The 71,069-nt window shown below is 42.3% G+C and overlaps 4 protein-coding genes across 10 annotated transcripts; 2 read left to right on the plus strand and 2 right to left on the minus strand.

Moving 5' to 3' along the window:
- Positions 1–4,418: 4,418 nt before the first annotated feature.
- LOC135558894 (vasculin-like protein 1) lies at positions 4,419–25,927 on the plus strand. 7 transcript variants are annotated; one of them, XM_064993099.1, is made up of 14 exons: positions 4,419–4,514; positions 4,965–5,697; positions 5,875–6,094; positions 7,012–7,220; positions 12,604–14,074; positions 14,159–14,273; positions 15,067–15,196; positions 15,338–15,681; positions 21,234–21,309; positions 21,435–21,793; positions 24,023–24,184; positions 24,394–24,524; positions 24,597–24,699; positions 25,402–25,927. In XM_064993099.1, exons 6-14 carry the CDS (start codon positions 14,214–14,216, stop codon positions 25,573–25,575), a joined length of 1,539 nt encoding a protein of 512 aa, XP_064849171.1. In that variant the 5' UTR covers positions 4,419–4,514; positions 4,965–5,697; positions 5,875–6,094; positions 7,012–7,220; positions 12,604–14,074; positions 14,159–14,213; the 3' UTR covers positions 25,576–25,927. The 7 variants fall into 7 exon arrangements, with proteins under 7 accessions (XP_064849171.1, XP_064849172.1, XP_064849170.1 ...); XM_064993100.1 differs by lacking the exon at positions 5,875–6,094 and having other exon boundaries at positions 4,965–5,343; positions 5,485–5,697; XM_064993098.1 differs by having other exon boundaries at positions 4,965–6,094.
- Positions 8,485–10,615, minus strand: LOC135558896 (transmembrane protein 69-like). The gene is made up of 3 exons (XM_064993104.1): positions 10,509–10,615; positions 10,196–10,244; positions 8,485–10,025 (listed from the first exon to the last, which is right to left on the minus strand). Exons 2-3 carry the CDS (start codon positions 10,235–10,237, stop codon positions 9,288–9,290), a joined length of 780 nt encoding a protein of 259 aa, XP_064849176.1. The 5' UTR covers positions 10,238–10,244; positions 10,509–10,615; the 3' UTR covers positions 8,485–9,287.
- Positions 25,928–45,363: 19,436 nt separating the features above from the next.
- LOC135558902 (peroxiredoxin-1-like) lies at positions 45,364–52,466 on the plus strand. The gene is made up of 6 exons (XM_064993111.1): positions 45,364–45,418; positions 46,164–46,280; positions 46,497–46,650; positions 50,263–50,385; positions 50,541–50,671; positions 51,164–52,466. Exons 2-6 carry the CDS (start codon positions 46,175–46,177, stop codon positions 51,247–51,249), a joined length of 600 nt encoding a protein of 199 aa, XP_064849183.1. The 5' UTR covers positions 45,364–45,418; positions 46,164–46,174; the 3' UTR covers positions 51,250–52,466.
- On the minus strand, positions 52,215–70,798 carry LOC135558897 (uncharacterized). The gene is made up of 15 exons (XM_064993106.1): positions 70,596–70,798; positions 69,700–70,061; positions 69,479–69,581; positions 67,583–67,727; positions 67,029–67,111; positions 66,234–66,341; positions 66,010–66,128; positions 64,830–64,983; positions 64,523–64,620; positions 64,324–64,395; positions 63,422–64,138; positions 63,044–63,228; positions 62,254–62,972; positions 59,241–62,139; positions 52,215–56,179 (listed from the first exon to the last, which is right to left on the minus strand). The coding sequence occupies exons 2-14, from the start codon at positions 69,785–69,787 to the stop codon at positions 60,900–60,902; spliced, it is 3,831 nt and encodes a 1,276-aa protein (XP_064849178.1). The 5' UTR covers positions 69,788–70,061; positions 70,596–70,798; the 3' UTR covers positions 52,215–56,179; positions 59,241–60,899.
- Positions 70,799–71,069: the final 271 nt, after the last annotated feature.

Here is a 71,069-nt window from a genome sequence, read left to right on the forward strand (position 1 = left end):
ACATTTCGTAGGTATTTTCTTTGAACTGCATTATTGGTTACGGGCTTGTAAGTAAGCATTTCACTGTTGTGTTCGGCGCATGTGACAAATGCAAATTTATTTCGATTTGATCAAAGCTGGGACTGACAGACTGAAAAACAGCTTCTATCTCCAGGCCATCAGACCGTTGAACAGTCATCACTAGCTGGCCTCCGTCCGGTACCCTGCCTTGCACCTTAGACACTGTCATTAGCCAGCTACCACCCGGTAAACTACCCTGCACCTTAGAGACTGCTGCCCCATGTACATAGAGTCACTGAACACTGCTAAAATTAATAATGTTCACATAATGTTTATTGTAGTTAGAAAAAGATACAATTAGCATTCCTGCAACATTATTTTGTTGATTTGATTTCATCTGAGAAATTAAGCTAATTGATCACTCACTATATACAGTGCATTGAGAAAGTACAGTGCATTCAGAAAGTATTCAGACCCCTTGACATTTTCCACATATTGTTACAACCTTATTCTAAAATGTATTAAATTGTTTTTCCCCCCTCATCAATCTACACACAATACCCCACAATGACAAAGCAAAAACAGGGTTTTAGAATTTACTACAAATGTATTCAAATTAAAACCTGAAATATCATATTTACATAAGTATTCAGCCCCTTTACTCAGTACTTTGTTGAAGCACCTTTGGCAGCGATTACAGCTTCAGGTCTTCTTGGGTATGACACTACAAGCTTGGAACACCTGTATTTGGGCAATTTCTCCCATTCTTCTCTGAAGACCTTCTCAAGCTCTGTCAGGTTGGATGGGGAGCGTTGCTGCACAGCTATTTTCAGATCTCTCCAGAGATGTCCAATCAAGGTTCAAGTCTGGGCTCTGACTGGGTCACTCAAGGACATTCAGAGACTTGTCACGAAGCCACTCCTGCGTTGTCTTGGCTGTGAGCTTAGGGTCATTGTCCTGTTGGAAGGTGTACCTTCGCCCCAGTCTGAGGTCCTGAGCGCACTGGAGCAGGTTTTCATCAAGGATCTCTCTGCACTTTGCGCTGTTCATCTTTCCCTCGATCCGGACTAGTCTCCCGGTCCCTACCGCTGAAAAACCATCCCCACAGCATGATGCTGCAGATGGGGGTCACCTTGGGGTCATGATAGGGGCTGCACCAAATTATTAATGTATTATAATAATTGATTATGCTTATATTGTATTAATAGAAGGGGAAGAGGTATAAGACCCTCCCCCTATACTACATGTATAGGGTCATGGACCACAGATTAGCAATATATGCATTATAAGGTTTAATACTGTTCCACAGTTCTTCTCTAGTCTCTGCCTCTTGTAGAAACGGTCTGAGCAGATGTGTGAGCCATTGCAGTCAAAATAGGAGGTCTGTTGGAAAGCTTCTTAAGTCTTAAAGAGATACATAGACACAGACCCCTGCAAGGGAGTAAATAGATAAGAGACAAGTCAGACATACCGCTTTTTAGAGATCGGGCTACTTTTTTCAACATTCTGTTAAAAATCGCGCAACATTTCAACGTCCTGCTACTCATGCCAGGAATATAGTATATGCATATGATTAGTATGTGTGCATAGAAAACACTCTGAAGTTTCTAGAACTGGTTCAATGGTGTCTGTGACTATAACAGAACGAGTTCCGTGGTCAAAATCGCCAGAAAACCTGGTCACTAAATCGACGAAGAAAAAATCAATCCGCCAGTCCATGTATTGTCTATTGGAAGGAAAAATATTTAAGGCTGAGAATACAGTTCCTATAACTTCCACACGATGTCGCCAGTGTTGTGATTTCGATTCAACTAAATCGTTGGTCATCTGAGTAATAGCCACATCCGGTTGTCAAGTCCACAGCTGTAAACAATGGAACTGGAAAAGTTGGTTACGTTTCCCAAACTCGTGCTTATTGAATACAGATCACTCCGTGATCAATTTGATCGTTTATTAACGTTTAGTAATACCTAAAGTTGGATTACAGAAGTAGTTTGAAGTGTTTTGTCAAAGTTTATAGGCAACTTTTTTAATTTAAAAAAATAACGTTGCGTTTAAAAAATGTGTTTTTACTGGATCTGACGGTGTTCATAAATTGACATTTTGGGTACACAAGGACCGATTTAATCGGAAAAAAGACCCAATTGTGATGTTTATGGGACATATAGGAGTGCCAACAAAGAATCTCGTCAAAGGTAATGAATGTTTTATATTTTATTTCTGCGTTTTGTGTAGCGCCGGCTACGCTAATTCCTTTGTTTACGTCCCCTTCTGGTATTTCGGGGTGTTGCCTGCTATCAGATAAAAGCTTCTCATGCTTTCGCTGAAAAGCATTTTACAAATCTGACTCGTTGGCTAGATTCACAACGAGTGTAGCTTGAATTGAGTACTCTGCATGTGAATTTTAATGAACGTTTGAGTGTTAACGAGTGCTATTAGCATTTGGTGTAGCGCATTTGCATTTATTGTTGGCAGGGGGTGCGGTTGGGTCCCGGGTGGGCCAGAGAGGTTAAGCCACACATGAATGGAACATTACTGCTGAGCCCTTAGAAAACATGGGACTATTGTTTTCTCCTGCAAGTTTGTATAACTGTATATGCAGGGGCTTGGTCTCATGGGTGGAAGGTGTTGACATAGGCAGCTACACCACTAGGGGTCAACTGCAAGTATATTAAAGCAACTTTGACTTTTATTTAGCAGAACTTACTCTGAAACATTCGTGCTGTGTTTCCGTTGTCATCTTCTGTCTGCAATTGCATTAATAAAGGTTTGATTGATTTACTTAAAGAAGAGATTGTCTGACTGCTGATTTCACCAATAAGCCAATGACTGACAAGGAACAAGGAACCTACCTCAACACCATGCTTCACCGTAGGGAAGGTGGCAGGTTTCTTCCAGACGTGACGCTTGGTATCCAGGCTAAAAAGTTTATTCTTGGTTTCATCAGACTGGAGAATCTTGTTTCTCACGGTCTGAGTAATTTAGGTGCCTTTTGGCAAACTCCAAGCGGGCTGTCATGTGCCTTTTACTGAGGAGTGGCTTCTGTCTGGCCACTCTAACATAAAGGCCTGATTGGTGAAGTGCTGCTGATGGTTGTCCTTCTGGAAAGTTCTCCCATCTCCACAGAAGAACTCTGGAGCTCTGTCATAGTGACCATCAGATTCTTGGTCACCATCGGGTTTGGCCGGGCGGCCAGCTCTAGGAAGAGTCTTGGTGGTCCCAAACTTCTTCCATTTAAGAATGATGGAGGCCACTGTGTTCTTGGGGACCTTCAATGCTGTAGAAATGTTTTGGTACCCATCCCCAGATCTGAGCCGCGACACAATCCTGTCTCGGAGCTCTAGGGATAATACCTTTGACCTCATGGCTTGGTTTTTGCTCTGACATGCGTTATCAACTATGGGACCTTACATAGACAGGTGTGTGCTTTTCCAAATCCTGTCTAATCAATTGAATTTACCACAGGTGGACTCCAATTAAGTTGTAGAAACATTTCAAGGATGATCAATGGAAGCACGATGCACCTGAGCTCAATTTTGAGTTTCATACCAAAGGGTCTGAATACTTATTTAAATATATTTTATTTTATACATTTGAAAAAATGTCTATAAACCTGTTTTCACTTTGTCATTATGGGGTATCGTGTGTAGATTGATCATTAAAAATAATTTAATCAATTTCAGAATCCTTTCTAAATGCACTGTACATACTGTATTCTCGACATAGCTCATCCTATATAACTACTGCTGTATATACCTTTTTTCTACCAAATTGTCTATACACACACCACATATTTATATTCCAGACTCTGACATTTCTTGTTTTATTATTGCTCGTTCTGATGTTTCTTAATTTCTTGTTTCTTCTTCCTTAGGAGGGTATATTTGTGTATTGATATTGTACAGTTAGACATTTACTGCACTGCCTGAGAAAAAAAACACGTGCATTTCAATGCACTTGCTTTAACATCTGCTAATCTGTGTAAGTGACAAAATAAACTTTGATTTGAAGTCTGAATTTGGCCCTATATGCATGAAGAGGCCATGACCTGCCCAGCTCGATTAAAAACACTCATTCTTCGCCCTGCCATTTAACTAAAAACAGCACTTTCAGTCTTAGGCAATAACAAACAGAATGCAGATAGGGAGGGATATTGCAAACTAGGCATTTCTTGCTTCTCTTATGACCAAGTGCTACTACATGCAGAATTATCATGTGTTAACTATGGTTGTGACCTGCATGTTGGTAAGCAAGCAGGCAGCAATGCAGGCTTTTGGTTCCAGCATCTTTGGGCCAGGCCCTTATTGCTGCCGATTGTGATGTTTCACTTGCACACTAAAGGCAATGCTGCCGTCTAGTGGTGTTGATATGATTAGACGTTTGGTATTTGCTTAGTTAGGCCTAGTCATTAAATTCAAGGCCGTCGGTCCAGAAAAGTATGCGGAAGTTGCCTGCAGCAAGTAACTAGCTAGCTAACTAGAGAAATTGAGGACGACTAGCAAGAAACTGTGCAGGTTGGTGTATTATATTTTCTTTGTGAAGAAAAGGTTCCATTTCAGCATTTTCGATTGTCATGATTTTCCATTCAAATAATAAAATGATCTGACCCCATCTCTCACATACTCGCAGAAATGTAGCGCGCCTGCTAAATTATGTTTGCTTTATAGGAAAGATGTTGCCATGAGCCGATTTACAGTTATAACCAGATCAGATGGTGGTGATGATATAAAGAAAATGGACTTTTTGGTGACTGATACATGCAGTTATATGCATGACTTTAACTTTAAAGGAGATAAGAATCCAAAAACACAGTTGAAGACAAAAGCAACAGGCAGAACAGCAGGAGAAAATATTTGGCGCTTGAATCATTATGATTGTGTTTGTTATCATATACCAGCATGTTACATATATGTATATGTTTGAGATTGTGTCATCTTTCATGTTTCTTGTACTCTTCTCCCTAGAGCCAGATGTGTCTGCTTGGAGAGTCCAGTAGTATGTGTGTACAGTCTCTGTGACACCACCCCTGTCTCTGTCCTGGTGACAGAGACTCCTGGGAGCAGGGTCTGCGGTGGCGGTGACATATCTGCAGCTGGTGTGACGACCCAGTCCCCTGAGCAGGCACTGCTTGTGTCGGACCGCATCCTGGCCCAGATGAATAAGATGCGTCTCTGGGCAGACTTCTGTGACGTCAGGCTACTGCCGGGAGGCCGGGTGTTCAGTGTCCATAAGCTGGTCCTGGCTGCCAGCAGCCCCTACTTTTCTGCTCTGTTCTCTGGATGGATGAGCGAGGCGGACAAGGAGGAGGTCCAGATCCTGGGGGTGGAGGCACAGATGTTTGAGGTCCTGCTGGAGTTCATATACACAGCTTCGTCCTGTCATGAAATGTACCATTTACTGAGTGTGTAGTGTACAGTAATGTTCATACACAAAACAGTACATAATACAGATGTCTTTGTGTTTCTTTGAACTGAATCCGTCCAGGCACGATTCATGTGACGGTGGAGAACATGCAGGAGCTAATGGTGGCAGCAGACATGCTGAAGCTGAGTGAGGTGGTGTCTATCTGTGGGAGAGCTCCTCAAGAGCCACATGGACCTGTCCAACTGTGTGGGGTTACACCAGTTCCTGGAGCAGATCGCCTGCTTGGACGTGCTGGAGTTCACTGAGAACTACGTCCATGTACACTTTCTGGAGGTGCTACACAGTATTTATCTTCCTCCATCTGTCTGTCTTCAGATGATCTCTTTCCCCTTCCATCTCATTCCAATCTGCTGAGTGTGTGTAACAAAAAAAAGTGAATAGCCTGTTCCCAACCTGTTATAACACTTGCTCCAACGAACAAAAATCACAATCGGAACATCTGACCTTTAGGTGTGTGTGTGTGTTGGATGAGTTCTGGGGCCTGTCCAAGGACCAGCTGGTGAAGCTGCTGCAGAGCGAGGAGTTGCGGATCGAAGATAAGTACCAGGTATTCATGGCAGCCATGGACTGGGTCCTTCAGGACGTGGCCAAAGAGGAAGAAACATGGTGGAGGTGCAGTACCCAGTCAGGTTCCCCCTGCTCTCCCCACAGAGACTCTTCAAGTACATAGGTGATGAGATGGAATGATACTCCTGATTTGTCAAGCAGGATCTTTCTTATTTTTTACTTATTCATCAAGAAATCCTCATTTATTTCTTGCACCATTAAAATACCCCCCAGTTTTCATTGTTGCCTTGCTGATTATTGAAATTATGTGTCTTACTTTTGGGATTTTTTTTTTAAAGAGTCTATGGACAAGATACTGATCACCATGATGTCTCCTCACTACTGTGTTTCTGCAGATGGTTGGGGGAGATTACTACTTTGGCTGCTAATTCAATTCACTTTCTTTATCCCAAAATGGCCAATTATTTCTGAGCATACAGGCTGACAATGCACAACAAGACATTTTTTATTTTATTTTTTATTTTACCCCTTTTTCTCCCCAATTCTGTGGTATCCAATTGTTAGTAGCTACTATCTTGTCTCAACGTTACAACTCGTACGGGCTCGGGAGAGATGAAGGTTGAAAGTCATGCGTCCTCCGATACACAACCCAACCAAGCCGAGCTGCTTCTTAACACAGCGCGCATCCAACCCGGAAGCCAGACGCACCAGAGGAAACACCGTGCACCTGGCAACCTTGGTTAGCATGCACTGCGCCCTCCCCGCCACAGGATTCGCTGGTGCGCAATGAGACAAGGATATCCCTACCGGCCAAGCCCTCCCTAACCACACTAGGCCAATTGTGCGTCGCCCCACGGACCTCCCGGTTGCGGCCGGTTATGACAGAGCCTGGGCACGAACCCAGAGTCTCTGGTGGCACAGCTGGCGCTGCATTACAGCGCCCTTAACCACTGCGCCACCTGGGAGGCCCACAACAAGACATTTCTAATGAAACATACTATATCAATATAATTGCTTATTACCTCAATTACATAATTTCTCTGAATGGCCTCTGCTCATTCCCCTCTCCCCTCTGTCTAGGCTTCATCTATGTGATCGGGGGGGATCAGTGATGAGGGGATGTGGAGGTGTACAACCCCATCTCCCGGCGCTGGAGCGCCCTGCCCGTCATGGTGACCCGGCAGGCCTACGTGGGCGTGGCCTGCCTCAACAACTGCATCTATGCCGTGGGGGGCTGGAACGAGGCACTGGGCTCCCTGAAGACGGTGGAAAAGTGTTCCCCCAAGGAGGTGAGGGAGTTAGGGTAGATTTATATACTGCTAGTCAGGTCAAAACCCACAGGGGTTGGCACTCGGGCAGTCTTCACATGTCCGTCCCAATTCGGACGTATATAAATACTGATTTGTTTGAAAAGCAACACGTCTTCACAATACCTCATCATAGCTTTATGTATATAGTGACCTCAGACGGTCTCTCTCGAACATGTCTCTGTTTCCCTCTACAGGAGAAGTGGGTGGAGGTGGCCCCAATGGCGGTAGCTAGGGCCGGGGTGTCTGTGTCAGCTGTTAACAGGCTGCTGTACGCTGTGGGGGGGGGGGGTCCAGCAGACTTCTCGGCCCCCGTGACAGTGGACTCAGTGGAGATCTACGACTCCCACCTGGACGGAGATCGGCAACATAATCACCAGCCGCTGTGCTGTGATGTGGCCGTGCTCTGAGAGGAGCCCTAGAGGAACAAGCGTAGGTGGTTCGGTCACCTTATGAGTAGGCTCAACTTTGCGATTGTAGGTTTCTCTGGAACAAACCTGATTCTCAGACGAGAAGACTGTTGGTTACATGAGCAACCTTGCCTGAGACCTGGTTTGGTACCTGGGTGGACACACTAGACAACACAACTTAGCCACATCAAAGACGAGTCCTCGAGTTCATTGTCAACAAAGCCTTCACTAGCAATGTGTTTTTACTTTTGAACAGCAGTAGCAGAATGCTGCAGGAGAATCGAATTCTGTTATTTCCCATATTGTACTCATATAGCCAATAGAGGGTGCGACTCAGAATAATTTTTTCATCACCTCAGAGCATGAACACAGAGCCTTTTTCTAGCTAGAACAGTTTGGTCTTTGCAAAATACAAGGCAAATCACTTTCTGTGGTCTTGCAGGGGAATTGATGGATTTCAGAATGTTTGGATTGTTCTGTTATTTTGGATAGTTTATTGCTTTTATGTAACTGAACTCGAAGTTCATTGTACACAGACAAACAGATGACTGGGAGACTGCCAACCGGGAGACTGTTGATTCAACTGAGCTAGCAAGACTGCAGTACCTACTCCGTCAGTTACATGGCAGACCTGTCTGTCTCCATCACTCAGTCATATACTTCCTGCTCCGTTTCAGAAGTGTGCCAGTGTTTCTGGAGGGTAAATAGGGTAAATAGCTTTCATTGTTTACTGTATTTTCTCTGCTAATTTGTGTGGACTTAAACATTGGTACTTTCAGGACCATTACGTTTTTACATAAGTGTAAAGGATTGTTTGTCCGTTTTTAAGAATGGGATAGCTGTCTATCACTGATATCCTATCGATTGTTTCAACCTGTGCACTTTGAGTGTCACATTTTAAATTAACACCAAAACTATTAACTTACATGGGAGTTATCCATTATCCATGTCGACTGAAGGTAGACTGACTGCTAGTGCGATGGGCTTCATGTGTCTACACGGAGTTGTATTAAAACCTTGTACTGCACTTGATGACAGAAGCAGAAGCTACTATGAGCAAAATGTTATTGTGGTCCTCATGTCAAACTGTTATGGTTGGAAATGCTAACCTTACAGTAACATTCTGCTGTGCTTACGGCATTTGTTAAACGATCACTAAAAGTTGATGTTTTAAGTTGCAATTACTCTAGTACAACTGTTGCACTCAGTATTTGTTTAATATGGCTCATTGACCGAAATGCAGCCATATAACACCACTGTAAATATAAGTGCCTTTTTAGTCAGTACACAGTAGTCACCATTTTAAAACACTGAGAAATGTCGCCTTGTTTGGTATGAGCTTGTATCACCTTAATTTCAGCAGCGGCACTAGATTACAACGTGAAATTGTATTTCACCACTCACCTGTTGAGGTACAGAAGTGTCTAAGTAGCACATTGATTAAAAGGAAATCCAGTGAAAATGTATTTTATTGGAAAGGTTTGTTGCGTCGCACCAGTTCCATTTTTTTTTTAAATGTTGTTTTCTCCCTGTTTGCTCCTACTGAACAAATCCCACAATGGTCAGTTCCACTGTTCACAATGAGAGAATTTAGCTTTCAAGTGCTAACTTGACACTGCTTGACTTAGTAATTACCTAGTCAATTCTCTTGTGCCTTGATCTTCTTCTCCGGGCACATCTTCTGCAATGTCAGTGTGGCCACCAGGGAAAAGGTAGCCACCAGAGTGAGTATGGTTCTCATGGCTTTGAACCAGCCGGGGTAACCAGGCAGCAGTGTGAGGTCATAGTGCAGGGCTAGGCCCAGCCCCATGATGACCACAAGAGCTCCCTCTGTGATGTTGTCTCTGCAGAGCAGAGCCAGCCAGGCCAGCAGGGAGGGCACCACACTGTTGCCAAGGTTCATCCAGTCGGGCTGGGCAGGGCTCCCCTCAGGCAGGGCAAAGCCCCAGCGGGCCCCACCCAGGAAGGACACGATTGAAGCCCCGTAGACCACCTGGGCATAGGCCACCTCAGGGAGGTAGGACTGGGTTACAGCCATCAGGAGGGGGGCACCCAGGAATGGAAGGAGGCCGGAGAAGCCGAGGTACAAAGCAGGCTTGGGCGCATAGGCCAGGGCTTTCATGCTGAGGCGCTGTTGGTTCTCCTGTCTTCTCCCAGGGGCCGTGGGCACGGGGTGACCCTGGCAGAGCAAAGAGGCAGAGAAGCTCAGGGACCTGAGGCTCAGAAGCCTGGAGGAGGCTAGTCTCGGGAACAGTAGTGACGTTGCCGTAGGAACTTGTGGAGACAACAAGGGGTTGGAACTGGTGTAAAAACATTCCCTCTTCACCATGCAGCTGGACCCACTGAGTACCCACTGCAGAGATCGCCATGATGGACCCTGAGAACAAAGACAGTTGCAAATGCATTTCTCAGTAGGGTTTTACATGATCTGTGCCTCTATCCTGGTACAGAGAACCCAGATGTTTTTGGCTATTTGTTCCAGATCAAATGGACAAAAGATAGACCAATATTATGGCGTCACATAACTGATGTAATGTGTATTCTTACCACACAGGGATTGAAGTGCCTTTTCAATGCAAATGGGAACATTTTCAATCTAAAAGGAAAAGAGGCGCATGCACATTTTAGAACATAAGGAATGTAAAGCCAGTTTCACATGTGATTGGCATACGTTAATACGCATTTCGTAATGCCATATTTTACAAAATCAAGTTGGTTTAGTTAGTTAGCTGTTGGTTAGCTTTGACCTCTTCAGCATTAGCTAAAGGCGTTAGCTACCCAAAATAATAGATGTGTTATAAACAAAAGCCTTTGCAAATGTAATTTTATAACGTTTAGAAATATATATGATCCGTTTTACCATTGATCTTCACGCGGTACAGTCCACTTAAAAGTTAGCCATAGCAGGGGTGTGTGTGTAAGGTTGTTTTCTCGATTCACAGTGTCTGGCGAAAGTTCGATGTCCACAAGGTTTGATTAATAGAGCGCCTGGGAGCTAGTGAGTCGCGTTCAATATCAGAAATATGTAGCTAGTATTTTGTTTTTGTACTAGTTGGTGTAAACGGACAATTTCGATGTAACTCTAAGTTTCTAAGCTGCATCACCTTTTTATTTGTTTTACTTTTTTCCACGCTCCTGTTCAGTTTGAAACACACCGTGCAACGCGCCAAGCTGCAATATTATTTTCAAGAACTTGAACGTACCCCCATTAAGCTGCGCGAACGCGCTCCAAAAACCCAAACAAACACCAGAACGCCTCTTCATCTAGAGGCACATAACAGGAAGAAAGTATTTCAATGCTAATCATCGATGGAATATTACGTCTAAATATATTTTGTATAATATTTATTGATGAACATCTTGCAGGTATGTTTTTGCATCATCATATCAAATATAGCAAGCTAACTAGCTAACATGCGAATCCCCGTGTGGGCTAAAGGTAGCCATTTTGAAACCGTCTTGTTCTAACGAAGGTCTGTTTACCTCTATTTGCAGAAATGTGACAGCAATATTATAAACAATTTAAGTTACTCTGTTGCATAACTATATGGTATGTCTTTAACAGTAGTTCGGGACTGAGTAGTAGTTGTGCAAGCTAATGTAGCTAGCTAACATTAGATATTTAGCTAGCTAGTTGACTTGCTAGCTTCTAACGTTTCTGTAGCTAACTAGCTCTATAACAACTTGGCGAACGTTACAAAAAGTTAAGGGAACTAACTAGCTAATTATTTAGCAGTGATCAACGTTTTTGCTTTCAGAATCGGACCAAATCAGTTGTCAACTTGCTGTCAAGAATTTAGATCTTGTCGACACATGTTAATTAAGACACTCCATTGCTTCAAGTGAAAAGTCACTCCAGTGATTGTGAATTGGTGCATCACTGAATGTGTCCTTCACAGCTGGCAGTGCTTCATCAATGGCTCTCAAGCAATTTTACTTTGCAATTAGAGTAATAACTTGGTCCACTTTATACACCATGGAAGCCATTGGGCAGCATATCATAGTGCTATACAGGATGTTTATTGATTTGTCTTCAGGAAGTACTGCAGCCTCGGTCACTCATGAAGGAAGACATGCTGTGGTTCGCAGGACTTAGCTAGCAGTTTAGAACAGTCACTCGCTGTGCCTTATTTAGATTAGGAGCTGAGTGTTTAGGTCTAGAGTATTTTTAGACTGGTATACATATTTGATCAAAGTTTGCATTTCTATAAGGGAGAAATCTGAGTATAACATGGCTTTGATTGTGTGTGTGTGTTTTTTTTACCACCATTGCAACATGCTTGCTTTCTGTTTGTGGGTTTATCAAAGATGTTCTGGGAGCACGTTTCATCAAATTTGACATGCAATACCAACTTAGCTATCAAACTCCAGGCAGAATTCTGCATTCTCCCAACAGCTCTCAGCCATTAGCTTCACCCACAACTGCCTCGTGAACTACAATCCCTACACTATTTTAACATTTAGAAACGTCAATAGTCATAAATTGTGATATGGCTTTCAAAACATATGGCCCTTCTCTTTCATCAGCGAGAAAGAATCCTTCAATAAAAAAATATACTTACTGTAGGAGGTTTGCACAGATCCATACAGCTATGGGTGCCTCCATCCAACGAAGTTACACTTTTCCGAGTTATGCTTACACACAGGTGTTTGGCGCTGTTACATGGAGATATGATAGTGTGGGAACACTAATCCTATCAAGATGTGTATCAATTGAACCTTTTTGTTTTTAGAAAATGGTTTCTAGCAGATATGAAAGATATGGTCCTTACCCTTCCGAAACCATACTGCAAGCGATGCATGTTAATGTTCAGACCGAGCGTCTGGGCTAGTACACTGTGCTGTAAACATGACTGAAGAAACTTATAGGCTGAGGCAATGGCCATATACATTACAAACTAAAGTATTTGTTGTCGGTTTCTAAAACTAACGCTATTTCTGTTTTCTTTTTGCAGGTTGGGTCTCCAGAAGTTGCAGGTTGGGTCTGCAGAAGTGCATGTGAAAGCAACACTACAAGAGGACTGAAAATACTTGGATTAACTGCATAGCACCTGTCTTTTGTGTTGTGAAAAGTTCAGAATCTTCAACAAAATGATTACGTTGACAAATTATCTGTGACATTCTCCATATGTTCCTACGCTTTCTTTTGCTTTGAAGGAAGACATTTGTGTTTTTCACTTGAGGTTCCCTTCGTTTATGGGAAAGTGTATTTTTATACTTCAACAAAGGAGTCCCAAGTGTGTTGTGACACAGGGCACTGTGCTTGTAAGAGATTGCTGTTATACCGTCTAAAAGCTCGCTCATCTATGAAATCTGAACTATTGCACTCTCCTCCTGAAACCGCACAACCACAAATTATTCTACCGGCAGTTAACAGATACAGATATAATAAGACGGATGAAGAAAGCAACAGGTCTAACCAGCCATTTTAGGCACCATTGTCTTTAGCATGCACTGAAAAACAGCATTATAATGCATTGTTCTGCAGTATCAAAATTTCACTGACCTCGATTGAAGATGTCAGAAATGTAACAGTGGATTCTACTGCCTTTACTGTCATGTGACTTTAATACTAGACACCTTTTTCCCTTCAACCCTGGACAGCCTTTTCACCAGTTTAATGAGGTGAGCTGTGGTTTTCAGTGACCATTGGAATAAAAAAATACTTTCTCTGAATCAATTTATTTTCTGCATATGTTTGGGTAGAGCTTAAAATGACTCTGTAAAAGGTGAGTCTTGGTCTAAGAGCTGGCACTCATAGTGGCGGGAGAAGAGCTAGAACCTCTTTCCACCCCTCTTCTGATGTCATTGTGGAACTGTCCTGTTCACATTGACCGGGATCAATACCCCAGAGTGTCAAATCTCACCAGACAACCTGCAGCTGCCTCTCCCATTGGACAATTTACCTTCCAATCTACTGAGCCCGTCAATCAGAACCTTCAGTTTCACAACAAAGATCAAGCTGACTTTGTGTCTCTGCCCCTGACAAAGAATCCTACCTGCTTCAGTAGAGTGATCAGGAAGAAGTGGGGGGGTGGGGGTAACGGCGCTCCCCGAAAAACTGTCACACGCAACTTCCCCGGCTCAAACCACGTGTTAAAATTGTTTGGGAAGTCCACAGCCATCAAATCCCCTCCAGGGTAACAAACCCTTGAATCAACCCCAGGCCTCTGGATCACCATTCCAGATCATCTCAGAACCCTGTGACCCGTCTCCCAACACTTCACCCTGGACGACAGGGTCTGCGTCTGGGGAAAGGGGCTGTTCTGTCCTGGAGGAGGAGGGCTCGGCAGTGGGGTGCTGCTCCCCATCACACACTCTGAGTCTAAGACCAGTGGTGTGCCTGTGAGCGGGCCAGAGAGAATAAGCCCGCAGAGGAGGGAGAGACTGGGAGGAGGAGAGGACTTCAGAGCCAAAGACTCTGGGGTAATAATGATACGTTTTATGCAACAATGTGTTGTTTCTTTTTTCCCCAAAGTCCAAGATTTCTCATTAATTTTTCTCTGTCAGATCTTTGCCATGAGGTTTGATGCCTCGATCCACTGACTGGAGACACTGGACCTAAATGGCGCAGCATGACTTTGTCCCTGCCTGGCTTAACTTCTCCACGCCCCAGCCTGCCAAGGTGAGCTCCTGTGTGTGTGTACGTGCGGGCGTGCAGCCAGGGGCAGGCCGATCGTGGGCAGACTGACTGCCATCAGCACAGGGTTCAGGAAAGATACTGTGTGTACTCAGGGGAAACAGACAGGAGAAGCGCAAGTAAGTGGCATTGAATCAGTGAATACTGTGTACCAGAGATATTTGTTCCTCAATGAGTGGCTATCTTCCAGGCTCTGTGATAGAAATGTGTTTCATTGTGTGGTAAGTGAAAGCACTAGAAAAGGAAAGATAAATGTGCGTGTAAGTGTGAAAGGCAGGAGAGCTCGGTGTGGTGTTGTCTTGATCTTGGAGCTACTAGACACAAGGTTGAGATTCAGTTCTGTAGCTAAATGTGTTTTTGTACTCTAAGCAAGAGCTTGGCGTAGACCGGGTGTAGACTATACAAGGTGACTTTCAGGGTGTTCCAGCCAAATTACTTGTCTGTGGTGTGGACACAGACCTCAACCTTGGTCAGTGGTAGTCCAGTAAGATCAATCTGATAGTGGTGACTAATGGACTACACCAAGTTATTACATAAACACCAAACCTAAGCTGCTTAAGGTCTACATTACTGTATATTACATAGATATGTGTATTATGTTTCCGTGTGATATTCTGCTGCTAACGAAATCAGATAAGATTTGTAGAGTTTGGTGTGGGAGATGGCTTCCTGTTTCCCACCCCTGAAAGTGTGTGTGTGTGTGTGGAGATACTAGAGGACTAGAGTTATTATCTGGGAACAGATGGATTTTACTTCACTGACTTTTTTTTGTGTCCAGTCCCCTGCAGCCAGCCTCGAGAAGCATGGCAACCCCCATCACCACCGGGACAGCCGTGCTGCTGTGAGCCGCCGCAGACACAACTCCTCCGACGGCTTCTTCAACAACGGGCCCCTGCACTCCCCCGCAGGTAACCCTGATGATCCTAACCCCCTGTGCGCCCCCAAAAACGTATTTTCACCTCTAGTATGTTGACAGCTCGCGTATAAGAGCAGTGTTTCTTTTGTGTTCCATAGCATTAACCCATCTATGTTCCTGTCTGGGTCTGTAGGTGATGGGTGGCAGCAGCCTTCTCTCCTCCTAAGGCATGACTCTGTGGACTCTGGGGTGGCAAAGGGGGGGCATGGTGGCCTGGCGGGTGTGCCCTGCTGGAAGGAGGCTCCTCCCACATGGCACGGGGCACCAAGGGGGGTGCAGGATGGGCACCACCAACCGGGGCGACACACCAAACGCCCCGGGCCCGGAGGAGGGGACAGGGACAGGCAGGGGGGGCACCGGCAGCGCAACGGCAACTTCCATCCCCGCAAGGGCGCCCCCGGGACCCCCTACCAGGACAAGTTCCCCAATGAGGAACGCAGCGGGGAGGACAAGCTGAAATTTGTGGAAGAGGACTTTGTGAGTAGTAATCTCATTCTCGAACCCCTCTGAACACCCTGTATCATTTTAAGCAAAGTTAGCAAAGGCATTACAGGAGCTACATGTAGAATTTTTGCTTTGTAATTTCAGAAAATGTCCATAATATATCTGCAGTAATAGTTGAATGATAGTGTTTCACAATATTTTCACGGTAAAATCATATTATGATGAAGGAGCCTTCCCATTATGTCAAATGGGAAGCTGCACCCTCCCTCTCTTCCATCAGTGTCACTCAGAGGCATGGTCATCTCCTCACAAGCAGAATCAACAATGGCAGACTTGAACAGTAGAAATGGTTCTGCATTATGTGGTTTCAAAAATATTTTTGTTGTGCAAAACAAGCAATATGTAGGGCAGGGGTGTTCAACTGCCAAAATATATATACAGTACCAAAAAAGTGTTAAACAAATCTAAATGTATTTGATATTCTTCAAAGTGGCCATACTTCGCCTTGATGACAGCTTTGCACACTCTTGGCTTTCTCTCAACCAGCTTCACCTGGAGTGCTTTTCCAACAGTCTTGAAGGAATTCCCACATGCTGGGCACTTCTTGGCTGCTTTTCCTTCACTCTGTGGTATAACTCATCCTAAACCATTTCATTTGGATCGAGGTTGGGTAACTCTCCTTCTTGGTCAAATAGCCCTTACACCGCCTGGAGGTGTGTTGGGTCATTGTCCTGTTGAAAAACAAACGATACTCCCACTAAGCGCAAACCAGATGGGATGGCGTATCACTGCAGAATGCTGTGGTAGCCATGCTGGTTAAGTGTGCCTTGAATTCTAAATAAATCATAGTGTCACCAGCAAAGCACCCCAACACCATCACACCTCATCCTCCATGTTTCACGGTGTGAAGCACACATGCAGAGATAATCCGTTCACCTACTCTGTCTCACAAATACACGGTGGCTGGAACCAAAAATCTCAAATTTCCACCGGTCTACTGTCCATTGCTTGTGTTTCTTGGCCCAAGCAAGTCTCTTCTTCTTATTGGTGTCCTTTAGTAGTGGTTTCTTTGCAGCAATTCGTCCATGAAGGGCTGATTCACACAGTCTGCTCTGAACAGTTGATATGTGAAATGTCTGTTACTAGAAGTATTTATTTGGGCTGCAATCTGAGGTGCAGTTATTTGCCGATTTCTCAGGCTGATAACTCTAATGAACTTATCCTCTGCAGCAGAGGTAACTCTGGGTCTTCCTGTGGCGGTCCTCATGAGAGCCAGGTTCATCATAGCGCTTGATGGTTTTTGCAACTGGACTTAAGAAACTTTCAAAGTTCTTGACATTTTCCGGATTGACTGACCTTCATTTCTTAAAGTAATGATGGACTGTCGTTTCTCGCTTATTTGAGCTGTTCTTGCCATAATATGGACTTGGTATTTTACCAAATATGGCTATCCTCTGTAAACCACCCCTACCTTTGTCACAACACAAGTGATTGGCTCAAACGCATTAAGAAGGAATATATTCCACAAATTAACTTTTAACAAGGCACACCTATTCATTGAAATGAATTCCAAGTGACTACCTCATGAAGCTGGTTGAGAGAATGCGAAGAGTGTGCAAAGCTGTCATCAGGGCAAAAGGTTGGCTACTTTGAAGAATATAAAATATATTTTGATTTGTTCAACACTTTTTTGGTTACTACATGATTCCATACGTATTATTTCATAGTTTAGATGTCTTCACTATTATGTTTCAGTGTAGAAAATAGTTGTTTTTTTTTAATAAAGAAAAACCCTGGAATGAGTAGGTGTGTCAAAACCTTTGACTAGTACTGTATATATACATTTTTATATATTTATTTTATTTCCATGTTTTTATGAATATCACTAGAAACAACAGAATAAATTAATTTGGAATTACATACCTACAGTATGAAAGAAAATCATATATTTATAATGATGTCAACTTTATTTCTCAACTCCTAATAATGAGAAGATTACACTCATTGCAGCAAATTTAACTCACTGGAGTCAATTACACTCACAGGAGAATCTCGATTTGAAAAAGCACCCGCAAATAGGCTAGCAGTGCGGCAAGTAGATGTGCAGGGGTACGAGGTAGCTATGTACAAATATATGTAGGGGTAAAGTGACTAGGCAACAGGACTAGGCAACAACTCATAGACTGAGCTCTTGCAGAAGTGTATGTGGAGCAGTACAGTGTATTCAGACCCCTTGACCTTTTCCAATTTATTTATTTTTTAATACATTTGCAAACATTTCTACAAACCTGTTTTCGCTTTGGTGTTCTGGGTTATTGTGTGTAGATTGAGGATTTTTTTTTTTATCCAATTTTATAAAGCTGTAACTTAACAAAATGTGGGAAAAGTCAAGGGGTCTGAATAGTTTCCAAATGCATGGTAGCTTCAGCATAGAGTGTCTTCAGAAAGTTTTCACACCCCTTAACTTTTTCCACATTTTGTTATGTTACACAGCCTGATTTTAAAATATATTCAAATGAGATTTTGTGACACTGGCCTACACACAATACTCTATAATGTCAAAGTGCAATTCTGTTTTTAGACACTTTTAGAAATTAGTATAAAAAAAATGAAAAGCTGAAATTACTTGAGTCAATAAGTGTTCAAGCCATTTGTTATGGCATGCCTAAATAAATTCAGGAGTAAATACAGTGAGGGATAAAAAATATTTGATCCCCTGCTGATTTTGTACGTTTGCCCACTGACAAAGAAATGATCAGTCTATAATTTTAATGGTAGGTTTATTTGAACAGTGAGAGACAGACAAACAAACAAAAAAATCCAGAAAAACGCATGTCAAAAATGTTATACATTTATTTGCATTTTAATGAGGGAAATAAGTATTTGACCCCTCTGCAAAACATGACTTAGTACTTGGTGGCAAAATCCTTGTTGGCAATCACAGAGGTCATACGTTTCTCGTAGTTTGCACACATCTCAGGAGGGATTTTGTCCCACTCCCCTTTGCAGATCTTCTCCACGTCATTAAGGTTTCGAGGCTGACGTTTGGCAACTCGAACCTTCAGCTCCCTCCACAGATTTTCTATGGGATTAAGGTCTGGAGACTGGCTAGGCCACTCCAGGACCTTAATGTGCTTCTTCTTGAGCCACTCCTTTGTTGCCTTGGCCGTGTGTTTTGGGTCATTGTCATGCTGGAATACCCATCCACGACCCATTTTCAATGCCTGAGGGAAGGAAGTTCTCACCCAAGATTTGACGGTACATGGCCCTGTCCATCGTCCCTTTGATGCGGTGAAGTTGTCCTGTCCCCTTAGCAGAAAAACACCCCCAAAGCATAATGTTTCCACCTCCATGTTTGACAGTGGGGATGGTGTTCTTGGGGTCATAGGCAGCATTCCTCCTCCTCCAAACACCTTGAGTTGATGCCAAAGAGCTCCATTTGGTCTCATCTGACCACAACACTTTCACCCAGTTGTCCTCTGAATCATTCAGGTGTTCACTGGCAAACTTCAGACGGGCATATATATGTGCTTTCTTGAGCAGGGGGACCTTGCGGGCGCTGCAGGATTTCAGTCCTTCACGGCGCAGTGTGTTACCAATTGTTTTCTTGGTGACTATGGTCCCAGCTGCCTTGAGATCATTGACAAGATTCTCTCGTGTAGTTCTGGGCTGATTCCTCACCGTTCTCATGATCATTGCAACTCCACGATGGGAGATTGACAGTTCTTTTGTGTTTCTTCCATTTGAGAATAATCGCACCAACTGTTGTCACCTTCTCACCAAGCTGCTTGGTGATGGTCTTGTAGCCCATTCCAGCCTTGTGTAGGTCTACAATCTTGTCCCTGACATCCTTGGAGAGCTCTTTGGTCTTGGCTATGGTGGAGAGTTTGGAATCTGATTGATTGCTTCTGTAGACAGGTGTCTTTCATACAGGTAACAAACTGAGATTAGGAGCACTCCCAATCTCAGCTCGTTACCTGTATAAAAGACACCTGGGGCCCAGAAATCTTTCTGATTGAGAGGGGGTCAAATATTTATTTCCCTCATTAAAATGCAAATAAATGTATTACATTTCTGATATGCGTTTTTATGGATTTTTTGTTGTTGTTATTCTGTCCCTCACTGTTCAAATAATCCTACCATTAGATAGATAGACTTATCATTTCTTTGTCAGTGGGCAAACGTACAAAATCAGCAGGGGATCAAATACGTTTTTCCCCTCACTGTATGTGCTTAACAAGTCACAACTGTAAAAACAGTTAGTGTAATGTTAGTTAGTGTAATGGCTGTGATAGAAAACTGAGGATGGATCAACAACATTGTACTTTCTCCACAATACTAACCTAAATGACTGAGTGAATGTGTGTAACCTTCATTTAACTAGGCAAGTCAGTTAAGAACAAATTATTATTTACAATGATGGCCAAACCCAGACGGCGCAGCCCTATGGGACTCCCAATCACGGCCGGATGTAATACAGCCTGGATACGAACCAAGGACTGTAGTGACGCCTCTTGCACTGAGATGCAGTGCCTTAGACCGCTGTGCCACTCGGGAAAAGAAAGAAGCTTGTACAGAATACATTGAAGTAAAAATGTGGCAAAGAAATTAACTTAATTTCCTGAATATAAAGTGTTTATGTTTGGGGGAAATCCAACACATCACTTCATATTTTCAAGTATGGTGGTGGCTGCATCATGTTATGGGTAGGCTTGTCATCGGCAAGGGCTAGGGAGTTTTTTTAGGATAAAAATACACGGAATAGAGCTAAGCACATGCAAAATCCTAGAGGAGAACATGGTTCAGTCTGCTTTCCAAAAGACACTGGGAGACAAATTCATATTTCAGCAGGACAATAACCTAAAACACAAGGCCAATATACACTAGAGTTGCTTAGCAAGACGACGTTAAATGTTCTTGAGTTGCGTAGTTACAGTTTGTAATTAAATTGGCTTGAAAATCTATGGCAAGACTTGAAAATGGCTGCCTAGCAATGATCAACAACCAACTTAAACTTTAAACTTGAATTGTTTAAAAAATAATAATGTGCAAATATTGTACAATCCAGGTGTGCAAAGCTCTTAGATACTTACCCAGGTAGACTCACAGCTGTAATTGCTGCCAAAGGTAATTCTAACATGTATAGACTCTGGTGTGAATACTTAAGCAAATGAGATATTTCTGTATTCAATTTACAATAAATGTACAAACATTTCTACAAACATATTTTCTCTTTGTCATTATGGGGTATTGTGTGTATGTGGAAAAAACGATTATTAATCCTTTTTGAGTTCTGGCTGTAAAACAAAGCATTTTAAAATAAGTCAAGGGGTATGAATACTTTCTGAAGGCACTGTATATGTGGTGAGTGTGTGTGTGTGTTGGTGTGTGGGTGGGTGGAGTCCAGTGTGTGCATAGAGTCCATGAAAAATAGTTAGTTAAAAAAAGGGGCCAACATTGAGACCTAGGGGGAAAAATGTCTGGATTGGTACAGGTAAACATAAAACATCATGGCAAATATACAGTATATACAAACTTCAATATAATGAATAATAACAAATAATGCTTAATGTTTTTTCTCCCAGCCCTCCCTTAACCCTGAAACAACTGGAAAGTCTGGAAACCAGACGAGGCCAGTGGCTCCTCATGCTGGAGTATGGGGTAATCACTAATTGATTTGATTTCGACATTAGAAAGCTGACATCAGTAACATCTTCAAAGTTCAGACCACTCCATTATCTCCATGTCGTTACCCTCTAACAAGTTGTTGCTTCCCTTATCTCCAGAGAACCCTCCTAGTGGAAAGCAGATGGTGTCTAAGATGCTGGTGATCAAGAAGGTTTCCAAAGAGGACCCAGGATGCACTGCGTTCTCTGCCAGCTTTGCCAGCTCCGGAGCCCCACCCATCAACAGCAGTAAAACCCTGCCCACCATTGCCAGTTCCACCCACTCTGTCTACAAGAACCTGGTGCCCAAGCCTGCCCTGGTGACCACCAAATCCCACCAGTGGAAGCCGAGTGGGAGGGACTCCATTAAGCCTGGCCTCCACTTGTCAGGACGAGACTCTGTCTTCACCAGTCCTGTGTCTGCAGCCAAACCCTATGCCTCTGCCACCCAGCTACAAAGCCACAACACCCCCAAAGAGGTGAGGGCAGCTCTACAGACACCTAACACGCATGAAAGGGTTCAGAGTGGATTCGGGAAAGTACTTTTTCCACATTTTGTTTTACATTACAGCCTTATTCTGAAATGGATTAAATTAGCATTCCTGTAACATTATTTTGTTGACATTTTATTTGATCTGAGAAATTAAGCTAATTAATCACCCACTTTATGTGTACAGTACATTCAGAAAGTATTCAGACTCCTTGACATTTTGTTACGTTACAGCCTTATTATAAAATGTATTAAATTGTTCTCCCCATCATCAATCTATGCACAATACCCCATAATGACAAAGCAAAACAGGTTTTATGATTTTTTTGCAAGTGTATTAAAAATAAAAAAAAGTAAATATGAATTTACATAAGTATTCAGAACCTCTACTCAGTACTTTGTTGAAGCACCTTTGGCAGCGATTACAGCCTTGAGTCTTCTTTGGTATGATTCTACAATCTTGCCCCATCTATATTTGGGGAGTTTCTCCCATTCTTCTCTGCAGATCCTCTCAAGCTCTGTCAGGTTGGATGGGGAGCGTATCTGCACAGCTATTTTCAGGTTCAATCAGTTTCAATTCCGGACTCTGGCTGGGCCACTTAAGAGCATTCAGAGACTTGTCCCAAAGCCACTCCTGCATTGTCTTGGCGGTGTGCTTAAGGTCGTTGTCCTGTTGGAAGGTGAACCTCCACTCCAGTCTGATGTCCTGAGCGCTCTGGAGCAGGTTTTCATTAAGAATTTCTCCGTTCACCTTTCCCTCGATCCTGACTAGTCTCCCAGTCCCTGCTGCTGAAAACCATCCCCCAAAGCATGATGCTGCCACCATGCTTCACCGTAGGTATGTTGTCAGGTTTCCTCTATAAGTGACACTTGGCATCCAGGCCAAAGAGTTCAATTTTGGTTTCATCAGACCGGCGAATCTTGTTTCATGTGTTCTGAGAGTCCTTTTGGTGAACTCCAAGCGGGCTGTAATGTGCCTTTTACTGAGGTGTGGTGGCCGTCAGGCCACTCTACCATAAAGACCTGATTGGTGGAGTGCTGCAGAGATGGTTGTCCTTCTGGAAGTTTCTCCCATCTTCACAGAAGAACTCTGGAGCTTTGTCAGAGTGACCATCGGGTTCTTGGTCACCTCCCTGACCAAGGCCCTTTTCCCCTGATTGCTCAGTTTGGCCAGGCTGGATCCCCCAAGCTGACAAGGTGAAAATCTGTCGTTCTGCCCCTGAACGAGGCAGTTAACCCACTGTCCCTAGGCCGTCATTGAAAATAAGAATGTGTTCTTAACTGACTTGCCTCGTTAAATAAAATAAAGGTATAAAAAAAATCGGCAAATCGCCGCCCAAAAATACAGATTGTTGTTATGAAAACTTGAAATAGGCCCTAATTAATCGGCCATTCCGATTAATTGGTTGACCTCTAGTCTAGGAGCACGAGGACAGATGCAGAGCCTTGGTCTGACGCCATTAAAAGGTAATTTACCACCTTCACGAGTGCAGTCTCAGTGCTATGATGGGGTCTAAAACCAGACTGAAGTGTTTTGTATACATTGTTTTTCTTCAGGAAGGCAGTGAGTTGCTGCGCAACAGCTTTTTCACATTTTTTTTTGAGAGGAATGGGAGATTCGGTATAAGCTGATCGTTTTTTATGTTTTCTAGGTCAAGGCTTGTTTTTTTCAAGAGAGGCTTTATTACTGGCACTTTTAGTGAGTTTGGTACACATCTGGTGGATAGGGAGTCCTTTATTATGTTCAACCTAGCAGGGCCAAGCACAGGAAGCAGCTCTTTCAGTAGTTTAGTTGGAATAGGGTCCAGTATGCAGCTTGAAGTTTTAGAGGCCATGATTATTTTCATGAATGTGTCGAGATGTAGGATTAAAAAACCTTGAGTGTCTCCAATCCTAGGTCCTGGTAGTGTTGTGCAGATTCAGGACAACTGAGCTTTGGAGAAAAATGCAGATTTGAAGAGGAGTAATTTGCTTTCCAATGATCATGATCATTTTGTCAAAGAATTTGAAAGCCATCCTCTCTTGGGGAATGCTACTTTTTAGTTAGCTTTGCGACGGTATCAAAAATACACTTTGGATTGTTCTGGGGTCTGAATACTTTCTGAATCCACTGTAGCAAGCCATACAAATCCAGTCCTGGAGACTAAAGGGAGAAAAAGTTCACATAACTGCAAGGGCTAAGCATTCTCTTCTCTCTCTCTACATCTGTGTTGTCTAGCAGCATCCCTACAGTACGACTCCTCCCATGGACATTGGCCCATCGTCGCGGCTAAAGCTGATGCGGCGCGGACCAGACCGGAAGAGTGATTTCCTGCGGACGCTGAAGGACGAGTGCACCGGAGACCTGACCTCCAGCAGCAGCCCTGGAACTCCTGGACAGGTACATAATGCCCCTAAAAAATGTCCAAGTGGGACAGAAAGGCCCAAAACTTTAAAAATCTTACATTTAAACCAAGTGAAGGTAAATTCACAGGCTGACTGAGGAAAATTAATCAGAGGCTCGGAATGTTACATGGTTCAGTTCATATGTAAGCAGAAGTGTCCTGTTTTTATTAAGGTGTCTTTTCTTTGGTGTGAATGACTTCTCAGGGCGTGAGCAGCAACCCAGAGCCCAGAGCCTTCCGCCAGGGAGTCTGCCATGAGAATGGCCTGTCTCACTCCCTCTCTCTCAGCAATTCAGACACTGATCACCTGTCTAGCTCCCTAGAGGCAGAACACAGGTAGGACTGACACACACCACACACACACACACACCATTAGTCTGCTAAGCAGTGTTTGCTGTTTTATTGTAGATTACTGAAAGCCATGGGCTGGCAGGAATACCCAGAAAATGATGACAGCTTCCTGCCCCTGACAGAGGATGAGCTCAGAGAGTTCCAGACTAAAACTGAACAGGTACGAGTTTGTGGCAGTCTTATAATATCATCAATATGTTATGTGCATCTTCAATGACAGACTGTTATCAACTTCATAGGAAGTGGCATGTGGTTGTACAGAATGAAAACGGGGTGTTTAGGTAACCCAATTCCCGTTTATACCTGGCGCTAACATGCGTCCTTTGTCCTGATTTTGTCCACATTCTGGCACATCAATTTTGGAGGAGCCAATCAAAAGACATTGTGAACTGATTGTAATCAGATCTTTCTGACTACCCTCCAGAGGTAGTCAGGCACGGAATGTAACTGGATGTCTTACAAGTGTAAAAAGATCTGGATGGTGAAACCATTTAAATCATCATTATAGCGCCCAGTAAAATGATTGACAAGACAGAGTCAAGGCATAAATAATTGTCTAATTTTATGATTTATAAAATATTATTTTGAAACAATCTCTCAACTACTTTTTATACATGGAGTGACCAGGAAATCTGGTCACAGTGGACCGATAAGACACATTTTAATGCCATGTGAAAACGTAACAGAACTTGATCAGATAGTGAAAACCACATGTTAGCGCAAGGTATAAAAAAGGCTTCTGTGTATGTGTTGTAGCCAACACTCCCATGTCGTATGGAAGAGTTGTCTGAAGCACATAGCATGAGAACCAGGTTAGTGTCTAGGTTCTTGTTTTGACTCAGGTGGTTCTTGTTCTTCCCAGCTGAAGAGAAACGGGGTCCTCCCCCGGGGCGCACGAGGCGTCACCCTCCACTTCACCCCCTGGAGGTGTGTGGCTGAGGCTCACCTAGAAGATGACGAGGGCTCAGAGTCTGAAACCAGCAGCAGCAGCCAGACCTCGGACGACGATGACGTCGGCGATTGCATCAAAACCTGACGAAGTGGCTTTACGAAACAAACCCGACACACACACACACACACCCCTCTTGTCTTTGTTTTCAGAACACCTGTTTCGACTTGATCTTGCACAAGCTACAACCAATCACATCCTAGTGGAGGGGGAAGTTTCAGCTTCTCCATGCGGAGGTCTTTTTCCCTGCGTTGCCTCCTTCACTGCACCTCCTCACCCCTTCCCTTCCTCCTCGCTTTGTGGAACTGAGTGTTCGTCAAGAAAAGGGCAATGCACATCCGATTCTGCTTTAAACAGACTAACTCATCTCAGTGACACTGACGACATTAATGATATTAATAAAATTGGTTCCTGACACGGTGAGATGTTTCAATATGAATCCGGCCTTGCTTGGTGTTATGTGTTCCGATTGTTGTTTCTATGAACAAGTTGCTGGATTGCGTTAATGGTCAATCGCATCACATGGATCCAGCCACCCATAGATATACTAACCCTTTCTTCAATACAGTGTTAACCATGTTGCTTACAGCACACAAACCTTCCAGGGGTCAAATCTGACCCGATGCCTGTGACACTCCTATCTTTCCCAGTTTCTCACCTGTCCCATAAATCAAATCTGGAAAATGGAACATACAATGCAGACTGCGATTACCACTAAAACAGATGAAGTGCTCTATTCACTGTCGCAGCAGCGTTATAGATGGCACACTAGAAATGTGAAAAGTAGTTTTTCTGATTGACCTGTCATTCAGCGTTTACCGTGAATGCAGTCTGCCAATGAGAGAACTTTGCCTTTTAAATGTCACATCACGCTGTAACAATGATTTTTTTTCCTACATGATCCGCCTCTGTTCCCTCTCAGCAAAGTGTTTCTCACCAGCCCAGTCATCTGATAATGAGTTAATTCAACTGGGCTGGCCACTGAGCAAGGATATCTATTCCCATAGTAAGTAAGTAACCTTGGCTTGTGCGAATCAGAACGGCTCATATGAACAGGAGCCTTTCTCCTGCTTCTGTAGCGTGAGGCAGCTCGATGTACAAGTACACCCCCCTGGACAGGACGCTGGTCTTATTGCGGGGCCTTACCTACAATCTATCTCCTTAATGCTGAGTGCCAAGAGAAGATGCATGTAATTCATAGTCATACATCTATTCCATAGGTATACAACATTCAATGTGTTCACAGTACACCACTGATCACTGTGAGGAGGAACTGAGGCATTTGTTTAAACTGTTTCAAGAGGTAGATATCTTCCTGCCATTTTAGTTTCTTTACAATTCAAACAGAGATGATTCATTGATCAATTAGGTACTCTTTATTAATACTAAATATTACAAATATGAAAAACAAAGCACAACCAGGTACACCATAGGAACATGACATATTTACAACTTGATCTGCATTAGAAGGATGTGATGGCATCAGGCAGTCACCAGGGCTTCACTGGCTGCAGGGAGGAAGCATGAGAAAATAATCACAACACTGAATTCACTGACAATGACTTTGTCATTGCAATCACAAAAAGGCACATGCTATTGAATGTGGTGATCTATTTAGTTGCATTTAAAATTGGTCTAGTAGTAGTACATGTAGGTATTCCATGGTATTTACTGTCACTACCTGTGCAGTGGAAAATACAATCAATATATACCTTTCGATCTCCATTTTGTTAACATGAGTCTCCTGTTTCGCCTTTTTAAAGTCACTCCTTTACTAAGCTGTCTTCTGGTTTCCGCTGTTAAACGGTACAAATAGGTGTGTGTGGATGCTAGGAGGAGGACTAGAGGTGTTATCTGGGAGCAGATATGTTCACGTCACTGACCTTTTTTTCAGACCAGGTGTGAGATGTCGGAGACTAAGGGGCCGTTTCTGTAGGTGGACCTGACTTGAATCTGAGTGAGGGGGTAGGACGCATAGTCATAGAATATGTTGTTTTAAAACACAAACCAACCAATAAACCTGCCTAAAATCCCAAATTTTAGGCCTACCATAGGTGCAAACATCCCACCGTTTTGAGAACTTCCACTCGGAGCTGGAAACGCTGAACCACCTGCCTGAATAAACAACCAATGAAAAGTGAAATCAAACTTCATGCTAGCCGTATTGCATAAGCTCAAACCTAATTAAGAGAGCCTAAAAAGGTAAGGGGGCTAGAACTAGGTTAATCAATCTGGTTAGATCCCTCACCAATGTCTCCTGCATCACAGCCTCTGCTGCAGCAGAGGCAGCCATCTTCTGTCCCACTGGCGTCTTCCACCTTCTAGATCTCTGTCAGTAGATCCTTCAGCTCCACCGTTTCCTTCCTCTCTTCAACAGCTGCATCGGGCCCCTCTGCTTTTAACACCCCCTGATGCTTGGTTGGGAGACAAACAATGAAAGAGTGTTTGTTACAAGGAAGAACACTACAATTTTCCAAGAATTAAACCATCTAAACAATTCCTTTTCATTCAAAATGAGAATCACTCATCACATTCACCTCCTCTGTTAGTTTGCTCTTGATGACCCTGGCGGAGTTGTTGAGGTGTTTGATGGCCTGGCTGTACTGGCAGTCAGAGCAGGGGGTGAGACACAGCTGGCAGTGCATCTCGGCCTGGGCTCCCAGCAGCTGGTCCTCCTTACACTCTTTCCTTCAATAAATCACAAACTCAGGTTCTCAAACTGTTAAGTCGGTTTTGTAAACATCTATCTAACGGGTCAAGGTTATTATAGTAAACTAAAAACTCAAACAAACTAAATCTAATCATGAATAAACAATTTAGTACACTGAAATAAAATTAAGAAACCTGTTTGAAAACCTACAACTATACTGAAACTATTATATTTGACTCCAAAACAAAGTAAAATCAAATAAAACCATCATGAATTATCTTCAGTTTTATATTTTTGTGGGGCAGAATTCGAATGGGTGGGGTTCAAGCTTCTGAATCTGGCAGGTCACATTCTTAATCTCTTCATTCAAAGAATATCATGGACACTCTTACTGACAGTTGTGGCTTCTTTGCGTGAGGTATTATTGTCTACCTTCTAGACCTTTGTGCTGTTGTCTGTGCCCAATAATGTTTGTACCATGTTTTGTGCTGCTCCATGTTTTTATGTTGTGTTGCTACCATGCTGTGTTGTCATGTGTTGCTGCCTTGCTATGCTGTTGTCTTATAGGACTCTCTTTATGTAGTGTTTTGTTGTCTCTTGTCGTGATGTGTGTTTTGTCCTATATTTATATATATATATATATATATATTATTATTTATTTTTTATCCCCGTCCCCGCAGGAGGCCTTTTGTCAGGCCGTCATTGTCAATAAGAATTTGTTCTTAACTGACTTGCCGAGATAAAAAAATTTAAATTGAGATTGACTTTCAACCAGCAGGACCGTAGATATTGGGCATATTTAAATGGTAAGGCTAAAGTAACCGACTCTAGACAGAAAGCCGAGGAGTGAAGTCAAGGGAGTTGCATCTGCAATAGCCAAAAGTTGGACACTAATATGGTTTTCCAACAGCAAGGCTTAGAACAAAATGGCAGTGTTGCCATTGTTTATAAAACGTTTTCTTCATAATGTTGAAATAAACATGTATCGTTCCCCCATAATCACACACTAACAAACTGAAATAAACAATTGTGTATATTGTACAATCAATTAGTGATAGAGACTCAAATATGTATTTGTAACTATATACATAAATTGCAGCAAATTGGTTTCAGTCATGTCTTTGGTCACATTCATTTGGGTCAAGCAAAAACACCCTAATGATTGGTTGACAATAGAGCTTCCCACAATGCAGGCCATGGCAGCAGGATGAAGTTTAACCATAACTGCAGAAACTTGCAGTTCACTTGGGCACAAGTCAGACAATTTTTTCCCCCAGAATGCAACACATTTTGAAAGACGATGGTCACCAACTTGACAAAAGTGATCCACTCTAACATGGCCATTGAGATGAGCACGATGAGACTTTGCTCTTACACACATGTACACGGGTGTGCTTCAAGCTCTGCCGTAGAATACGTGGACAACTACAAATACATTGGTGTCTGGTTAGACTGTAAACTCTCCTTCATCTATAAAATAGCCTCCAACACTCTACTCAACAAACTGGATGCAGTCTATCACTGTGCCATCCATTTTGTCACCAAAGCCCCATACACTAGCCACCATTGCAACTTGTACGCTCTCGTTGGTTGGCCCTCGTTTCATACTCGTCGCCAAACCCACTGGCTACAGTTTATAGATCACTGTCACCTGTACATAGCCCATCTGTAAACAGCCCATCGATCTACCTACCTCATCCCCATACTGTATTTATTTATCTTGCTCCTTTGCACCCCAGTATTTCTACTTGCACATTCATCTTCTGCACACCTACCATTACAGTGTTTAATTGCTATATTGTAATTACTTCGCCACCATGGCCTATTTATTGCCTTAACTCCCTTATCTTACCTCATTTGCACTCACTGTATATAGATGTTTTGCTTCCTTCTGTCCGACTGTATTATTGACTATGTTTTGTTTATTCCAGGTGTAAGTCTGTGTTGTTGTATGTGTCGAATTGCTTCTGCTTTATCTTGGCCAGGTCGCAGTTGCAAATGAGAACTTGTTCTCAACTAGCCTACCTGTTTAAATAAAGGTGAAATATACAAATAAATAAAAAGGCTGCTACAACTGGTACCTACAGGACCAAAACAGTTGAGAAGTTTAGCCTCATGCTTCAAAGCTTCAGGGACCTCATTTATCAATCATGCTTAGGTACAAATCGGTGCATAAAGTGTGCATGGGATCATTTCCACGCAAAGTGTGAAATTTGTCAATAAGAACATTTGCTTGTGAGTGTGCATAAATTTACACACAACCATGACCATGCGGTCACAATCTTTTTTTTCTTCTTTTTTTTCATTTCAGTCTGATTCCATAACCACACATGACTTGCACTATAAAGAATTTTAAAAAGTGTTTAACACATTTTTATGAAAGAAATGAACAATACAAGCCCACCTGCAGGGATTAAAAATGTAACAAAAATATAGGACAAAGCACATCACGACAAGAGAGACACCACACCACTACATAAAGAGAGACCTAAAGACAACAACTGAGCATGGTAGCAACACAACATGACAACATCATGATAGCAACACAACATGACAACATCATGATAGCAACACAACATGGAAGCAGCACAACATGGTAGCAGCACAAAACATGGTACGACCACTATTGGGCACAGACAACAGCACGAAGGGCAAGAAGGTAGATACAACAATACATCACGCGAAGCAACCACTACTGTCAGTAAGAGTGTCCATGATTGAGTCTTTGAATGAAGAGATGGAGATAAAACTGTCCAGTTTGAGTGTTTGATGCAGCTCGTTCCAATCGCAAGCTCGCAGCAAACTGAAAAGAGGAGCAACCTAGGGATGTGTGTGCTTTAGGTACCTTTAACAGAATGTGACTGGCAGAATGGGTGTTGTATGTGGAGGATGAAGGCTGCAGTAGGTATCTCAGATAGGGGGGAGTGAGGCCTATAAGAGGGTTTTATAAATAAGCAGAGATGACCCATTTCCAGAGTAGTTTAGAGTGCAATGATGTGTCCTATAAGGAGCATTGGTGGCAAATCTGATGGCCGAATGGTAAAGAACATCTAGCCGCTCGAGAGCACCCTCTCCTGACGATCTATAAATTACATCTCTGTAATCTAACATGGGTAGGATGGTCATCTGAATCAGGGTAAGTTTGGCAGCTGGGATGAAAGAGGAGCAATTACGATAGAGGAAACCAAGTCTTTTCTTCATACCAAACCACATTACCTTTTGGAAGTGGAAGTGTGGAAGTGTTCAGAACAAGGTTAAGGGCAGAGAAAGCTTGTTGGACACTAAGAAAGCTTTGTTGTAGAGCGTTTAACACAAAATCTGGGAAGGGGCTAGATAAGTATAAAACTGTATCTTCTGCATATAATGGATGAGAGCCCGTCAGTTGATTATTGACAAGTTTTTCAAACACTTTTGATAAACAGGGCAAAATATAAATTGGCCTATAACAGTTATGATCAGCTTGATCTTCCACTTTAAATAAAGGAGGCACCGTGGCTGCCTTCTAAGCAATGGGAACCGCCTCAGAGAGGAGAGACAAGTTAAAAAGGTCAGAGATAGGATTGGCGATGATACGGGCTGCAACCTTAAAGAAGAAAGGGTCTAAACCATCTGACCCAGATGTTTTTGGGGGGTCAAGTTTAAGGAGCTCAGTGACCGCCTGCAGAGAGAAACTTTGTAGTGGGGCAGGGGAAAAGAGGGATGAGCATTGGGGATAGACGCATTAGAAGGGGTGGGAGATGATGAAATGTTGGACGGGCAAGGAGGCAGAGTCAAATAGGAATCCTGACTTAATGAAGTGGTGATTAAAAAGTTCAGCCATGTGCTCCTTGTCAATAACAACCACATCATCAACATTAAGGGACATGGGCAGCTGTGAGGAGGAGGGTTTATTCTCCAGGTCTTTAACTGTCTTCCAGAACTTCTTGGGGTAATACCCATAGAGAGAACTTCTCCTTAAAGTAACTGACTATGGCCTTCTGAATAGCCTGAGTGCACTTATTTCTAATTTGCCTGAACAAGAGTCAGTCGGCCTGAGTATGCGTGTCCCGAGCGATTTGCCAAATTGAATTCTTGAGGTGGAGTAACTCTGCCAGATCAAATAAAATAAAATGTTATTGGTCACATACACATGGTTAGCAGATGTTACTGTGAGTGTAGCGAAATGCTTATGCTTCTAGATACGACAGTGCAGCAGTATCTAACAGGTAATATATCACAATTCCACAACAAAACTGAATATCTGACATAATCCACAACAAAACCGAATACACACAATTTTTTTTATTTTTTATTTATTTTACCTTTATTTAACTAGGTAAGTCAGTTAAGAACAAATTCTTATTTTCAATGACGGCCTAGGAACAACTTCTTGGTGACAAGGGGGGCAGTATTGAGTAGCTTGGATGAATAAAGTGCCCAGAGTACACTGCCTGCTACTCTGTCCCAGATGCTAATATATGCATATTATTAGTAGTATTGGATAGAAAACACTCTGAAGTTTATAAAACTGTTTGAAGGATCTACAGCATTAGGATCTACAGCATTAGCTTCATTATCAGAGAGATCGGCACAACCACTAGGCCAAATTGTATAATTAGGCAAGCGCCAACTACTTGTGTGGTTTAACAATTCAGAATGCTTATACCATCATCATTGTCTGTGCTTTTGATGTTGGAGTCTTTGGGCTTCTCTTCCTCCTCATCTTCTTCAGGAACCCTCATCAGAGCATTCCCCAAGATGCCGTTCTCCATCCTGCTTCACATAGACACAATTACATATTCAAAGTCTTAGCTACAACTGTAATGGAGATGGTTTGGTGAGACCCGAAGATGTAATTTATAATAATAATTTATATCACTTAAAATACTGCGAAAGACAATGAAAACCTACCTGGCCAGCTCCAGGAGAGGTTTACTACACATGAAGAAAGCCTCTCCTCACTCATCTGCTGCTGTCACCATACTTTTTGGCTTTGAAAAGATAAATAGGGCAAAGTTGTTGATTAGGACATTAATTAGAAATTATTTTACAGACAGATTGCTTCAACTGTGTCTGTCTGTCTGTCTGTCTGTCTGTCTCTGTCTGTCTGTCTGTCTGTCTGTCTGTCTGTCTGTCTGTCTGTCTGTCTGTCTGTTGCCACTAACAAGGTGTTTAGTTAGCTAACTAACGTTAGCTAGCTAGTTTACATTAAACATTGGCAAACAATATTCAGCTGTCAAAAGTAACATGAAATCCATTGATAATAGTTTATTCACTATGCTGTGCAAAGTTATTATTATTATTATTATATATTAAACTGCTAGCTTCTCAATCTCAGTAGTGATCTTGACCATCACAAATTAAACTAAATTAATGGTAAACATTTACATATAGTGAATGCGCGTATAATAGTTGATCAGAGACAGGCACATCACTCTTGCCAATCTTGCAGATCAATTCCGGTCAACTTCAGCTTGGGGAAACCGCAGGAGAAAAATGAAAGGTGCTGTGTGACACATTTTTACATCTGTCGAATGATGGCAAATAATGATGCCATATTCATATTTTCTTGCAAATAATGGAGGAATAGCTCAACAAAGATTATGGTCAGAAGATTAGCAACATGTAAAATAGCACTTATTTTACAACTTACTTGGGAGAAAGTGTGGCAACAAGAGTAGTAGTACAATAAAATAGTTAGGGTGACAGGTAGCCTAGTGGTTAGAGTGTTGGGCCACTAACCGAAAGGTTGCTGGATTGAATCCCTGAGCTGACACGGTCAAAATATGTTGCTCTGAACAGGGCAGTTAACCCACTGTTCCCCGGTAGGCTGTCATTGTAAATAATAATTTGTTCTTAACTGACTTGCCTAGATAAATATAACATTAGTTTAATAAGGAAATATGCACTATTTTGCCTACAGGTGGGGTTTTAGAAATCTATCCAGCTCACACCCGTCCCTATCAAAAGAACACTCATTGAGACTGAGCTCTTTGAGCCCTTTGCTATGGCACCTGCCATACAATCATTTGATTGAACTCCAGTATGCATGAGATGCAAGCCTTTAGTCTACAGGTAAGCTATCTATCGGAAAGGAGACATCAGAGAGGATGAGAGTTGAAAACAACTCAGAGGGGTTCTGTTACCACACATTTCTCTCAAGTGGCTTTTTGTCAGGACTGCCGTTAATACTAATTTGCCTAAGCCCAAAGGGAACCAATAACATTAAATTGAATTAAATCAGAGACATTAGCTCTGTCGGGCCTGTATGCTGCTAGCCGAGATCCATCCAGAGAGAACAGAAAGACAAGTGCAAAGGCGGAACCTGTTGCTCTTGCTCTGTCCAGGGAGCTGAGAGAGCGAGCAGCCCTGCTGTCAGTGCCTTCTGTGAGGGGGGCTCTAAGCACCAACCCCCCCTGAAGAACCCCCGCTGGCTCCCCTGTTTACAGTCCTGTCAGGGCAGGCCTGGACCTGACAACCAATCACAGGGCAGGCCTGGTCATGACAGACCCAATCAGGCTCACACTGAGACCCTTCACACCAATTTGGTCTATATGTCTTCAACAACACAATACATATATTCTAACACCCTGTGTCCTATGAATTGTATAATGTCAATGTGTATTGTGAATTGTAAAGGTAATTTAAATGTGAGTTGTGTGTGTAGTATGTAAAGTAGGTCTTAGAATGCTGACAATTTTGCTCTATTATGGTGAATGGTAAAAAAACATCATAACCATCTTCATTCACTAGAGGGGCTGTCGTTGTGAGGAAATGGTCAGCTGATGGCCTCAATTATATAGGTCTGGATGGCATAGTGCGTAATATCCTGTCTACATGTACACAGTCAGTTTATAAGGAGCTTCGTACTTTCCATAATATACAGTGCATTCGGAAAGTATTCAGACCCCTTCCCCTTTTTCACATTTTGTTATGTTACAGCCTTATTCTAAAATGTATTAAATAATTCTTTCTCTCATCAATCTACACACAATACCCCATAATGATAAAGCGAAAACAGTTTTTTTTAAATGTTCGCAAATGTTTTTGTTTTTTTAACAACTGAAATAGCTTATTTACATAAGTATTCAGTCCCTTTGCTATGAGACTCGAAATTGAGCTCAGGTGTCTCCTGTTTCCAATGATCATCCTTGAGCTGTTTCTACAACTTGATTGTAGTCCACCTGTGGTAAATTCGATTTATTGGACATGATTTGGAAAGGCACACACTTGTCTCTACAAGGTCCCACAGTTGACAGTGCATGTCAGAGCAAAAACCAAGCCATGAAGTAAAAGGAATTGTCTGTAGATGTCCGAGACGGGATTGTGTCGAAGCACAGATCTGGGGAAGGTTACCAAAACATTTCTGCAGTACTGAAGGTCCCCAAAAACACAGAGGTCTCCATCATTCTTAAAGGGAAGAAGTTTGGAACCACCAAGACTCTTCCTCAAGCTGGTCGGGCCAGCCAGAGCAATCGTTGGGGTAGGGGCTTGGTCAGAGAGGTGACCAAGAACCCGATGATCACTCTGACAAAGCTCTAGAGTTCCTCTGTGGAGATGGGAGAACCTTCCAGAAGGACAACCATCTCTGCAGCACTCCACCAATCAGGCCTTTATGGTTGAGTTGCCAGACGGAAGCCACTCCTCAGTAAAAGGCACACGACAGCCTGCTTGAAGTTTGCTAAAAGTCACCTAAAGACTCTCAGACCATGAGAAATAAGATTAAAATTATCGTGTCTGATGAAACGAAGATTGAACTCTTTGGCCATCACGTCTGGAGGAAACCTAACACCATCCTTATGGTGAAGCATGGTGGTGGTAGCATCATGCTGTTTTTCAGCGGCAGGGACTGAGAGACTAGTCAGGATCGAGGGAAAGATGAATGGAGAAGAGTACAGAGAGATCCTTGATAAAAACCTGCTCCCGAGCACTCAGGACCTCAGACTGGGGTGAAGGTTCACCTTCTAACAGGACAACAACCCTAAGCACACCACCAAGACAATGCAGGAGTGGCTTTGGGACAAGTCTCTGAATGTCCTTGAGTGGCCCAGCCAGATCCCGGACTTGGACCCAATCGAAAATCTCTGGAGAGACCTGAAAATAGCTGTGCAGCGACGCTCCCCATCCAACTTGACAGAGCTTGAGAAGATCTGCAGAGAAGAATGATAGAAACTTCCCAAATACAGGTGTGTCAAGATTGTAGCATAATACCCAAGATGAGTAAAGGGTCTGAATACTTACAGTTGTAGTCGGAAGTTTACATACACCATAGCCAAATACATTTAAACTCAGTTTTTCACAATTCCTGACATTTAATCCTAGTAATAATTCCCTGTCAGTTAGGATCACCACTTTATTTTAAGGATGTGAAATGTCAGAATAAAAGAAGAGAGAATGATTTATTTCAATTTTTATTTCTTCCATCACATTCCCAGTGGGTCAGAAGTTTACATACACTCAATTAGTATTTGGTAGCATTGCCTTTAAACTGTTTAACTTGGGTCAAACGTTTCGGGTAGCCTTTCACAAGCTTCCCACATGATTGTTGGACCATTCCTCCTGACAGAGCTGGTGTAACTGAGTCAGGTTTGTAGACCTCCTTGCTCGCACACGCTTTTTCAGTTCTGCCCACAAATTTTCTATAGGATTAAGGTCAGGGCTTTGTGATGGCCACTCCAATACCATGACTTTGTTGTCCTTAAGCCATTTCGCCACAATTTTGGAAGTATGCTGGGGGTCAATATCCATTTGGAAGACCCATTTGTGACCAAGCTTTAACTTCCTGGCGGATGTCTTGAGATGTTGCTTCAATATATAAACATAATTTTCCTTTCTCATGATGCCATCTATTTTGTGAAGTGCACCAGTCCCTCATGTAGAAAAGCACCCCCACAACATGATGCTGCCACCCCGTGCTTCACGGTTGGGATGGTGTTCTTCGGCTTGCAAACCTCCCCCTTTTTCCTCCAGATGGTCATTATGACCAAACAGTTTTATTTTTGTTTCAACAGACCATAGGACATTTCCACAAAAAGTACAATCTTTTTCCCCATGTGCAGTTGCAAACCGTAGTCTGGCTTTTTTATGACGGTTTTGGAGCAGTGGCTTCTTCCTTGCTGAGTGGCCTTTCAGGTTGATATAGGACTCGTTTTACTGTGGATATAGATACTTTTTTACCCGTTTCCTCCAGCATCTTCACAAGGTCCTTTGCTGTGGTTCTGGGATTGATTTGCACTTTTCGCACCAAAGTACGTTCATCTCTAGGAGATAGAACGCGTCTCCTTCCTGAGCGGTATGACGACTGCATGGTCCCATGGTGTTTAAACTTGCGTACTATTGTTTGTACAGATGAATGTGGTACCTTCAGGTGTTTGGAAATTGCTCCCAAGAATGAACCAGAGTTGCCGTTGTCTATAATTTTTTTCTGAGATTTTGCCTGATTTCTTTTGATTTTCCCATGATGTCAAGCGGAGGCACTGAGAGGCGCTGAGTTTGAAGGTAGGCCTTGATATACATCCACAGGGAGACCTCCAATTAGCCTACCAATTAGCATATTATGTCAATTAGCCTATCAGAAGCTTCTAAAGCCATGACATCCTTTTCTGGAATTTTCCAAGCTGTTGAAAGGCACATTCAACTTACTGTAAGTAAACTTCTGACCCACTGGAATTGTGATACAGTGAATTATAAGTGAAATAATCTGTCTGGAAACAATTTTTTATTTTACTAGGCAAGTCAGTTTAGAACAAATTCTTATTTTCAATGACGGCCTAGGAACAGTGGGTTAACTGCCTGTTCAGGGGCAGAACGACAGATCTTGTCAGCTCGGGGATTTGAACTTGCAACCTTTCGGGTACTAGTCCAACGCTCTAACAACTAGGCTACCCTGCCGCCCCAATTACTTGTGTCATGCACAAAGTAGATGTCCTGACCGACTTGCCAAAACTAGTTTGTTAACAAGAAATTTGTGGAGTGGTTGAAAAACTAGTTTTAATGACTCCAACCTAAGTGTATGTAATCTTCCGACTTCAATTGTATGTAAATGTATATAAAAATATTTGATAACATTTCTAAGAACCTGTTTTAGCTTTGTCATTATGGGTTATTGGGTGTTGATTGATGAGGGGGGGAAAACGATTTAATCATTTTTAGAATAAGCCTGTAACGTAACAAAATGTGTAAAAAGTCAAGGGATCTGAATACTTTCCGAATGCACTGTAGGTCCTTAGAAACAGGAGAAGGTACACATTTGCATTTCCAGTCGGTATATGAAAACAGAGAGGACGGTCTAGTGCTCTTCAAACAGCAAATTACTATGTAATGAGTGTTTTTGTGATTATTTAGGTATTATTTATGTCCATTTTATTGAGTTTTTGAAAGCTGAACATTGGGCTGTAGGCCTCTGTTTGATCTGTATCCCACCACACGCTGCCTGCGAGTTTCATAAGGGTTTATTGTGTCGGTCCCCTCTTATCTGGCCCTTCATGTGGTGTCCATGGCAACAACATGCAAAGACATCACCCCAGTTACAGCAGCAGCAGGATGAGGTGGAGGAGAGGCAATGGGCCCTTCAGTGTGCACCCAACAATCTCTGTAGCATATTTTCATCTGAGGGCAGAAAATGACTATCCTGGTCCCATTGGCATGACAATGGCCTTAGGAGCTGGCAGCACAAGCATATCTGGGACCAGGCTCCATGACCACTGTGCACTGTAAACCCCAATGTGCTGTCATTACTCAAAACTTTTGAGGAAATCCGTTGCACTTCATACGTCTGAGCACTGTTACTTAAAGTGATTTTGTAGTCATTACTCAAACCGATAGTCACTGTGACCCTGTAGGAGTCCAGATTTCAAATCAAATCAAATTTTATGTCACATACACACGGTTAGCAGATGTTAACGCGAGTGTAGCGAAATGCTTGTGCTTCTAGTTCCGACAATGCAGTAATAACCAACAAGTAATCTAACTAACAATTCCAAAACTACTGTCTTATACACACACATGTAAGGGGATAAAGAATATGTACATAAAGATATATGAATGAGTTATGGTACAGAGCAGCATAGGCAAGATACAGTAGATGGTATCGAGTACAGTATATACATATGAGATGAGTATGTAAACAAAGTGGCATAGTTAAAGTGGCTAGTGATACATGTATTACATAAAGATGCAGTAGATGATATAGAGTGCAGTATATACGTATACATATGAGATTAATAATGTAGGTTATGTAAACATTATATTAGGTAGCATTGTTTAAAGTGGCTAGTGATATATTTTACATAATTTCCCATCAATTCCCATTATTAAAGTGGCTGGAGTTGAGTCAATGTGTTGGCAGCAGCCACTCAATGTTAGTGGTGGCTGTTTAACAGTCTGATGGCCTTGAGATTTGATTAGTATCATCTGAAACATTTTAAGGGACTCCTCCACTATGCCTCTGATATAATTTCCCAGTGTGCCTTGCCTTTTCGAGTGAATTGTAGAGTTACCACCCATGACTGTTTTTGTTAGTGGCAGAGACATGGTTGTCGAATTCGTTAATTTCTAGTTCATTGGCCTTCACCAGGTGAATGTCATCATTGTAATTACATTCTTTATGACAATACATGACATACAGTATTTTGAAAGTATTCAGACCCCTTGCCTTTTTCCACATTTCGTTGCTTTACAGCCTTATTCTAAAACAGACTTACATTTTCTTTATCCTCAGCATTCTACACGACACCCTATAATGACAAAGCAAAAACAGGTTCTCAGAATTTAAAAACAAAAGTATTACAACAACAAAAAACAGAAATACCTTATTTACATGAGTCTTCAGACCTTTGCTATGAGACTCAACATTGAGCGCAGGTGCATCCTGTTTCCATTGATCATCCTACGAAATGTTTCTACAACTTGGGAGTCCACCTGTGGTAAAGTCAATTAATTGGACATGATTTGGAAAGGCACACACCTGTCTATACATGTTCCGACAGTCGACAGTGCATGTCAGAGCAAAAAAACAAGCCATGAGGTGGAAGGAATTGTCCATAGTGCTCCGGGACAGGAGTGTGTCGAAGCACAGATCTGGGGAAGGGTCGAAAAAAACATTTCTGCAGCATTGAAGGTCCCCAAGAACACAGTGGCCTCCATCATTCTTAAATGGAAGATGTTTGAAACCACCAAGACTCTTCCTCGAGCTGGCCGCCCGGCCAAACTGAGAAATCAGGGGAGAAGGGCCTTGGTCAGGGAAGTGACCAAGAACCTGATGGTCACTCTGACAGAGTTCCAGAGTACTTCTATGGAGATGGGAGAACCTTCCAGAAGGACAACCATCTCTGCCGCACTTTGCCCACTACTTAGTAGAAGGCACATGACAGCCCACGTGGAGTTTGCCAAAAAGGCACCTAAAGATTCTCAGACCATGAGAAATTAGATTATCTTGTCTGATGAAACCAAGATTGAAGTCTTTGGCCTGAATGCCAAGCATCATGTCTGGAGGAAACCTGGCACCATCCCTACAGTGATGCATGGTGGTGGCATCATGCTGTGGGGATGTTTTTCAGCGGCAGGGACTGGGAGTCGAGTCAGAATTGTGGGAAAAATGAACTGAGCTAATTACAGAGAGATCCTTGATGAAAACCTGCTCCAGAGCACTCAGGACCTCAGACTGAACATCGAACATATCTGGAGAGACCTGAAAATAGCTATGCAGCGACACTCCCTATCTAACTTTACAGAGCTTGGATCTGTAGAGAAGAATGGGAGAAATTCCCAAATAAACGTGTGTCAAGATTCTAGCGTCATACCCCAGAAAACTTGAGGCTGTAATCGCTGCCACAGGTGCTTCAACAAAGTACTGAGTAAAGAATCTGAATAGTTATGTAAATGGGATTTTTCCGATTTTTATTTTATTTTATACGTTTGCAAAAATATCTAAAAACCTGTTTTTGCTTTGCCATTATGGATTATTGTGTGTAGATTGATGAGGGACAAAAAAAAACAATTTGATAAATTTTAGAATAAGACTGTTACGTAGCAAAGTGTGGAAAACTTAAGGGTTTTGAATACTTTCCGAATACACTGTACAGTATATTTAAGCAGGGGGTGTGGTATATGGCCAATATACCACGGCTAAGTGCTGTTCTTATGTGCGACCCAATGTGGAGGGCCTGGATACAGCCCTTAGCTGTGGTATCTTGGCCATATACCACTAACCCCTGAGGTACCTTATTACTATTATAAACTGGTTACCAAAGTAATTAGAGCAGTAAAAATACATGTTTTATCATACCCGTGGTATACAGTCTGATATACCCCGGCTGTCAGCCAATCAGCATTCAGGGCTCGAACCACCCAGTTGATAATATTATATATGTCAGATTCTCCAGATCAAATAGAGTTTTATTCTAGTTATCACTGGAATTCTCAGAGTAAATATTACAGGCATTCTCAGATTAAATAAGGTTGTTATTTAATCTGAGAATGCCTGTAATATTTACTCTTAGTATGCTAAGGTTGTCAATGGTCTTACGCTAACACATTTAAAGCTTTGTTAGGGTGATCCACACGAGTAGCAGAAGTAGTAGTAGTAGTAGTAGAAGCAGTAGTAGTAGCAGTAGTAGTAGTAGCAGTAGTAGTAGTAGTAGTAGTAGTAGCAGTAGTAGTAGTAGTAGTAGTAGTAGTAGTAGTAGCAGCAGCAGCAGCAGCAGCAGCAGCAGCAGCAGTAGCAGTAGCAGTAGCAGTAGTAGTAGTAGTAGTAGTAGTAGTAGTAGTAGTAGTAGTAGTAGGTCAATAGACTAAACAATCAGAGATGGGAAAGGAGTAGATAAAGTGCATGTTGTAAAATGTAATTTCAACGAGGGGTAATAAAGTTGTGTAATAGTTGGAAATCCTCTGCTGTAAAATGTAGATGATATGGTGTCTGTGTTACATGATGGGAGCTTCATGATTGTGTAACCTCAGCATGGCTGTTGACTTGGATTAGAAGAGGGGGGCTCATAGGAGGGGGCTTCTGTGGGCTTTTGCTGCACTCCCTGAAAATATATCTTTAAATATGACAAAATGAAGTGTTTTGATTGATTGTAAGACTGTCGATATTTTATGCAATAACTGTCACATACATTATCTAGGCTTACGTCTATAGTTTTGCATGTTGAGAAGAGAATAAAAGAGAAGTGAATGATTAGATGATAAGAGAAGACAAAGGTGGGGGACTACTGTCTTTTCCTTACTCATCTTTACGCATAGGAGTTTTCCACCGCAGGTTATTTAACATGAAATGAGGATGAAATTCGCGTAGTCATGGTGCTGTGAGGCAGTCAAATGTGGTCAGTGCTATCCTGGCTCTTTGGGACGTCCCAACCCTAAACCCTAATCTTAACCCTTACCTTATTAACCATTTTAAATGTTAACTTCAGCGGTATGTATGGACGTCCCAAGGATTCCGGATAGCACGGACTGTAGTCAAAGAACTCATGTAGATTAAATTAATTGGCTGTGGCAAGCTAAATCAATGGCTAAAGAGGGTCTTATCTTTAAAGGGAAGAATCTTAATAACCAAGGCTGAAGGTATCTCTAGGCTAACATATGGTGTTCTATCTTTATATGTTGATGGTAAAATAAGCAAGGAGCAAGACACTTTTCAACTTTCTGTGGAGAAACCGTACCCACTACATTAAGAAAACTGATGTAATGAACACATGACTATGTTGGGCTGAATTTTCTTGTCTTTACGGCCTTAAATAATATGTTTAAAGATCAATTGGATAAAAAATGTATGTCGGAAGTTTACATACACTAAATTGGAACCATTAAAACTTGTTTTTTAACCACTCCACAAATTTCTTGTTACCAAATTATAGTTTGACAAGTCGGTTAGGACATCTACTTTGTACATGACACAAGTCATTGTTCCAACAATTGTTTACAGACAGTTTATTTCACTTATGGTTCACTGTATCACAATTCCAGTGGGTCAGAAGTTTACACACACTAAGTTAACTGTGCTTTTAAACAGCTTGGAAAATTCTAGAAAATGATGTCATAAGCTAATTGACATAATTTTAGTCAATTGGAGGTGTACCTTTGGATGTATTTCAAGGCCTACCTTCAAACTCAGTGCCTCTTTGCTTGACGTATTGGGAAAATCAAAAGAAATCAGCCAAGACTTCAGAAATAAATTGTAGACCTCCAAAAGTCTGGTTCATCCTTGAGAGCATTTTCCAAACGCCTGAAGGTACCACGTTCATCTGTACAGACAATAGTACGCGAGTATAAACACCATGGGACAACGCAGCCGTCATACCGCTCAGGAAGGAGATGCGTTTTGTCTCCTTTTGTCTAGAGATGAACGTACGTTGGTGCAAAAAGTGCAAATCAATCCCAGAACAACTGCAAAGGACCTTGTGAGTATGCTGGAGGAAATGGGTACAAAAGTATCTACCGTATATACACAGTAAAACAAGTCCTATATCGACATAACCTGAAAGGCCACTCAGCTAGGAAGAAGCCACTGCTCCAAAACCGCCATAAAAAGAGCCAGACTACGGTTTGCAACTGTACATGGCGACAAAGATCGTACTTTTTGTAGAAATGTCCTCTGGTCTGATGAAACAAATATATAACTCTTTGGCCATAATGACCATCGTTATATTTGGAGGAAAAAGGGGGAGGCTTGCAAGCCAAAGAATACCATCCCAACCATGAAGCACAGGGGTGGCAGCATCATGTTTTGGGGGTGCTTTGCTGAAGGAGGGACCAGTGTACTTCACAAAATAGATGGCATTATGAGGTGGGAAAATTATGTGGATATATTGAAGCAACAGGGCTTTGAAGCAAAGCCTTGACCTCAATCCTATAGAAAATGTGTGGGCAGAACTGAAAAAGCGTGTGCGGGCAATTAGGCCTACAAACCTGACTCAAGTTACACCAGCTCTGTCAGGAGGAAAGGGCCAAAATTCACCCAACTTATTGTGGGAAGCTTGTGGAAGGCTACTCAAAACGTTTGACCCAAGTTAAACAATTCAAAGGCAATGCTACCAAATACTAATTGAGTGTATGTCCCACTGGGAATGTGATGAAAGAAATAAAAGCTGAAATAAATCATTCTCTCTATTATTATTCTGACATTACACATTCTTAAAATAAAGTGGTGATCTTAACTGACCTAAGACAGGGAGTTTTTACTAGGATTAAATGTCAGGAATTGTGAAAAACTGGGTTTAAATGTATTTGGCTAAGGTGTATGTAAACTTCTGACTGCAACTGTAAATGCAGAGGTTTTTTTTACTTAGTTATAAGGAATTCTTCTCTCTTTATAAGATCCCTGTAACACCTAAAGAGTTTGCAATTGTCTTAAATGCCATTCCCTCAGGTGTTGCTTTATTATTCAGGAACGTGTCAAGACCTGACCCTCAGAGCCTACCTTCCATTAACCCTGTTGACTCATAAGTAGGAAAGATTTGTTTCTCTTTTGGTCCATTCAACAACAGAGCGATACGAACCTTGTTTCAGCAGGATGTTGTATCTATCTATACCTTATGCAATGCCTTATTGGAAAGTTTTTATTGATAATATTTAATGGGGAAAAAGTGTGGATGTTGCCACACACATACCTACTTGTTCAGTAAATTAAGGAAGTTTCCTTTAAAAAATGTCATAAATAATATCCTCCCAACCACTATGTGAAGAAGTTTAAGGAAAACAAACTCAAATGACCACCCAGAAACAGTGTTGCATCTTTTTTGGCATTGTATTCGTAAGGAAACTGTGGCAAGACATCAGTAGATTTATAATTGAACACATTTATGAAGATTTTACACTATTGTGGAGAAATGTACTGCTTGGATATTTTACCTACAATAGAAATAAGTTTGAACAATTTCATGTAATTAATTTCATTATTTTTTTGGCCAAATTTCATATTCACAAAAGCAAATTTAAAAAAAAACACGCATGTGATATACATTACATTTAACTAGATTTTAAGACCATTAAATGCTCTGCTAACAAAAAAGATGTTACACTTATAATTATATGTATGTCCCTTATGGTCCTTGTGTAATGTGATATTGTAACCCCTAGCCCAATTGTCCTTTGTATATTATTTATATATACTTGTGTTCCCACATGTACTTCCTGTATTGAATTGTTGTTTATGAAAATAATAAAACAAATAAATAAATAAAGAATGGGCTGTGGCAGTGTTCTAACATCGCGAGAATTGAGCTGCTATATATAGTTCCATGCGATGAATCTCACTCTTCGCACTCCGCATCTCAAGCTGCTGCTGTAAGGATCAAGGCAGAGGTATGTGTTTTGTAGGGCTACGCGTTCAATATATCATGAAATATATAGGCTAAAGCATGTTTTCGGTCATTTAAAAAAAAAAAAAGTGAAAACTTAGCCATACTATGACTAATAGTTTTTGACCTTTACCTTATCATTTCATTTGTGTGCAATCTTACCGGCATTAAACTTGTAAGCTACATTTCCATTGATGACAGAATAAATGCGTTTGTTTATCTTTACAATAGTTTTTTGGGGGGGGATGATGTCCAAGTGGCCTACATAATTAATTTGTTCAGTGGAATATTGGAATAAAAAAATCAGGTGAGGGGAAAAAATCAATGTCGAGAAAAAAAACGAATGCAGGTTTACGAAATAGGAATGACTGTGTGTGCAATATAGTAAAAGGTTTTAACACTTGCCAGGAAAGAACAGCCTGTTGAACTATGTGATTAATGGTTAAAATAAAGACAGAGATGTCCATTTAGGAAACACCAGTGGATTAGGTGTTGCTCATGAAAGATGTTAAATCTTCTATAGAATCAATTTCCTATTCCTGCCTGTATTGTTTTCAGTTCTTTTCACATTATAGCTTCAATGCTGAAAATGTATAGAAAGAGGATGGAGAGAGCATCCCAGCTCGTCTTTTATGTCCAGTTATCTTCCTGCTTTTTGTGTACTACCATGAGTGGTGCATACTGTACATTGACAGCATACATAAAACAGTAAAGGCCTATATGTTCAATTTATCTTCCTCCCCCTCCAGTGAAACTGAAGATGGCTGCAGGTAAAGCACGCATCGGGCATCTGGCCCCTGACTTCAAGGCCACAGCAGTCATGCCAGATGGACAGTTTAAAGACCTCAGCATTTCCAACTACAGAGGTAGACCTACTGTTACGCTTCATAGTATTTGGCACTGTCCTTTGTTTTGTATCTGTGTGGTCGGATTTGTGACCGGTTCAGGATTTTAAAGTTCGATAATACAGTAATGACCTATAAGCCTGTCGGATAAGATTTGAGTCCCATTGAATATGCGCTTCCAGGCTCCGCAACTTGCTAGGTTTGTCTAATGGTGTGTCTTGTGCTGCTTGCCTGCAGGGAAGTATGTGGTGTTCTTCTTCTACCCGCTGGACTTCACCTTTGTGTGCCCTACTGAGATCATCGCCTTCAGTGACGCTGCCGAGGAGTTCAGGAAGATCGGCTGCGAGGTCATTGGTGCCTCTGTTGACTCCCACTTCTGCCATCTTGCCTGGTACGAGTCTTTTGCAAAATTATTTTGCCTTATGAAGATTTCATCCTAGGTGACGCAAGATAAGTTACAGTGCAGCTTGTGCAGTGATCTTTTAATTTCATTTTTTGAATGTATTTTTATTCAAGTTTTACAAAATGTACATCAATGTAAGTACAAACATTTGACCATATCACAACCAGCCTTCCTTCCTTCCTCCACATAACACATTCAGAAGAGCGGAGGAGGGCAGGAAGAGAAGCAGAAATACAAGAATGTGCCTCTAGGTATTACTATGGGGTATCTGGAGCATGAAACCAGAATGGCAATTCTGTTGGCTGCCCAGTAATAGTATAATAGTATACAGTAAAATGTTGGCTGCCCAGTATGTGTATAATAGTATACAGTAAAAAAGTTGGCTGCCCAGTAATATTATAATACTATACAGTAAAAAGTTGGCTGCCCAGTAATAGTATACAAAGTTGGATTTTTATTTTATTTTTTATTTTACCTTTTATTTAACAAGGCAAGTCAGTTAAGAACAAATTCTTATTTTCAATGACGGCCTAGGAACAGTGGGTTAACTGCCTGTTCAGGGGCAGAACAACAGATTTGTGCATGACCTCCACTAAACTTGCATCTCTGAAGTAAAGATCTACTGACTCTGGGTACCTTTCCTCCCCAGATAAATGTGGTAACAGCCTGATTGGTTGACTTAAAAAAAAAAAAAATTAACATTGGTAAAAACAATGGGATAGATTGAAATGGATAGTTGTCTGGGTGAACTGTTCATTTTTATAGCAGTAATCCTTCCTATAAGTGATAGTGGTAAGCTACCCCCATCTCTGAAAATCAGATTTCATTTGCGTAAGGAAGGGAGCAAAGTTTGCAGAAAAAAAGAGCATGTAATGAACAAGTTACGTTCAACTCCAAGGTATTTGAAACCAGAGCAGCTAAGCTAAAAAGGCGCGTCTGTCTGCTGGAACTGTAGCGCTGCTGGATTGAGTGGGAAGCACTCGCTTCTCTGGTGTTTCAGTTTCAGCTTGTAACCAAGAGAAAGGGGCCAGAATAGAAAGGATAGAAGGTAAACAGGTTACAGGGTTATTTACATAGAGTAACAAATCATTGCATATAATGATAACCTATGTTCAACTCCTTCCTGTGTTACACCTTGGAAAGAGGAAGATGCCCGTTAAGCTACTGAAAGTGGCTCAATGGAGACGGCAAATAGCAAAGGGGACATTGGGGCAGCCTGTCCCACGTTCCAGGACAAAATAGTCAGAACAGTTGACATTGGTACAGACACTGGCCTGGGGAGATGTATACAAGAGATGGATCTATGAGCTAAATTTGTCCCCAAGTCCAAAAAAAACTACTTCCAGACACCTTGCTATCACCTTCGCCAGCACCTTTACATCCACATTAAGGAGACTTAGGGCCCTAAATGAAGAACAGCAAGTGGGGTCTTTCCCCTTCTTAAGGTGAAGCGCTATTGAATCCTTTGTTAGGGTAGGTGGCAGCGAGCCACGTTCAAGTGATTCATTATACATAGATACAAGTAAAGGGGCTAACTTGGTATGGAATTTCTTAAAGAACTCAGTTGGAAACCCATTGGGCCCCGGAGGTTTTCTGCTCTGCATTGACTTGATAGACTGAATAACTTTTTCAAGGCTGAGAGGAGAATCAAGGTAATCTACAGTTTCAGCCTCAACTGTGGGAGTCTCCAGTTCACCTGAAAATATTGGCAGTATCTGATGGAAATTCAGACGTTTACAGGGAGGAATAGAAGGATTTGAAGGTGTCATTGATCCCCGTAGGGTCAGAAATCAAGCTATGAGAGGAATCTTTCATTTTGGGAATCAGACGGCTAGCAGCGCTGCGTTTTAATTGGTGTGCGAGCAGACGACTTGCCATATTCATAGTAGGTACCACATGAATGCAATAGTAACCGTTCTGCGTCTGTAGTGGACAAGAGATTGAATTCAGATTGTAAATTCAAGCGTTGCTTATACAGCTCTGGAGATGGCGTCAAGGCATATTGGTGGTCTAAGTCAAGGATGGCTTTAGTGAGTTCTTCTAGTTTAGCTTTCCGAGTTTTTTTTTAAATGAGAAAAATAAGAAAAGGCCTGAAGTGATTTCCATAAGAGAGAATGAGAGGTTGCGCTTGTCTGATTTGAAAATAATTTATTATCAATAGAAGTGGAGATAACATTACAGACGTCTGCAACAGACAGGAGAAGATAACTGAATCTCCAACAGAGAGGAGTACGAGTTTGTCCTGATAGGATGTCGAGGGCTAAAGGTCCATGGTCAGAAATGACAATGGGTAAACATTCAGAAGAGGTGACATTTGGAAGTAACTTATGATCAATAAAGAAGTAGTCAATACGAGAAAAAGAATGGTGTACATGTGAGAAAAAATAGAACACTGCCTGGGGATTCTGACATCTCCAGGGATCTGTACACCCATTCTGAATCATAAAACCTGAGGACTTTGACATAGCAGTAGACAGAGTTCTGGAGTTGGAGTGGTCTAAAGCCGGGCTAATAACACAATTCAGATCCACGGCAAATATCAAAAGATGGGTGTTCAGAGAAGGGATTTTCCCCAGCAACCAATTTGGCAAATTCATCATCATCAAAATTGGGAGCATATACATTGACCAATACTACAGGTGTGTGCCAAATGGTGCCAGTTATGATGAAATATCTCTCGTTACTGTCTGAAATAACATTAGTAGTAGAGAAATATATTATTTTACTAACCAAAATTGCAACCCCTCTGGCTTTGGAGTTAAAGTCTGAATGGGAAAATCTGACTGAATCTGGAGTTTTGTAGCCTTGAGTGATCTTTAATGCGTGAATCAGCTTTTAGCTTTTCAAAAGGGAGAAGATCCTAGACCTCTTGACAGGATTATTCCTTGTTTTAGTATTCCAAGATAAAAAACTTTATAGGATTAGGCCTACCTATTACAATTATTAGCTTTGTTAGCCATCTAAAATATTGAAAGGAAAAAGGTGTGAAAACAGACAAGCATTTGCAAAGACAGAGAAAACTGAGGAAAAAAGTGAGGAAAAATCAATACATTTGAACAAAAAAGGTCATCCCTCTTTCTCTCCCACCAAAACCCAAGGTCTCCTTCCCCAGCAAATGGAGACAGCAGGTTGACGTTAGCGCAGCTTCGGTGCATATAAACAGAGAACCTTCCTATCCTAACTTGGAGAGGCTCCATAGCACGAGTAGTGAAATCCATTTGAAAAGGCATTCACAAAACAGTAAAGTAGGTCCACAAATACCACACGTTTGCACGGTCCAAAGATGCTGAAAGAAATAAATCAGATTTCTCCACTCCTATTTCTGATACTAAATTATCATTTGGTGTATCATTCTACTGCAATACTATTATATTAGGCTACATGTGAGAGTTAAAGGCCTACAGTCAGTGTACATATTTCAGTTACTAGAGTAGGCTAAAACTTCAGTGTCCAAATCTATATATTTTTTATTCAGAGGACCGGCATACATAAACCTGTTTACTACTATCCGCGTCCGTCTGTATACCACAGCTGGCAGGGACACTTGGTCTCAGACACACAAAAAAAGACTACATTCCGTCTCATTGTGTGTTCTTACAGGACCAACACACCTCGTAAGCAGGGCGGTCTGGGTCCAATGAAGATCCCTCTGGTAGCCGACACACTGCGTTCCATCTCCACGGACTACGGGGTGCTGAAGGAGGACGAGGGCATCGCCTACAGGTGGGTTACCACCAGACAAGTTCAAGGGTCAAAGTTCAGTGTTTCTATGACCGACTGGGCCAAAACCTGGGTAATGTGCCCAACATAAGACTACGTGCAAAACAAGACTAACACAAGCATAAATGACTCAATCTATACCCTACTTGTTTTTTCAGGGGCCTATTCATTATTGACGCCAAGGGCCTCTTGAGGCAGATCACCATCAACGACCTTCCAGTGGGACGCTCCATTGACGAGACCCTGCGTCTGGTGCAGGCCTTTCAGTTCACTGACAAACACGGAGAGGGTACATAACTAACCCTGTTTTCTATTTGTTTTCTAAAAGACGATGCCTCCTTATCCTACACAGAATCAGGCTAACCTTTTGCAGTGCCATATTTTACCATGTACCGTCAGAAGACATACACTATGTCAGGGATCATCAACTAGATTCAGTCGCGGGCCAATTTTATTTCTTGAGCAGATGGTCCGGGGACTGGAACTAAATCATTTGTACGCAAGAAGCCCAAACAGATACTGTATTTGACAAAAACATAATAATTTCAAACCTTGATTACATTGTGTACCAATCACGTCTCTCTATTTCCATTTAATAATGGAAATTGATGGAAAAATATATCACTAGCCACTTTAAACAATGCTACTTAATATAATGTTTACATACCCTTCATTACTCATCTCATATGTATATACTGTACTCTATACCATCTACTCCATCTTGCCTATGCCGTTCTGACACTGTCCTGACACTCCCACTTCTTCTCTGGTGTTTCCTCAGTCTGTCCGGCCGGCTGGAAACCAGGAAGTGACACCATCAAGCCCGACATCCAGAAGAGCAAAGACTTCTTCTCCAAGCAGCACTAAGACGATGAGTGTCTGCAGCCTGTTGTAGGACAACTAGAATTACAGTACATTTCAATAGAACAATAGGCTTCACTATCTATGTGCCTGGGAACTGTAGAACAATGTCATCAGCATCCCATTATGTGTCATGTGTTTAGATAGAAATTATGACCAAAGAATCTAGATTAGATTGTTTTGGAGAGGTTTTAGTGTCATTAACCAGGTTCCATCCAACCTTTTTTATGTGAGTAAAGTACATGTCGGTTGAAAAATGTCATGACAGATCTGATGGAAACTGTGAATTTGTCGGTAAACTTTCCAAATGACGACAAAACAAAACGCTAGACAAGGTGGTATCGTTTTTGTCTGTAAAATGTATTATGAGAGAAATGGCAATGGAAAGGCTTTTATGCGCAAATTTCAATAGAATATATATATATTTTAATTATTGTCACCATCCTATCAAAGTAAACGTGGGAGTCTTGTGATGACATGTGTGGTCCTCCCACCACGACTCGGGGAAGCATGCAGTTTATTAGGCTACAGATGAAATAAGTTATGAACTTCACAGGGTGGTGAATATGCCAGTTGGTGAGCTTGATGCTCCTTTCCAATAAATATTGAGGGTCTCTTATTCTGGTGACATGATGATCGATGTTTGGCTGCCGTTTGACAAATTAAAATAATCTTGTTATTTTGTCCATAATAACCTCATGTGTAGGCTATACCAGCACTGTATCTGCAAGCTGTTGGCTGTAGCGCACGTGCCAATACCAGAGTGGGCACATTCGCTACATAAGGCAACATTCTTTGTTACAAAACCATCAGTAGAGTTGGAAATGCGATGGAAACACATTTAACCTGTATTTTTTTATTTGGTACATGGGAATAGAATTGCTAAAGTAAATTTACGTGCACTACGTCATCTTGCACAGACTTTTATCCGCGACAAGTCAATGTGATGGAAACACATCTCTGGTGAGAAAAGGTGTATTTTATTCATGCAGATTTTAGAATATTCACATGAAAATCTGTCGCCAGTTAGATGGAAGGCTAGCTAATGATGTCGCCCTATTGTTTTCTGTTGTATCATTTTGGTAACATAGTTTTTGTCTTTAGGCCACAGTCTGAAATGAGGAAAAGCAGCTTTACTGGAAAAAAGTGTACGTTTTTTTTACAGTGAAAAACAAACTACTCAAATGTCCTTTCATCTTCTAAATAAAAACTTACAGAGCAAAGTTTTTTTTTCCTTGACAGATTATCAGAAAAACAAACTTAACATGTTTGTAAATGACTTTTTGTATGACTTACAATGAAATTGAAATCTGGGTTAATTTACCAATTTAGTTTGCAATTCTGTTTTGTTTTATGGTGAATTAAGCTACAATGCATCTAGACATGATACACTGCATGACCAAAAGTATGTGGACAACTGCTCGTCAAACATCTCATTCCAAAGTCATGGGCATTAATATATAGTTGGTCCACCCTTTGCTTCTATAACTGCCTCCACTCCTATGGGAAGGGTTTCCACTAGATGTTGGAATATTGCTGTGGGGACTTGCTTCCATTCAGCCACGAGCATTAGAGTGAAGTCGGGCACCGATGTTGGGCGATTAGGCCTGGCTCACAGTCAGCGTTCCAATTCATCCCAAAGGTGATTGATGGGGTTTAGGTCAGGTCTCTATGCAGGCCAGTCAAGTTCTTCCATACCAATCTCAACAAACCATTTCTGTACGGACCTCGCTTTGTGCACGAGGGCATTTGTCATGCTGAAACAGGCAAGGGCCTTCCCCAAACAGTTGCCACAGTTGGAAGCACAGAATCTTCTAGAATGCCATTGTATGCTGTAGCGTTAAAGATTTCTCTGCACTGGAACTAAGGGGCCTATCCTGAACCATGAATAACAGCCCAAGACCATTATTCCTCCTCCAAACTTTACAGCTGGCACTATGCATTCGGGCAGGTAGCGTTCTTCTGGCATCCGCCAAACCCAGTTTTGTTCGTTGGACTGCCAGATGGTGAAGCTTGATTCATCACTCCAGAGAATGTGTTCCAGAGTCCAATGGCGGCGAGCTTTACACCACTCCAGCCGACGCTCGCGGCTTTGCGGCTGAGCCGTTGTTGCTCCTAGACATTTCCACTTCACAATAATAGCACTTACAGTTGACCTGGGCAGCTCTAGCAGGGCAGCAATTTGATACACTGACTTGTTGGAAAGGTGGCATCCTATGACGGTGCCATGTTGAAAGTCACTGAGCTCTTCAGTAAGGCCATTCTACTGCCAATGTTTGTCTATGGAGACACATTTTCATTTTTATACACGCAGCAACGGGTGTGGCTGAAAGACAAATCCACTAATTTGAAGAGGTGTCCACATACTTTTGTATATACAGTATATGTAGCTAGGACTTAAACAAACTGGATCATTGAGTGAGGCTGGCCTATCACTCCAAAACTGGTTGACCAATAGAATAGCATCATCATCTTAGGCTCCCTCTTAAACCAGCTTAAATTAAATGAATGTGCCAAAACTTTGCAACTGCAAAAAAAGGCAGCAAAAGCAAAGGACAAGGTAACATAACCAAAAATTGCAGGCAAAGATGGAAGCATTTCATCGCAATCACGCGATCATTGAAAACATGTTTCACAAAATAAAATTGGGGGGCATTCATATATATTTTTTTTTGCATTAATTTACAATTCATTGGTTCTTGCCTTTCAATATTATTTATTCTGCTCTCAATACTATTGGGTTAATGTTTTGCTTTCAATATCATAATTTTTCGTGTAACACTAAGAAAATTGTTCTCAAATTCAAAAGGTTTGCTTGAAATGAAAGGCACAAAAGTAATTCCAAAGAACCCTCTCGCTTTGCCTCTTCCTCTTTGTTTTTTTCAACAAAATCAATTGATGTGCATTTCTTATGGCCTGCAGAGGATCGCCAGCTACTGTTCAATTGTTGATTAATGAGCGAGGTTAATTGACTGCAGATGGGTGTTATCATATAGTCTACCACACAAGAGGTTGGTGGCACCTTAATTGGGCAGGACGGGCTTGTGGTAATGGCTGGAGTGGAATGGTGTCAAATAAAGCAAACACATGGTTTGATGCCATTCCATTTGCGCCGTTCCAGCCATTATTATGAGCCGTACTCCCTCAGCAGCCTCCACTGGTCTACCCATATTGGATGCAAAGTCAATATATTCCTTGCAGAAGAGACCAAGTGCTACTGATCTAATTCCACGCACGCAGGTAAAGTCACAGCGCTGATGTCCTGTTCACGGTTTGCGCACGTGTAATCCTGGTGCAGCTCCTCTGTAATTGTCAGTAACTTGATTGACTGAATTAACAAGAGAACAATCTGCAGGTGCACAAGCACATTTCTAAATTGCACCTGGTGTATTTTACTATTCTTACTCTCAATAGTAACTAAGTTGAGACCACAACAGTGTGCCCCCCAGGAGCCCCAAGTGACCGCTTATGCCTGGAGCCGGCCCTGATTGCACTATATACAACCTGAAAATCCATTAAATTCGATGTCATTTAATATTCATGGTATGACACACAAAATGACAATTATTTGTTCAAATTTGACATCATTTAACAATGCTTACCTTCCTATAAATCCCTTGAAGCATATCACGTGATTTATGTCATATTGTTGAGATTAGTAAAAATTCCAGGCAAATTGCCGTTCTAATATGACATCCCTTTTTTTGAGCTCTGTAATTTCCTAAATAAACATCAAGATGAAAAAAACAAAACAATTGGAAGTTATTACTTGAGTTGTTAGTAGTAGGGTGAAATAATTGGGTGAAATAATTGTTAAACATGTTTTTCAAGAAGACACAGTTAGGGTTAACTGTACAACGCCGAGGAAGACACTGAACAACATGTTCTTACATTCTTACATTGGCAAATTTACATTGATGTTTTTGATGTATTTTGAGGTTACCGAGAACCGTGAAACTTTTACCACACTGCACACAACTAAATGGCTTTTGTCCACTGTGAAATCGCTCATGTCTTTGGCAGTTGTCCTGCCTTGCAAACATCTTGCCACAGAGTCTGCAACTGAAAGGTCTCTCACCCGTGTGAACACTCTGATGGGACTTAAGTCTGGTTTTCTGCGTAAAACTTTTCCCACACTCAAGACATCTATATGGTTTGACTCCAGCATGAGAGTGCTGGTGTGCTTCAAGTTGACAGTGGCGGTGGAAGCTCTTTCCACACAATGAGCATATGAACACTTTTTGGTTTGGTACAGCTCTCCAAACGTTGACCATTCTTTTTGTTTTCAATCTGTTCTTATTAAGAATATGCTCATTGCTGTGTGAGTTTGACTCAGATGTGTTCTCAGTTGCTCTCATGAGCCCTTGTGAAGAAGGTCCTGGCTGCTGCAGTCGAGGCTGTAAAATCAAGCCCTCCATCACAACAGGGTGCAGAGTATCTCTGTACTGCCCCTGGTCGGCTTGAAAGGACTCAGACATGGCATCGCCATGATAAAGAGGATGCCACTCGGGCTCCACTTTCACTGGGACAGTGCTGAAAATGTCATTAAGTGGTTTCTCTGCAGAAGACAAAGAGTTGCAGGAAGCAGGATGGGATGGGATGGGAACGGGATATTGATCTGCCTGAGAGGAAAACATCTGTAAGCATCTCTCTGTAGTGTAAGACCCATCTGGGTGAGTGGAATCATTCCCACTTAGTCCTTGTGTAACAGAGAACCACAGCTGACTATCTCTCTCATCCATTCTAAAGTCCAAACTGCCTGTGATTCCTGGGTCCTGTACAGTTCCCTGGGCTACATGTTTTTCCACCTGCTCTGCTTTCACCAGCAACTCCAGTCCACCCCTCGCCTCCACAAGGTTTCCTGAGCTCTGCAGCTCATTGAACTTCTCCGGGTCCTCTACAGGCGTGGCTTTGGATTTCTGGTCCTCTTCATTACCTGGAAGTAGAGTAGACGGTTTATGTAATTGTTAGAAATGTGTCAAATAAGCGATAAAGCAAAACCCTGTACAGTGCAATTAACCTGACTTGAGGGCAGGGCCGTAACTACATATGAGGACACCGGGGTCTGGACTTTGGTAATTTTTTCTAATTTGAAAAATAATACAAGTGTATAAACTCAGCAAAAACAGAAACGTCCTCTCACTGTCAACTGATTATTTTCAGCAAACTTAACATGTGTAAGTATTTGCATGAACATAACAAGATTCAACAACTGAGACAAACTGAACAAGTTCCACAGACATGTGACTAACAGGCTGACCACACCACTCGCGTCGCGTGCGAGCGTTGCAAAATAAATGTTGAAATCTATGTTAAGCCTGGAAGGAAGAGAGATGGACTAGAAACGCTTCGGGTTGACCATTTTATGTGTGGATTAATTGGCGGAGTAGAGGACCTTGTGCATTTCAGGTAAAATAACTCAATGTTAATATCCCAGGACAAATTAGCTAGCAACAGCAAGCTAGCTAAATAGGACAAATTAGCTAGCAAGTGCAAGCTAACTCGCTAAACTGCCATAAATATTTAATGCTTTTCGACCTCTCCCCAAATTAATATAATTGGTTCAGAGATTGTTTGGATATTTTAACCTGTGTGTCATGATCGCTTTTGGTGTGGGGGGACAAAATACATTTAAGCACGATGGCGCACGAGCACAGTCGGTTTGGGTTCCGTGTAAAATAAATGGAATAATGTGTCCCTGAACAAAGGGGGGGTCAAAATCAAAAGTAACAGTATCTGGTGTGGCCACCAGCTGCATTAAGTACTGCAGTGCATCTCCTCCTCATATACTGCACCAGATTTGCCAGTTCTTGCTGTGAGATGTTACCCGACTCTTCCACCAAGGCACCTGCAAGTTCCCAGACATTTCTGCGGGGGAATGGCCCTAGCCCCAAACCTCCGAATCGACAGGTCCCAGACGTGCTCAATGGGATTCAGATCCGGGCTCTTCGCTGGCCATGGCAGAACACTGACATTCCTGTCTTGCAGGAAATCATGCACAGAACGAGCAGTATGGCTGGTGGCATTGTCATGCTGGATGGTCATGTCAGGATGAGCCTGCAGGAAGGGTACCACATGAGGGAGGAGCATGTCTTCCCTGTAACGCACAGCTTTGAGATTGCCTGCAATGACAACAAGCTCAGTCCGATGATGCTGTGACACACCGACCCAGACCATTACGGACCCTCCACCTCCAAATCGATCCAGCTCCAGAGTACAGGCCTCGGTGTAACGCTCATTCCTTCAACGATACACGCGAATCCGACCATCACCCTTGGTGAGACAAAAACGCGACTCGTCAGTGAAGAGCACTTTTTGCCCGTCCTGTCTGGTCCAGCGACAATGGGTTTGTGCCCATAGGCACCGTTGTTGCCGGTGATGTCTGGTGAGGACCTGCCTTACAACAGGCCTACAAGCCCTCAGTCCAGCCTCTCTCAGCCTATTGCAGACAGTCTGAGCACTGATGGAGGGATTGTGCATTCATGGTGTAACTCGGGCAGTTGTTGTTGCCATCCTGCACCTGTTCCGCAGGTGTGATGTTGGAATGTACCGATCGGATGTACCGTTGGAGTTTACACGTGGTCTGCCACGGCGAGGACGATCAGCTGTCCGTCCTGTCTCCCTGTAGCGCTGTCTTAGGCGTCTCACAGTATGGACATTGCAATTTATTGCCCTGGCCACATCTGCAGTCCTCATTCCTCCTTGCCGCATGCCTAAGGCACGTTCACGCAGATGAACAGGGACCCGTGGCATCTTTCTTTTGGTGTTTTTCAGAGTCAGTAGAAAGGCCTCTTTAGTGTCCTAGGTTTTCATAACTGTGACATTAATTGCCTATTGTCTGTAAGCTGTTAGTGTCTTAACGACCATTCCACAGGTGCATGTTCATTAAATGTTTATGGTTCATTGAACAAGCATGGGAAACAGTGTTTAAACCCTTTACAATGAAGATCTGTGAAGTTATTTTGATTTTTCGAATTATCTTTGAAAGACAGGGTCCTGAAAAAGGGACCTTTCTTTTTTTGCTGAGTTTATTTTGGACATAATAAAGTAAATCAATTATGGGTCAACATCTAAATATTGCTCCCAGTATTGACCAAAGCTCTGTGCGCTTATATTCTTGATCTAATTGAGTTCTAATCGCTCCAGCCTCTTTGCGAATGAACAGTGGTTTTAACAGTGAACAGTGGTTTGTTTATGTTCACCTGCATCCCCCAGATTTACCTTTTTAGCAGCAACCACTCTCTCAAAGGGCTAACCCTGCTTTCTCTTTCTCGCGGCACATGCCCGAGGGCCTGAGACGTAAAACGACATGGCAGGAGTCACTTTTACTTTCTTCTCCAACACAGTTTTTTTGCATTATTTAAACCAAATTGAACGTTTCATTATTTATTTGAGACTAAATTGATTTTATTTATGTATTATTTTAAGTTAAAACATTTGAGCTCCTGCACCATGAAGAAATAAATTCTACTTTCACTCCTATATATTAGTAATGCCTAGGACTACAAATGCAAAAGCTATGTAATTTGAGAAAAGAGATATCCATGTAAATAACTGATGATTAATAAATAATGATTTTATGCAATTCATCATTACAACTGACAAAACAATAACGTTACCTGATGTTAGTGTGAATCAGTTCTCACATTTCCTCCCTTTTATGGGTATAATATTATAATTCTATAGCTAATAGGCTGTGTTTGCAGATGACTGAGGTGAATGAACCTACAGCAGCAACGGTGATAATGACCGGGGTCATTTTTGCTGTTCTCCAAATAGCATTTTAATAGCGGTCGGGCGCCTTCCGGTTCTCATTACAACTCAAATCCTGGTTACACAACTGAAGTACATTGCCCGAGGTATAAGAAGCTAAGTTAATCGTTAGAACCATAGGTATATGGTACGATAGGATCATATGGGTCGAACGATGAACGTAGCCTTAAGATGCTTTAAACCGGGCCCTGTTTGACTGCACTAAACTAAGGGTGAGCTCTCACCTTTTTGTGAGGTCCCACTCCCAAGCTGAATTCCTTCAGCATGTTGCCTGTCATTTGTCCCTCGTGCTGCTGCTTCCCTTTGAGCTTTCCTCAGTTCTCTTTCCATCAGCTGTAAACTATTTTTAAGGCCTTCTATCTCATTTTCTTTCCGACACATTTCCAGCCGTAGAACGACAGTACCCTCGTCTACAAATTTGGTTATTTCTGCAACAGCTGCCTTTGCTAGCACATCCATGATTGCACCTATTTGTGTACTAAAAGAAACGGTGTTAGACATTGCTCATCAAATAAAATCACTGTTGTTACACAGAAACAAATATGCAGATATGCAAATGTTTATAACATAATCGTTTCTTCTATTGTACAGCTTCTCGAAGCTAGCAAACTGCAACGTTTGTGGAAGGGGGAAAAAAAACTTCCGGAAAGATGGATAACGGAAATGACGACAGAAAGTAGCAAACGCTTTCAAATAAATGTACTTATATGGGATATTAATTTGAAATCAGTAATAAACGCCTAGCTACCTGTTTTTATTGTCTGCTAGCTCCTAGTGAAATTATTTTTGAAAATACAAATACGACGGACACTTTTCTTTGCAGAAGAAGGTTATTTACAAAAACAAATAAAACAGAAAATTCATTGTTTTATGGAATTGACACAAATGATAACACATTGCCCTTAACACATTGCCCTCATTAACTCCTAAGAAGTTATTACATTTGCTTTCTCACCATTTGCTTGCTCACTCTTAACAATACGATTGTGGTTATGCATGAGATGTGATACCTGAGATTTCCATACTTGGTGTACATTGACAGCTCTTTGCTGATTGATTAAAACCAAGCAGTTAAAATGGTAAGATACATTAATAGGTTAAAACCAGCAACAAAAAGGAGGACATTTACAGAGGGAGAGAGAGAGAGTGCGAAGGATCAGTTTTCAGAGTTGCCCTGAGTCTGAGTGGGCCGGTTCTAGGCCCAGGGAGTATAATAAAAATGTAAAATAAATGTTTATGTATTTATATATTGTATATAAATGATCAGTTGTATACTAACCATCCAGACAGAGTCGATGACTACAACATTTACTGGCGTCTTTGTCCACATCTTTCTCTTTATTGTACTTCATATCCTCAATCTTTCTGTTTCTCCCTCACTGCCCTCTTCCTCACTCCCTCTCGATTTCCATTTCAACAGCTTCATCAAAACACATACTTATTTGACTGTTTTTCATCATGTCTCTCATTCCCCCCTCTTCCACATCTCTCCTCCTCTCCCCTCCCCACTGTGCCTGCCACTCCCTTTAGCCTCTCCCCTCATCTTCCCATTTATCATTCCACTGTTGTTCTGTCTCGCAGACTTTGTCATGCTCTGGCTTTCCTTCCATCTTTCTCTCTTTGTCCTTATCTTGCTGTCCCAAAGCCCTGTGTACCTTTCCCTTCCCCCTGGCTCGGTCTGCCTCTCTCCTCTCCCTCTGCTGCTCTTGTCTGAGGTTCAGTGCAGTTATTCGGCAGTGATGTGGCTTGGGTGGTACCATTGGCACTGATCTTGCTTGAAACACTTTAGGGGGTGTTTTTTGTTTAGACCTGACCAGCACTCTCCCCACCCCCTTTTCAGACCCCACTTTACTACCTCTCCCTTCCTTCTGTCCTTCATTCAATTATTTTATGTAAATCTGGACCTCTTTCAGTTCTTCCTCGCTTTCCTCTATTATTGTTGGTATCTGTAGTTGGTCTTTTGTCTCTCCTTCATTCTCCCTCTCTTGGTTCTCCTTATTTGGCCCTGTTGATTCATGTTCCTCTGTCTCCTGTTGGACCACATGTATACTATCTCCTTCTTCATCCCTGATTACACCTCCCACTTCCATCTCTTTATCTCCCTCCTCATCTCCCTCTCCCACAACATCCTTCATCAGATCTATAGCTCTTTCTCTTCTCTCTAAAACATGCTGTGCCTCTAGGTCCTGTTTATGCTCCTCATTATCAATCAACATATTCTCCATCCCCTCTTCAGCTGCCTCTACCTCAGTCTCTCCCATGGTATCCACTCCTTCCACCTCTCGCTTCATCTCTTCTTTTGCACTCATCTCATCACTTGTCCTACTCTTTCCTTCCTTACCTATCTCTTTCTGCTGTACTCTGATACTCTCTCCCTCTTTGGTTTCTATCACCTCCTCCATAACTTTACGTTCCTCAGTCTCCCCTTCCCTATCCTTCCTATCTCCACTTTCCATCATGTCATCCCTGGCTAATACGCTCATTATCTCATAAATGTCTTCTCCTACTTCCCCTTCCTCACCTGCTATCCTTTCCTCTTCTTCAATCATTCCTTTTTGCTCCCTCGCCCCAAAGTCCTCCCCTTCTGTTTCTTCCAACTCCTTTAATAACTCTCTCTCCTCAGTCTCAATTCTTGTTACCTCTCCTTCTTGTTTAAATTCTCCCCCATTTCTATCTTCTCTTTCCTCCATCTCTTCCTCTACATCTTCCTTTTTTCCCTCGCTATCCCTCTCAGCACTATTTTCAGGCTGCTCCATTGCGCCCCCAGCTGAAACTACCTCCGATCGCTCATTGAGTATGTTCTTTGGCTCTTCAGCACAGGAAACTATACGACAAGCAGTGAGTAAATGCTCTTGTGAATCTTCTTTCTCGGCTTTGCTCACGGGATCGCCATTGTAACCCTCTGAAATCACACCTTCACCACAGTGACTCTTCAGGTCCTCCTCGTCTCTGAGCTGCAGATGAACTCCAGTGTCCTCTTCGTCTGCAGTAGTCTGCAGTGAGGCCTCCTCACAGTCAGTCGAAGAGGATGCTGAAGTGAGGCCCCTCTCAATGTCACCTGGTGTTTCCTCTTCCTTCATCATGCTCGTTTCAACCGAGTGACAACATTCTTGTATCTCAGTGCTGTAGTGAAGAGTAAGACATCAGCTCTGTGATGACAGGTAACATTTATCATGTACATTTATCCTGATATACTGTTCTTGACTTTGATTTGCTTCCTAACCCACCTCGGCTTACCTTTCTGTGCATGTATTCGTCAGTGTGTCTGCCTGGTCTTTCTCCTGGTTGTCTGGATCCTGCCTTGTATCCTCCAACAGGTCTATCGCTTCCAGTCTATTCTCTTCTTCAGCCTTGCTTTGCCTCAAGACCTCTTCTGACGGGTTACAGTAATCAGGGGAATCAATGTCCAAGTGCCCAGGAGGCATTCTGGCCTCAGAACTCTGTGATAGACCAATTCCTATGGACCTGTCATCAGAAACATTGTCCAATTGTTGTGAGGGCTTAGCAGGGAGGGACAAACCATTCTCCATGTCAGTCTGAGGCCCACTCCATGTCAGTCTATTGAACACCAAACTAGATGGTAGACTTTTACAGAACATGTCATCATCGTCCTCCTCATCTTCTCTGTCGTAATCAGCATCTTCGTCATCATTATCCTCTTCTTCAGAGGAAGAGCAGCGAGCAGGCATGAAAGGCCTGGATATGTAAGGTAGACTCATTGACTTGTTGGCTCGTCCATATTGATCAAAGCTTAGAGGTCTGTGTTTGGGAGTTTGTGTCTGCCTCAGTGTGTGTGTCTCTGTTTGGCAGCCTGTCTGTATTTGTGTCTGTGTGTCTACAGGTGGCTGTGTGACAGAGTCTGGTTTGTCATGTGAGAGTCCAGGGGATCTCTGCTCCACCTCGTCCTCATACTCATCTCCCGCATGATGAGGCTCTACTGGTAACGCCTGGAACATCTGGGAGAAAAGAGGTTAGGATCATGACTAAATGATGAAACACACACACACACGTGCACACACACACACACCTTGGTGGAGGCACTGCTGTCCATGAGGTCCAGGAATCCAAAAGTATCCTGAAAGTCTAGTGGACAGTCCTGGACTTGTGCATCGTCCTCCTCCATCGTCGTAGGGTACGGCACATGTGTGGCAACTGCCTCATTTCTGACACCATTTGGGGCATCCAGGGCAGTCTGCACAGAGCCTTTGATTTCTGACAATTATATGTCGATTTGACAGATTAAAACAAAAGTCCTATCCAACTTAGATTGTTAATTGCCAATTGTCAATAATTCAATTTTCACAAGTGTAAAAAACTCACTCCAAACAGCATCAATCACAGTTTCATTTCCCTTATTGCACAAATGTGTTATGATTGTTTAAAATATATGAATGATCAGACATACCCATGTGTTCTCTCTCTTCATCCTCCTCTTCATCGTTTTCATAGTTTACTTTATCCTCTCCTCCACCCTCTTCACCCCTCTCCTCTGATGGCTTAGATACACAGTCCCCATTCAGTTCCTCCTCCTTTCCTCTGTCTTCTTTTCCTTCAACTTTATCATCCATATCTCTCCTCTCCTCCGATACCTCTTGATCTCTTCTCTTGACTCCGTCAGTCTCGTCCTCCCCCACAACTGCCACTCGAATGTGCCTTTCCCCTTCCCCTCCCTCCTGTCTCACACCCTCCCCACCCTCTCCCTTATCTCCTCTCCCCTCTCCTCTGCTATGGTTTCGCCTTTCTGCACCACCCCCCTGCAGCACCCCAAAGGCCAGGCCTGATGTGATGTGAAGGGGGACGGTGACTGAGAATGGTCCGGAGATGTGTATCCCTGCCCGCCGGTCTGCTTTGCTGGAGATTCCTGGGGATCTGGATGGGGGTTGCAGAGCCTCAGTGCTGTTGCCCCTACTGTGACTGCCCAGTCGACTGTATGTGCCCTTGGTTCCCCCGCCCCCGCTCACTACACTCACACTAGCCCCCTGACCCCTCCGGAAGGTCACAGCATACCCGCTGCCCACATCACTACCATTAGTGGATGCCCCTCCATCCACACCACTTTGGGGACAGAGAGAGGGCTGAGCCAGGGGGGATATGACAGTGGAAGGGGCTCGTTGTCTGCAACCTGTGAGGTATGGTAAACAGTCACAATAGTCTACAGATGAAACTGTCATAAGTGTAAGCCTATAGTACTACTGAACACAGAAATGTAAGTATGCTTTAGCAGCATGCATGGATTACTCTACTAACATGTTCACCAATATCTATACACTATAGATAAGGAGTGGGTAAACAAGGACGGATGTGTACCTTCATGCGAATAGGGCATTGAGCTCAGGGAATCCATGCTCTTGGCTGGCCTTAAGACAGTTCTCTCTTTTTCTACAGAAAAATGGAGAGATGATTTTACAACTCAAAATGAATCATTATTAACATTGCAAAGCTATGCATTGTATTGAACGATAACAACATCAGTGTGGCACTGATTCTTATGGGAGAGGGCGCATACCTTTGGTTGAGTTCTTGTTCCTTCCTCTCGGGTCTTGGAGTCTGCCTCCTAAATTGAAGATGGACTTCCACTTCCTGCTCTTGAGAGATCCCTTCCTCCTGTAGAGAATGTTACTACTGTTACTGGGGCCAGGAGTTTTTCTTCACCACGTGAACTGTTCATGGAAGAACTATCCCCTCTAGTACTAGTCTACCTTTTACGATTGCAACAACTAAATCTCTACCTATCTCAACCACTATACTGTTACTCCCTACTACTACATGGTCATAAATTTGACATTTTTGGGTTCTTTGGTTAATTTGCTTACTTGTCTGTGCCGTCGATGATGGCGTGATAGGAGCGCATGGCCGGGGGGCCGTCCCCTGGGCTGATGTTGCCTAACTGGAGTGGAATGGCTGGGAATAAACGTTTCTCTGGATTGTGTATAGAGGGAGATGGGAATGACTTAAGACACTCCAGACCTTTATAAGGAGATGAACAAGAAAGAGAGGAGATATGAGAGATTATGAGTGAGTGTACAGTGCATTCGGAAAGTGTTCAGACCCATTGACTTTTTCCACATTTTGTTACGTTACAGCCTTATTCTAAAATGGATAAAACAGTTTTTTTTGCTGATCAATCTACACACCCCATAATGACAAAACAAAAACAAGTTTTTCGATTATTTTACAAAATTGTTTAAAAAATAAGAAACTGAAATATCATATTTACGTAAGTATTCAGAGCCTTTACTCAATACTTTGTTGAAGCACCTTTGGCAGCGATTACAGCCTCAAGCTTTATTGGGTATGACGCTACAAGCTTGGTACACTTGTATTTGGGGAGTTTCTCCCATTCTTCTCTGCAGATCCTCTCAAGCTCTGTCAGGTTTGATGGGGAATGTAGCTGCACGGCTATTTTCAGGTCTCTCCAGAGATGTTTGATTGGGTTCAAGTCTGGGCTCTGGCTGGGCCACTCAAGGGCATTCAGAGACTTGTCCTGAAGCCACTCCTGAGTTGTCTTGGCTGTGTGCTTAGGGTCGTTGTCCTGTTGGAAGGCGAACCTTCGCCCCCAGTTTAAGGTTCTGAGCACTCTGGAGCTGATTTTCATCAAAGACCTCTCTGTACTTTGCTCCGTTCAACATTGCTCCAAATCATGTCCAATCAATTGAATTTACCACAGCTGGACTCCAATCAAGTTGTAGAAACATCTCAAGGTTGATCAATGGAAACAGGATGCACCTGAGCTCCATTTCTAATCTCATAGCAAAGGGTACTGAATACTTATGTAAATAAGGTATGGAATTATTTGTTTATATACATTTGCAAAAAAATCTAAAAACAAGTTTTTGCTTTGTCATTATGGGGTATTGTGTGTAGATCGATGAGGAATATGTTTTAATTAATCCATTTTAGCACAAGGCTGTAATGTAAAAAAAAATGTGGAAACAGTACACTGTATATTCTCAGAGAGAGCGAGAGAGAGAGAGCGAGAAAGACGTGATGTACCTGAACCAGGAAACAGCTGGGGCACGTGGGTGAGGATGAATTCCACTACGATGGACTGGACCCTCACCTCCATGAAGGCTGCAGTACCGTTAAACCCTGACGCCTCAATGTCTTTTGACCTGCAAACAGCCTCAGAGGGTTAAACAACATTGAACAATGCAAACACACTGTTTAAACTATCTCTATCTAGTTCATGTCTTTCTCTCTCATGTAGATACACACACCTGAGTAGGTTTGGAGCCCAAACAATGGCGAGGTTCCGGGCATGCATGTTGGTGTGTGAGGAATAAGAAGCCATCTTTACAAGGTGACGCATCAGGAACTCTAGAGTTCTGAGAAACCAGGGTGCGGGAGAAGGGACAAAAAGAGAGGGAAGTGGTTTAAGTCTATAGTTAGTTTGAAAACAGTTGAAACTATTGAAGAAAAACTACACATAGCAAAATGTAGAGTCCCCCTAGTTACAAACAGATGGTTCCAGCAATGTTACACAAATGTAACAGTATTCCTTCCGTCCCTGTCCTTGCCCCAAATGGGGCTCGAACCAGGTACCCTCTGAACACATTAACAACTGCCTCCCACGAAGCATCATTACTTAATGCTTCCGCAAAAGCCACATGGCCACAAAGCCACACAAGTACTTCAAGGTCTCAGAGCGAGTGGCATCACTGATTGAAATGCTACTATTGCGCACCACTAACTAGCTAGCCATTTCACACCTCTCACCCAACTGAGTGATCTGGGTCACGGCACCAATGCAACAGTGCTGCTTCCATCCCTCTCCTTGCCCCAACCTGGGCTCGAACCAGGTACCCTCTGAACACAACAACTGCCTCCCACGAAGCATCGTTACCTATCGCTCCACTAAAGCCTTGCAGAGCAAGGGAAACAACTACTTCAAGGTGACATCTTCGATTGAAACGCTACTAGCGTGCACCGCTAACTAGCCATTTCACGTCAGTTACACATAGCAAACATTTACTCTTTCTCTATGAAAAACGTCTGAATAGGTAGAGGTTTACCTGTAATGGGGAGCGGGTAATTCCTTCAGCACGTCCTTGATCTTCACCAGCCTTTCGTCCTCTAGCTGAATTGCCACAGCTTCCTGGGGTTAAGTGGTGTGTGAGGTTGATACATAAAGCCATATGCCATCTTAAAGATGCGCTATAAAGGTTTTGTATAATCTCAGCCAGTAGTTTTAAAAGTAGCGCTCACAAGCCAAACACGGGTCCCAAAAATGTTTTAACAATTTAGTACAATGTCATACATTTCATATAATGTTACGTCCTGCAATTTAAAAAAAATAAAGAACTTGTATCTTTATTGCATTTCGTGTGACACAAATTCCAATTCATACAATATGGCACGAATTTGTAAGTGAGTCCCGTTCAATCTCTTTAATGCCGGGTCCCGTTCACTGGGTATGAAATTGGAGAAAACATTTTGAACATACCTGAACATGTCCAATAGAAACACTTCATTTTCCGTGTCACAATGCTTTCTCCTTTTCGCTCCAACTGAAAGCAACTCTGGTGTCCATGTATCTGAATTACTATCAAGTAAGACAGGTACTCACAGCATATTTGTCATAGAGCTGGTATGTGAGGAGAGGATTGGGCAACTCTCTGAAGTAGGCCTTGCAGAGAGAGCTGACACAGTGAATGTCCTGCAGGTACACATCCTTATTGAGATCTGGGGTTCCCTTACTGTCAAACTCACCCCTGTTTGGAGACAAACACATTACATTTCACTGCTGTACTTGACCACATACAGTGCCTTGCGAAAGTATTATGCCCCCTTGAACTTTGTGACCTTTTGCCCCATTTCAGGCTTCAAACATAAAGATATAAAACTGTATTTTTTTGTGATGAATCAACAACAAGTGGGACACAATCATGAAGTGGAACGACATTTATTGGATATTTCAAACTTTTTTAACAAATCAAAAACTGAAATATTGGGTGTGCAAAATTATTCAGCCCCTTTACTTTCAGTGCAGCAAACTCTCCAGAAGTTCAGTGAGGATCTCTGAATGATCCAATGTTGACCTAAATGACTAATGATGATAAATACAATCCACCTGTGTGTAATCAAGTCTCCGTATAAATGCACCTGCACTGTGATAGTCTCAGAGGTCCGTTAAAAGCAGAGAGCATCATGAAGAACAAGGAACACACCAGGCAGGTCCGAGATACTGTTGTGAAGAAGTTTAAAGCCGGATTTGGATACAAAAAGATTTCCCAAGCTTTAAACATCCCAAGGAGCACTGTGCAAGCGATAATATTGAAATGGAAGGAGTATCAGACCACTGCAAATCTACCAAGACCTGGCTGTCCCTCTAAACTTTCAGCTCATACAAGGAGAAGACTGATCAGAGATGCAGCCAAGAGGCCCATGATCACTCTGGATGAACTGCAGAGATCTACAGCTGAGGTGGGAGACTCTGTCCATAGGACAACAATCAGTCGTATATTGCACAAATCTAGCCTTTATGGAAGAGTGGCAAGAAGAAAGCCATTTCTTAAAGATATTCATAAAAAGTGTAGTTTAAAGTTTGCCACAAGCCACCTGGGAGACACACCAAACATGTGGAAGAAGGTGCTCTGGTCAGATGAAACCAAAATTGAACTTTTTGGCAACAATGCAAAACGTTATGTTTGGCGTAAAAGCAACACAGCTCATCACCCTGAACACACCATCTCCACTGTCAAACATGGTGGTGGCAGCATCATGGTTTGGGCCTGCTTTTCTTCAGCAGGGACAGGGAAGATGGTTCAAATTGATGGGAAGATGGATGGAGCCAAATACAGGACCATTCTGGAAGAAAACCTGATGGAGTCTGCAAAAGACCTGAGACTGGGACGGAGATTTGTCTTCCAACAAGACAATGATCCAAAACATAAAGCAAAATCTACAATGGAATGGTTCAAAAATAAACATATCCAGGTGTTAGAATGGCCAAGTCAAAGTCCAGACCTGAATCCAATCGAGAATCTGTGGAAAGAACTGAAAACTGCTGTTCACAAATGCTCTCCATCCAACCTCACTGAGCTCGAGCTGTTTTGCAAGGAGGAATGGGAAAAAATGTCAGTCTCTCGATGTGCAAAACTGATAGAGACATACCCCAAGCGACTTACTGCTGTAATCGCAGCAAAAGGTGGCGCTACAAAGTATTAACTTAAGGGGGCTGAATAACTTTGCACGCCCAATATTTCAGTTTTTGATTTGTTAAAAAAGTTTGAAATATCCAATAAATGTTGTTACACTTCATGATTGTGTCCCACTTGTTGTTGATTCTTCACAAAAAAATACAGTTTTATATCTTTATGTTTGAAGCCTGAAATGTGGCAAAAGGTCGCAAAGTTCAAGGGGGCCGAATACTTTCGCAAGGCACTGTAGAAACACACGGACTCACGCAAGCACGCAGGAGCGTTCACACACACATACGAAGCACAAACACACACACGCTTACCGAAGTTTCTGCGTGTTGGATGACACCCCAGATAGCCTGTAGATCCCATCTACAACCCCATGCTTCTCAATGAATTCACTGCAGCTTCGCAGCACCTGAGGAACTGAGAGGCAGACAAGATGATAATACTATGGAACTAACAGGGATGAACAACAGTAGGCTGATATTTAACTTATTCAGATACAACATATTCTAACAGACTGAGGGAACATGGGACTTACTCTCCTGACAGCTTGTAGCCAGGTGGTCCAACAGGTGACAACCAAACACCTTCTCATTGTTCCCTCCTTTTCTCCGGAGTCTCCGCATCTCTTCTTTTCTCCTGCCTCAACCTCTCACATTCAGCCCTGTTGTCTATCAGGTGTGTGCGTGATTGTCTAATATATGTATTTTCTGTATGGTAACGTGGATTTCATTTACATTTACAATGTGCTGTTAATATTATAGGCGGTGTTGTTTTCTTCATTGAATTTTATTGTGCTTTATGTTTAACTGGGTGAAGTGTATTACTTTACTGTGCTATACTGAGCTGTGTTAAGCTATTCTGCTGGGTCATGCGGTATGTCATTGTGTTTGTGGCACTCTGTAAAGTAAGAAACCAGCAACACTTAACCAGTATACACCAACACAACACTTAATTTGGTCACTTAAAATCAAACTGTGCATCACTCACAATCTACAGCATACATAACTCTTCACTTTCCCCCAATATATTTTGTTCACAAAATAAACAAGCCACACCCTTCACTCCAATACTCCCAGTCGCCCTCTCAGTGCTGTGATCTGGGGACACTTCAAATTCAATCAAGCCTCTCTATGCTGATGGGACACCCTGACACCCCAAACCAAGTCTTTGGCTGTTCTGTGACCCTCTCTTCCCGGCCTCTCGTGGCAATTGTGGCCCTCTCACTACAGCTGAAGTCCATTTAACTGTACATTGTGACTGCAGGCCTGTTGTAGAACATAAAGCCTCTGAGCCTGACCCCACCTCTCCACCCCCCTGACCCCTACCATCCCACACCTAACACACTGTCACTGCTACTCTTCTCCAGTTTCAGGGTGAATTAGAGGTAAAAACAAGAATAAGAAAGAGTAAGAGAGTTAAGACTGTTCCTACCTTCACTCTGCACAGGCACAACCAAGCAGCAGCAAGCAATGACGCAAGAAACCACTAAACTTCCCCTGTTGACTTCCTGAGTCTCTCCTTTTCGCTCACATTCTCTTTCTGTACATCTCCACCGTTATCTCCGCCTCTGTTGACTGGCAAATCAATGAACCAGTAAATCATTCAAACTAACAATCATATCAATTTCTCAAATCTATTTAGAAATCTACAGTATCTAATGACCTTCGATTCAGATTACCATCTTCATACAGTACTGGTGTAGTGTCAGATTAGACAATGTACACAGTAAAAGTGTAGTTTCCAGATGTAACATGTGAAGCTTATTGAACATGTATAGTCAATTATACTTAAATATTTTATTGACTAGTTTTGAGTTGACAAATAACTTAAAGCTGCAATATGTAACTGTTTGGGCGACCCAACAAAACTCACATAGAAATGTGAGTTATAGATATGTCATTCTCA

The sequence above is a fragment of the Oncorhynchus masou genome, chromosome 17, assembly GCF_036934945.1.
Source record: "Oncorhynchus masou masou isolate Uvic2021 chromosome 17, UVic_Omas_1.1, whole genome shotgun sequence".
Lineage (NCBI taxonomy): Eukaryota > Metazoa > Chordata > Actinopteri > Salmoniformes > Salmonidae > Oncorhynchus > Oncorhynchus masou.

Excerpts from the sequence above, each read along its gene's own strand:
- LOC135558896 (XM_064993104.1), bottom strand. The coding sequence starts at position 10,237 with ATGTTCCCATTTGCATTGAAAAGGCACTTCAATCCCTGTGTG. Across the intron at positions 10,026-10,195 it reads GGCACTTCAATCCCTGTGTG|GGTCCATCATGGCGATCTCT; the intron begins GTAAGAATACAC and ends CTTTGTTCTCAG.
- LOC135558894 (XM_064993098.1), top strand. The coding sequence starts at position 14,214 with ATGGCGCAGCATGACTTTGTCCCTGCCTGGCTTAACTTCTCCACGCCC. Across the intron at positions 21,310-21,434 it reads TCCTCATGCTGGAGTATGGG|AGAACCCTCCTAGTGGAAAG; the intron begins GTAATCACTAAT and ends CCTTATCTCCAG. Across the intron at positions 24,700-25,401 it reads TCCAGACTAAAACTGAACAG|CTGAAGAGAAACGGGGTCCT; the intron begins GTACGAGTTTGT and ends TGTTCTTCCCAG.
- LOC135558902 (XM_064993111.1), top strand. The coding sequence starts at position 46,175 with ATGGCTGCAGGTAAAGCACGCATCGGGCATCTGGCCCCTGACTTCAAG. Across the intron at positions 50,386-50,540 it reads GACGAGGGCATCGCCTACAG|GGGCCTATTCATTATTGACG; the intron begins GTGGGTTACCAC and ends TTGTTTTTTCAG. Across the intron at positions 50,672-51,163 it reads CACTGACAAACACGGAGAGG|TCTGTCCGGCCGGCTGGAAA; the intron begins GTACATAACTAA and ends GTGTTTCCTCAG.
- LOC135558897 (XM_064993106.1), bottom strand. The coding sequence starts at position 69,787 with ATGCGGAGACTCCGGAGAAAAGGAGGGAACAATGAGAAGGTGTTTGGT. Across the intron at positions 69,582-69,699 it reads GGCTACAAGCTGTCAGGAGA|TTCCTCAGGTGCTGCGAAGC; the intron begins GTAAGTCCCATG and ends TCTGCCTCTCAG. Across the intron at positions 66,129-66,233 it reads TGGGCTCCAAACCTACTCAG|GTCAAAAGACATTGAGGCGT; the intron begins GTGTGTGTATCT and ends GGCTGTTTGCAG.